Genomic DNA, 72089 nt, shown 5'->3' on the forward strand with positions numbered 1-72089 from the left:
TTTTTTTTTTTTTTTTTTTTTTTTTTTTTTTTTTTTTTTTTGAGGAGTCTTACTCTGTCGCCTAGGCTGGAGTGCAGTGGTGCAATCTCGGCTCACTGCAAGCTCCGCCTCCTGGGTTCACACCATTCTCCTGCCTCAGTCTCCTGAGTAGCTGGGTCTACAGGCCAGGCCCACCGTGCCTGGCTAATTTTTGTATTTTTGGTAGAGACCCGGTTTCACCGTGTTAGCCAGGATGGTCTCGATCTCCTGACCTCGTGATCAGCCTGCCTCGGCCTCCCAAAGTGCTAGGATTACAGGTGTGAGCCACCACGCCCGGCCTTTTGTAGTATATTTTACAGATAATTTATATAGCACTATCTTAAAATCATAAAATATCTATTCTTAAAAAAATGCATTCTTTTTAACAATTTTACTAATTGCCAAGCTATTTGGAAAATGTGCTAATTTATTATTTGATTGTTTGCCCTAAAATTACTAGCAATCACTATTGAATTAATTAAAGTGTTTTAAAACTTAATTTTGTATCTATAACTTGGTTTCTATGAATATTTAACATCTTAATTTGATTCAGCTATCAGAAACTGCTCTATGCAGCCAAAAAAGTTTTCATTTAATTTATAGTTATGTGTTTATATATATGTATATATATATGTATATATGTGTGTGTGTATATATGTGCGTGTATGTATACACACACACACACAAAACTATATAGTTATCTATATATTTGATGGCAAGAGGCAATAATGAATACTGGAAAGGGAGTTAAATTTGTAAATATATATAAATATCAACTACTTAAAACATTAGTGTTTTGTGGAGTTTTAAATGTATTGAGAGAGGAAATTATGCAGACAGCAGAAGCATCTGAAGGAGCAATGTGTTCTGAAGTTCCCATGTAGATTTACTATGGAAATATTTTTATTACACTGAAAGATGTAAGAATATGTAATGTAATCTGTAACATAATTAAATTTTTAAAAATGAAATAACATCACATTATTAAATGGAATTATGGAACAATTAAAAGTATTAATTTAAAAGAAGACAACATAGGAGGGAAGGTAGGATCTTAAAATAAGTGAGTCAAATAGAAAACACATAATAAAATTATAGGTAAAAACAATTTCAGTTATATGAAATATGTGGTAAATTCTCAAAATTAGGCACTAATATTGTAGAGCTGGATTTTATTCTCAACCTAAATCTATCAAAAGTTTTGTTGCAAAGACAAAAGATACAAAAGGGTTGAAAGAAAATCTTGGAAAATGATATGCCGTGGGAATCCTAAATAAATTGACTTAAAAGCAGTTTACTAGCTAAAAGATAAAAATTTTGTAATAATGAATTATAATTATTTTGTGATCTCAAACTTCTATGTACTTAGTAACATAGCTATTACATAGATATAGCAAAAATTAATCAAATTGATGAGAAAAAGTAACCTTCAATATTAAAAACTACTTTAACACCTCCTCCAGTAGCTGATAGAAGGAATGGAAAAGTGAGCAAGGAATCGCTTTCTTTTATTTTTCATTGATATATGAGAGTCATACATATTTTGAAGGTACGTGTGATATTTTGATACGTATATGCAATGTGAAATAATGAAGTCAGGGCAAATGAGTATTTACCACCTCAAACATTTATCTTTTCCTTCTGTTAGAAACATTACAAATATATTTTGAGAGCTATAATAAGTTATTGTTAACTCTAATTTGCCTGCTGTACTATTGAATACCAGAACTTATTCTTTTTTTATCTAACTGAATCTTTGACCCTCCTTCCCTTCTCTTCTCAGCCTCTGTAATTAAAATATAATTTAAAATATTTTTATTCCTATAGGAAGAACCTGGCATCAAAAAAACAACAAAAAATATGTTTTCTTCTCAGTTGCCATGAAACATTTGCCAAATTTTACAGCTGAGTCGAAGGAAATCCTCAAGATGTTTAAAATATTTAAATGTTTTTATTTCTCTAACAAATGATAACTGGAAAATTCCTAAGTGTGAAAACATCAAACCACATATCTCAGAAAATCCCAGAATTCAAAAGAGAAACAATGAAAATTAGAAAATATTTAGCTGAATACTAAACATATAAATTCTTGCAGGGTATAATTAAAGCATGGTTGGAATAAAATGTACCGGCTTAGATGAATAGATCAAAAGAATATGAGTAACAAAAGATTTGAAATGTTTTCTAATTCAAATTAGGGGAAAATGCAAATTAAACTTAGTATGTAAAAAGTTGTAATAAAGATATGGGTAGAAATCTAAAAAATAAAAAATATATAATAGAAAAGTTAGACAAAGCCAAAAGTTGATTTTTTGAAAAGATTGATAAACCTGATAAACACCTCATATCACTTATTGATTAAAAATAAGAAAACAAAAATAACTATATGGCAACATTTAAAAGGGGACATTACAACACCATTAATATTATCATAATAAAGTATGTCAATATATTTGAAAATTAGGATAAACATGCTAAAGCTGACAGAATAATAAAAGATTTGCATGTTCTTCCTGTTGAAGAAATTTGACTGCTTTTTTATTTTTATTTTTTTATTATACTTTAAGTTCTAGGGTACATGTGCATAACGTGCAGGTTTGTTACATATGTATACTTGTGCCATGTTGGTGTGCTGCACCCATCAACTCGTCAGCACCCATCAATTCATCATTTATATAAGGTATAACTCCCAATGCAATCCCTCCCCCTTCCCCCCTCCCCATGATAGGCCCCAGTGCGTGATGTTCCCCTTCCCGAGTCCAAGTGATGTCATTGTTCAGTTCCCACCTGTGAGTGAGAACATGCGGTGTTTGGTTTTCTCTTCTTGTGATAGTTTGCTAAGAATGATGGTTTCCAGCTGCATCCATGTCCCTACAAAGGATGCAAACTCATCCTTTTTTATGGCTGCATAGTATTCCATGGTGTATATGTGCCACATTTTCTTAATCCAGTCTGTCACAGATGGACATTTGGGTTGATTCCAAGTCTTTGCTATTGTGAATAGTGCTGCAATAAACATACGTGTGCATGTGTCTTTATAGCAGCATGATTTATAATCCTTTGGGTATATACCCAGTAGTGGGATGGCTGGGTCATATGGTACATCTAGTTCTAGATCCTTGAGGAATTGCCATACTGTTTTCCATAATGGTTGAACTAGTTTACAATGCCACCAACAGTGTAAAAGTGTTCCTATTTCTCCACATCCTCTCCAACACCTGTTGTTTCCTGACTTTTTTTTTTTTTTTTTTTTTTTTTTTTTTTGAGACTGAGTCTCACTCTGTCGCCCAGGCTGGAGTGCTGTGGCCAGATCTCAGCTCACTGCAAGCTCCGCCTCCCGGGTTCACGCCATTCTCCTGCCTCAGCCTCCCGAGTAGCTGGGACTACAGGCGCCTGCCACCTCGCCCGGTTAGTTTTTTGTGTTTTTTAGTAGAGACGGGGTTTCACAGTGTTAGCCAGGATGGTCTCGATCTCCTGACCTCGTGATCCGCCCATCTCGGCCTCCCAAAGCGCTGGGATTACAGGCTTGAGCCACCGCGCCCCGCCGTTTCCTGACTTTTTAATGATTGCCATTCTAACTGGTGTGAAATGGTATCTCATTGTGGTTTTGATTTGCATTTCTCTGATGGCGAGTGATTGACTGCCTTATTAAAAACCATCACAAAAGGAAAATCACTAGTTCATATGACTCCACCTACAAATTTCTCAAAACACTCAAGGAATAACATCAGTTGTATACAAAGTCTTGAAGACATGATAAAAAAAAAAAAAAAGAAAATATTTACCCAGTCTTTTAATAAAGCTAGCATAATCTTGGCATTAAATTTCAAGATAATGAAAAAAATGAAATTTCCAACATAATTTCTGGAAATAAATTTCCAGAACACTCTCTCTTGTAAAAATAGATGGAAAAAAAAGAACATAAATCAATCTGGGATTATGTACAAGATAATCTACCCCAGCCATTTGTAGGAAGACAAGGGTCATTTAACATATGATATATTAATGTATGAATGCTTTAATATGTTCTGCCACATAACAAAGCAGGAAAAATCAATGTGACTATCTCAAAAGATGGAGAAAAATACTTGTCTTCAATAGATACAGAAAAGACATCTGATAAAATTTGTCAGTCATTTAGATTTTAAAATTCATAGTATCTGTGTCTAATAAAAACATGCATAAAATCTCCACTAAATACCATACTCCATGGTGAATTTTTAAAGCCTTGCCTCTAAAATTTGGGAAAAGACAAAGGATATTTAAAATCATGCCTTTCTATTCAACATTGCACTTGTCATTCTAGCCAAAATGAAATGCAGAATAAATGTTTTAAACATGGATACAATTTGGAAAGGAAGGAAAAAAGGCACTATTTGACATAAACACAGAAAATATAAAAGAATCTAGACAGCATGACATAAAAAACTGCAATCATATACAAAATAAAGGGCAATGAACATATGAAAAGATTATTAAATGTATTTTTTATCTGGGTGATAAAAATTCATTCCATGAATTATTACAATTATTAAAATTGTAATAATTATATATAATTATTGTAAATAATCATAATAATTATATATATATATAGAGAGAGATGTCATGTTGAAATCAGCAAGCTAACTCAAATGCATATGGAAATACATATGACCAAAAACAAACAAGATTGTATTGTGGAAAAAGTACAACACTGGAAGACTTAGGATCTATTATAATGCTAGTTTAATTAAATTTATTGTCTGAAAATTATATTAAATGACCAGAAAAACAGTCTTGAAGTACTTCTACACAAATAGAGTCACCTGGTTTATGGCAACAGTGGCACTGCAGTTTAAAGGGGAAATATGAACTTTTAACTAAGGGTGCTAATTCAATGGAATGTCCTAAAGTAATGCCTACTTGATATTGTGCACAAAATTCTATTCTAAATGCATTAAAGTTTTTCTTGCCTTTTAAATTTGAAATCCAACAAATGGCAAAACTTAGAGGAGCATCTTTGTGATGTTAGTATAGGCAAAGGTGTCTTGAAGAGGATCCAAAGACATTAATCCTGCAACAATATATTGATGAATTACATTATATTAAAATTAAGAATTCCTATTTTTCAAAAGGCAGCTTTAAGAGAATGAAAAAGCAACCTGCAAATAGACAATCTGAATAGGTATGCCCACTTAAAAAAATTAAATCAATAATGAATAACCTTCCAAAACAGAAAGCCTTAGGCCCACATGTGTTCACTAGTGAATTCTACCATGCATTTAATAAAAAAATTATACAAATTCTCTGTAATCTCCTCTAGAAGACAAAATCAGAGTGCTTTCTAATTAATTCTATGAGACCAGAGTTAGCCTCATATAAAAATTAGACAAGGAGATTATAAGAAAAGAAAACTACAAAACAATATCTTTCATGAACATGGATGCAAAAATCCTCAGAAAAAAATAACAAATTGAAATGAATAATTTATGAAAAGAATTATACACCAGAACTAAGTGGACTTCATCCCATGTAGGTAAGATTGGTTCAAAGTTCAAAATTAATATAATCCATCACATCAATAAACATACAAAGAAAAATCACATGATTACATCAATAGACAGAAAAGTCATTTGACAAAACAATACTTACTCCTGATTTTTTAAAGAAACACAACTCTCAGCAAATTAGAGTACTGGGGAACCTCTTCAGTTTGATAAAGAGTATCTACGAAAAAACCTACAGCTAACATCAGACTTAGTTTTTTAAAAATAAGTTTTTCCACTTAGATCAGGTAAAAGACAAGAATGTCCCCTCACATCATTCCTTTCCAACATCATACTGAAAGTGCTATGCAGTAAGACATGAAAAGGAAATCAAATTATAGATATTGAGAAGGAAAAAATGAAACTGCTTTTGTTTGCGGATGATATGACTGTCTATGTAGAAGATCTAAATGAACTGCCAAAAAAACAAAACAAAACAAAACAAAAAAACTGGAGTCAGTAAGAATTTATAGCAAGGTTGCAAGATACAAAGTTATTATACAAAAGTCAATTGCTTTCTTGACTTACGATACCAGTAATGAACAACTGAAATTTAAAATTAAAAACACAGTGCCATTTACACTAACATCCCAAAAGATCTTTAATGTATAGTTTGCTAATATTTTCTCTCATTCTGTAGGTTGTCTGTTTACTCTGTTGATAGTTTATTTTGGTGTACAGAAGTTCTTTACTTTAATTCTCAGTTGTCAATTTTTATTTTTGTTGCAATTGCTTTTGGGGACTTAATCATAAATTCTTTCCCAAGGCCCATGTCAAGGTTTACTTCTGAGATTTTTGCACTTTGAGGTCTTACTTTTAAATCTTTAATCCATTGTGAGTCAATTGTTGTATATGGTAAAAGGTAGCGATCTTGTTTTTTATTTGTTTGTTTTTTGGAGATGAAGTCTCGCCCTGTCTCCCAGGCTGGAGTGCAATGGCATAATCTTGGCTCACTGCAGTTTTATTCTGGGTTCTGTCATCTGTTTCATTGGTCTAGGTGTCTGTTTTTATACGGGTACCATGCTGTTTTGCTTACAGTGTCCTTATAATATAATATGAAGTTGGATAGTATGATGTTTCCAGCTTTGCTCTTTTTGCTTAGGACTGCTTTGATATTCAGGCACTTTTCTGGCTCCAGATAAATTTTAGAGTAGTTGTTTTTTTTTTTTCTTTTTTCTTTTTTTTTTTTTAATTCTGTGAAGAATGACATCTGTAGTTTCATAGGAATAACGTTGAATATGTAAATTTCTATAGGCAGTATGGCCATTTTAATGACATTAGTTCTTTCAATACATGAGCATGGAATGTTTTTCCATTTATTTTCGTTGTCTCTGATTTCTTTCAGCAGTGTCTTGTAGTTCTTGCATATCATTTTCTTTGTGGCTATTGTAAATGGGATTGTATTCTTGAATTGATTCTCAGCCTGGAAGTTACTGGTGGAGACAAATGCTATTGATTTTTGTAATTTGCTTTTGTATCCTGAAATCTTATTAAAATCATTTATTGGTTCCAGTAGCCTATGGGCAGAGACTTTAAGGTTTTCAAAGTACAGAATTATAAGTTAAGAGAGATAGGTTGACTTATTTTCCCATTTGAATACCTTTTATTTCTTTTTCTTACCTGGTTGCTCTGGCTTAGACATGAAGTACTGTATTGAATAGGAAAAGTGAGAGTGGGCATCCTTGTCTTATTACAGCTCTTAGGGAGAATGTTTCCAGCTTTTGCCGGTTCAGTATGATATTGGCTGTGGGTTTGTCATCGGTGGCTCTTATTATTTTGAGGCATGCCCTTTTGATGCCTGCTCTATTGAGGGTTTTTATCAAGAAGGGATGTTTCATTTTATCAAAAGTTTTCCTGCATCCATTGAGATGATTATGCTTTTTTTTTTTTTTTTTTGAACTTTACCTCTGTTTATGTGGTGAATCACATTTGTTGACTGGTATATGTTGAACCAACCTTGTATTCCAGGAGTAAAACCTACTTGATCATGGGAAATGAACTTCTTGGTGTGGTACTGGATTCAATTTGCTGGTAATTTGCTAAGAATTTTTGCATCTGTGTTCATCAAGGATATTGGCCTGAAGTTTATGTTGTTGTTGTTGTGTCTCTGCCAGATTTTGGTATCAGGATGAGGCTGAATTTTAGAATGAGTTAGGGAGGAGCCCCTCCTTCTCGATTTTTATTGGAATAGTTTTAATAGTATTGTTTCCAGCTCTTCTTTGTATGACTCATAGATATTGGCTGCATCCATGTGGTCTAGGGTTTTTTTTTGGTTGGTAGTTTAATTACTGATTCAACTTCAGAGCTTGCTGTTTGTCTATACAGGATTTTGTTTTCTTCCTGGTCCAATTTTGGGAGATTGTATGTTTCCAGAAATTGATCCATTTCTTCTAGAGTTTCTAATTTGTATGTATAGAGTTGTTCTTAATAATCTCTGAGGATCTTTTTGTATTTCTGTGGAATCAGTTATAATGTCATCTTTGTTACCTCTGATTGCACTTAAGCTTATTTGGGTCTTCTCATTTTACTTTGTTAATCTAACTAGTGTTCTATCAACCTTGTTTATTCTTTGGAAGGAACAACTCTTGGTTTCACTGATCTCTTGTATGGACTTTTGCATCTCAAGTTCATTCGGTTCTTTTCTGGTTTTAGTTATTGCTTTTCTTCTGCTAGCTTAGGGGTTGGTTTTAGGTTGTTGTTGTTGTTGTTGTTGTTGTTCTAGTTCCTGTTGGTGTGTGATATGGTTTGGCTCTGTGTTCCCACCCAAATCTCATGTCAAATTGTGACCCTGAGTATTGGAGTTAGGTGGAAGGTGATTGGATCATAGGGTCAAATTTCTCCCTGCTCATGAGAGTGAGTGAGTGCTCATGAGATCTGGTTGTTTAAAAGTGTGTAGCACCTTCCCTTTTGTTTGCTCTCTCCTGCCACCATGCGAAGACTTGCTTGCTTCCCTTTGACCTTCCACCAGGATTGTTTCCTGAGGCCTCCTCCCAGCCTTGCTTCTTGTATAGCCTGCAGAACTGTAGGTCAACTAAACCTCTTTTCTTTAAAAAATGTTGAAAATAGTTTTTTATAGCAATGTGAGAGTAAACTAATACGGTGTGATGTTAGATCATTAATTGGAGATCTTTCTAACTTCTTGATAAATATGTTTAACACTATAATCTTTTCTCTTAACATTGCTTTAACTGCATCCCAAAGATGTTGGTAAATTGTGTCTCTATGTTCGTTAGTTTCAAATAATGTTTTTGATTTTTGCCTTAATTTCATTGTTTACCCATGAGTTATTCAGAAGCAAGTTGTTCAGTTTTCATTGGTTTTGATTTTATTTTTATTGCACTGTAGTCTGAACACACACTTGGTATGATTTTGAGTTTTTTGAACATATTGAAAGTTGCTTTATGGCCAAGCATGTAGTCAATCTTAGAATACGTTCTGGGTGTGGGTGAGAAGAATGTTTATTTCGTGGTTGTTAGGTGGAGTATCCTGTAGATGTCTATGAGGTCCAGATGGTCAAGTAGCTGCTTTGTTCATAATTGCCAAAACTTGAAAGCAACCAAGATGCCCTTTAGTAGGTGAATGGATAAAGAAACTAGATACAACAGCAGACAATGGAATATTATTCAGTACAAAAAAGAAATTTAAGCTGTCGATCCATGAACAGACATGAAGAAACCTTAAATGCATATTATAAAGTGAAAGAAACCAATGGGAAATTGTGGCATATTTTATGATTCTAACTAAATAATATTCTGAAAAAACAAAACTATGGAGACAGTAAATATCAGTGTTTTCCATATCTTTGGGGGAGGGAAGGATGAATGAAAGAACACAGAGGATTTTTAGTGCAGTGTCACTACTCTGGGATCTATAATCGTGTATGCATTTGTTAAAACTCGTAGCATATAGAACACCAGGAGTAAACTTGAATATAAGCTATGGACTTTGGATGATGACATGTCAATGTACATTTATCAATTACAACAAATGTAAAACTCTAGTGCAGGATGTCAGTGGTGGGGGTTTGTGTTTATGTATAAGGAATATATGGAAATTGTCTGTACTCTTCATTCAGTTTTGCAATGAATGCAAAACTACTCTAAAAAACAGATTATTTTTAAAAAATCAACCTACCACATGAAACCAGATAACCACAGTACAAATATCTAATAGGAGTTTATAAGAGAAAGATGTGATAGTAACTTCCTTAATGAATATATTCTAATGACTAACACATGAAATAGGCTACTCAACTATATCATCTTACACATTTTTTAAAACTCTAGAAACATAGGCTATTGGTTTTGAGTAAATGTTTCAAAGGAGCAGATCTTACTGGAGGCTTTGAAAATGTAAGATTCAGGGATAGGGTAAGAAGCAGAGATAAAGGGGGTTTTTACACAGTATTTTATAAGTTAAACAAAAGTGAAATCTTTCAAGTTGTAACATGAAAAACCTTCACTCAAATACAAAGTTCAAAATACATTGGTAGAGTGTAACACAACAACATGTTCAGCAGTCAAAGATGCATAAATCATTAAAAAATAGTCCCTAGATTTTTTTAAAAACACAGAAGAAATGAAACTAAATTTTAGTAATACACCGGAACAGTGCACAACAGTTAATTACAAACATTATATCAAAATATACTATTCTGTTGGAATTATTACTTATTGAAAATTCAAATTCATATTATAAGCCAGTACCGTTACACTATTTATTGGACAATGCAAATTCATATTATAAGCCAATACCATTATATCCCAACCAGAATGTCTAAAATAGAAAGATGTAAAAAATAATATTGGTGAGAAAGAGAAGCAATCCAGACTCTCATCTATTGATTAAAGGAATATAAATTGTTAAAATCACTGTGGTAACTGTGAGAGCACTTTATCAAGCTGAGAATATGAATATCCTCTAATCCAGCAATTCTACTCATTGGTGTATGTCAACAAGAGCATGTTTATATGAGAGCCAAAAGACATGTTCCAGAATTTTTATAGAAGCATCATTTGTAACACTTAAAACCTAGACACAATCCAAAGGTCCATTAGCACTATAATGGACATAAAATGTGTGGTATAATTGTGAATTTGATCACCATCTTGGAAGTGACTCATCTTTGTTAGAAATGAGATCAGTGATGACCAATAGTAGAAAAGGATGCTAATGACAAGTGTCCTGTTTCTGCTAGTATTTCCTGACCTGGCAGCTTATTGAGTGTGCAGAGTTGGTTAAAATGTACTGAACTGTGCACACACACACACACACACACATGATTTGTGCACAATTTTGTAGGTATTCTATACTTAAATAAAATTCCACTAAGGGAAACACTATCTTCTTAGTATTTTAAGTTTGGCGAGGCAAGGAATTGGCCAAAATTGATTATATAAGTTTTAAGAATCACATAGTATGGTCTATACTATTTTATTCAGGTGTAATAACTAATCAAAAATGAATTTAAATTATAGACTAGCTTATCCATTGGTAGAATGTAACACAACAACATGGTCAGCAGTCAAAGATGCATAAATCATTAAAAAATCGTCCTTAGATTTTTTTAAAAACACAGAAGAAATGAAACTAAATTTTAGTAATAAACCTGAGCAGTGCACAACAGTTAATTACAAATATTATGTCCAAGTATACTATTCTATTGGTAACTTTCTTGAAATGTAGCAAGCTTCCTCTTGATTTAAAAATAAACTAAATGTTGCAACACTGTAACTCATATTGTTATTTCCAGTGGGACATATTAAAGAATAGTCAATAGAATATGTTTCTCTTCAGATTTACACTTTTTAAAAAATAAACATTTATCTCTAACAAACTAGATATTTGCTTTTCTTACTTTAAATGAAATAATAAGTAGAAAGAGAAATATCTGAATTAACATTGTATAATAGTGTGTTTTTTAAATATGAGGATATTTTCTGGAACCTGTCTTTTAAAATGAATTTTGATACAATTTTTCTTGGGATGAAAAATGGGTAGGCTTCTCTTTTCGTTGAGATCTCATGGCTCTTTTAAAAAATTGATCCCTTAAATTATACATAGTGAATCATTTCTCCAGTTTTTATTTTGAAAAGTAATAGAGATGTGAAGTAAAATTATAGAATAATGAAAAACTCTAAACAACTCACGTGGATTCACAAGTGATTTAAAAATAATTTACACATTTGTTTATCTTTCTCTCCATACAATACTTTTTTTTTTCTTGTCTAAAAGAAACTGCAGATATCCTAATACTTCACACCTAAATTTTATTACACTTACGTCCCAATTACAAATACATTGCTCTCAGAACTACAGTAATAGTAAAAACCACATGCTTTGTTTCATTTAAAGTATCAACTAAACAGTCCATATCCAAATTTCCCATTGTTTCCAAAAATGTCCTCTGCAGGTTTTATTTCCCAATCTGGGTTCCAATGAAAGGTCATGCAGTTAATTACAATATCTCATAAATCTCTTTTAATCTCGAAATCTGAGGCTTTTTTTAAATGTCTATGATCTTGATGTGTTATTAATATTTTTTACAGTCCAAATCGGTTGTAAGGTTCACAGTTGTACTTTACCACACAATGTGTTTATTTCTGATTTTTTCTTCTCATAATTAGATTCAGGGTAAAGATTTTGGCAAGAATACTCCTTAGGTGTGTAGCGCTATTACTATCACATCACATCAAGTAATAAGCAGTGTCTGTTATTTATCATTATTGATGATACTAAATTAGTGAATGAACCTATTTTCTCTAAGCAATCTGTGGAAGATACTCTGAGATTGTGTGACTATCCTTTTCCTCAGTGTGTTTTCTCTCAGAGGATGCTGCCTGAATCGAATATTGCATTATTGATTTGTTAATTCTGTTTACCTCTCTACATTCCTTAGCTGGTACTTCCTTCAAGAGAACGTTCTTTTTCTCTTTCTATTTTTGTGAGTGCTATAATAGATTCATGAATTATTTTTCTAATTCAATGGGTAATAATTCAACACTGTTATGTTTTTTACCCTCCAAGTGTCCCATATGTGGCCAATGAGAATTCCTTCCAGCTGGTTGCTGTGCTTTACCATAACTTCTCTAATGTATTAGCACTCTTGCTAATTTCAGTCAGTTCAACTTGAAAATTGAAAGTTTCAACTTTCAATTGAAAGTTGAAATTGTCAGTTCAACTTACAATTTCCCTACACTAGTCCAGAGGCCCCTATTTCTCTTAGAAACAATGGTTAGATATAGTGGGGAATATTATTTATAAGACTAAACTTGAGTAATAGGTGTGCTCATTGCTACTGCAGAATTAGGTTCTGTTTTCTACTAAAAATATGAATCATACTTACATCTCTATTTCAAAACAAGGTCAAGGACGTATTCTTATTTTCTCTCATTCCACATGTTTTCTGGCTTTCTTTCAGAGTGAGAACTTTAGATATCAACAATGAGAACATATTTACTCATTTGTCTTATCTTGAATCCGTACAAAATAGTTTCAAAATTACAAGTATTTCTAAACTAAAGGAAACATTGCATCAAACACATATTTCCTTGGAGACTTTGCTCACTAAAGGTCTACATTCAGGTTACTGAATTCAAAGGTTTTATGAATTAATTATTCATGTATAATTATATAAAATATTAATTACCAGTTGAGTTAAATTGTTTCTGGTATTTAATTTTAAGGTTTTCTTTTTCCTTATTTGTGGTACAAGGTTTGTCTTGACTTACAAATATTTTCATGGTTCAAAAGTTCTGTTTCTCTCTGAAAATATTCCTTTATCTCAAGTTAGCTTTGTCTGATGGTGATAGGTACCTACCAGCTTTAGTGAAATTAATATTTCCATGATAAATATTTTTGGTGATTTCCATTTAACCTATTTATGCTTTATTTTTAAAGTGCTATGGGCTATATCAAAATAATGACAGTACACAGAAAACACAATTTTACTGTAACTTTATGTCAATCTAATAATGTACAAACATTCCAAAACATTTTATATGTGGACCAAAAATGCATCCATATGCAATTCACAAACTTTGTTTGTGAAGTGAAGACCTATCAGTGGGGCAATTGATTCTCTTTATTTTACCATAATTCTTTTTCACCCCTGTCCTTCATAATCTTGTGGAAAACTGTTTTCTTTTACCAGGGCTTTGCAAAAGGTGTTTTCTGCAGTAACCTATTTTTTGGTAATTTGTGAAGAAATATAAATTTTTACAAAACTGCACTGGGAGCTTTGAAATGTCATTATATTTCACTATTAGAATATTGCCTATCTCTACTAAATTACATTGAAATCTTTAATTACAATACAACTTCTCATTTTTATTTTCAAAATACCTTATTCTAATGCTTATGGAAGGAAAAGTATAGTGCTTGAAGTGATTTGAAAATGTGCTCATTTGAATTCAAACCCGAATGTTATTGAGAGTCTGCAAAGCCATTCAGCTTGTCACCAATTAATCAAAATCTAAATATAACATGCTACTTTTTCTACATTACGGACAATGAGCAGCATCTTAAGTCCTCCTAGGGAACAGGCGTATCTGATTACTTGCAATACAATTTGAGCACAGTAAAAAATACTAAGATATCAATGTTTCCTACCTTTTCATCATTCAGATTTAACCAACTATACTACTAATAATAAAACGACTGCTAAAGAAGGGGGAGAAGAAATAAAAGTAAATATTTACAATAAAGAGAAAAAGAATGAATTTCTAGAATGAGAAAGACAAGCCAAATAAGCCACATGAGAAACAATAATCTTAAAAGAAATAACACAATTTGTGCCTGTGGTAGGTCAGTGACTGTGGGTGGTTCATAGTGAGTGTCGCCTTGATTGGACTGAAGGACGCAAAGTATTAATCCTGAGTGTGTCTAAGGGGGTGTTGCCAAAGGAGATTAACATTCCAGTCAGTGGGCTGGGGAAGGCAGACCTACCCTTAACCTGGTGGGCACAATCTAATCAGCTGCCAGTGAATATAAAACAGACAGAAAAACGTGAAAAGGCAAGACTGACCTAGCCTCACAGACTTCATGTTTCTCCCGTGCTGGATGCTTCCTGCCTTCAAACATTGGACTCCAAGTTCTTCGGTTTTGAGACTCACACTGGCTCTCCTTGCTCCTCAAGCTTGCATCACAGTCTTGTGATCCCGTAAATTAATACTTAATAAACTCCCCTTTATATATATATAAATCCTATATATCATCTATCTATCTATCTGTACACACACACACACACACACACACACACACACACACACATCCTGTTAGATCTCTCTCTAGGGAACCCTGACTATGTGGCTTGTTTTTGTATTATACATGAGTACCTGCACACATGGGCAGTATGTCTAAACTTCTGTTTGGTTATTTGGTTCTGAATAGAAAGTAGATTAATCAACAGAAAAAGATCAATGGCCAACTCATTTCTATTGGTCTCCTAATTGCAATGCTGTGACTCTTTATCAAATTGTTTTTGTATCACCACTTTATTATAATTTGGTAAAAGGCCCCAAACTGAAAGCAAGGGATGATTACACTTTAGACATTAGAAAGAGATATGCACCCTACACCAGACAGATAAGTTGTTGCTAAACACTTCTTTCAAGGCTTCTTAAAGGGGAAAAGAAAAGAAAAAAAAAAAAAAAACATTTCTATGGTGGACACTCGCATTCTCCCAGTCTATATTTTAAAGACAAGAAATCTAGAGTTTGTGCAAGTTCTTGAATAAAATTGAAAAGCGTTGGACAGAGCAGTGAGGTTTTAGCCCAGTGCTCCTGGGGAGAATTTGGGATGAGGTGGCTTCTTCAGACAAAAGAAGGTGATATTCAAAGGAAATGCTCAGAGATCTCTACAAAAGGAAAAACTTGGCGCCCAGCTTTTTGGGTGGATGTGCGCCAAGTTGCATAAACTAGGTACAGCCTGGAACAGCAGTGGGAATGCCGTGAAAGGTGTTTTCAAAGAGTGGAGCATTTTATTTTCCCCCAGGACATTGAAACGGGCATGTATGGACATAGAAACTAGTGCTGATCCTTTCCTGTAGAAAGCTGAGGGCAGAACAGTAGCCAGAAGAGGCAGAGGGCAGCAGTCAGACAGACGGAATGCCCTTTGTGGACACATGAAGGATGTGTGGGTCAAATGGACACTATGGAAGACAGACAAGATTGAGCTGTCCTGAAAATAACCAGCCAAGGGGTCAATCTTTTCAAGCAAGAAAATCTTAGTAATTAGGTTCTCTATGTAGGATTTGCAGGAGAATCGCAAGAGTTCAAATTAAAGAGAAAGAAATGAATCCTATGGGAGACAGAGCATATGAATGTCTGCCTCGAAAAGGTTATTGAAAGCAGAGTAATAATAGCCCCAGTTAGAAAGCACTTTGTTTCTTTTCCTCCGTTCCAATTTACCTGACCTCCTTCCTGAAGATTCTACCAGCATGACATGGAAGACATAAGAGAAAGAGTGAAGAAAAGACCACAACCGTTGTCCGTACTGCAGGCGCCTGAACTGAGAGGAGAGGACAAATAATAATTTTATATGATACTTAAGTTTTAAATTCCATACTGAGATTTTTTGTTATTTAGCTTTGATACTTGCTTTAATTCTCAAAGTGAGACTTCTTTTGACTCAAAGTGGCTGGAAATCTGTGAGCTATACGTGAGATTCCAAAAAGAAGTTGAGACAAGAGATCCTGAACAGCATACTGGAAGACAATAGTTTAAACCATTTGTTCCAATTCCTCTTGGCATTCAGCACATTCAAAATTCATGATAAACTAGTTTTAATTCAAACAAAAATATACATGCTTGCCTTATTTCGTTTCATTGTAAAATATAAATGTGCATGTTTGCCAATACTTATAAATTCACGGTTTTCAATATAACTGGTATTTTCTACATAAAAATTTTAAGTAAACATTTTAATCAACAAATAAGAGAGACAGAAAGAGAGAGAGATAGGAAACATTGTTTTTTTGTAGATGTATACATTATGAAATGGCTAGTTAATATGAATTACCTTACATCATTTTTTTGTAGTGAGAATACTTAAAATCTACTCTCAACAATTTTCCAGGATACAATACATTGTTATTAACTATAGTCACTATGCGGTACAATAGATTTCTTGAACTTACTCATCTCATGTTCCTGAAATTTCATACCCTTAAACTAACATCTCCCCCAAATCCCCACCTGCCATCCCCTGGTGTTTCACCATTCTACCCTCTGCTTCTGTGCGTTTCATTGTTTTTGTTCCCACATATGAGTGAGAATGTGCTGTATTTGTCTTTCTGTGCCTAGATTATTTCACTTAATATAATGTCCTTCAAGTTCATTCATGTAGTCACAAGTGACAATTTAAGGCAGAATAGTATTCCATTGTGTATATATATCACATTTTTTTCTTTCTTTTCTTTTTCTTTCTTTCTTTTTTTTTTTTTTTTTTTAGGTGGGGGTGGGTCTTGCTCTGTCACCCAGGCTGGGGTGCAGTGGTACCATCATGGTTCACTGCAGCCTCAACCTCCTAGGCTCAAGGGATCCTCCTGAGTCATGTAACTGGTATTTTCTACATACAAATTTTAGAATTTGTATAGTAGTTATTGAAACTGTAGGTGCATACCACCATGCTCAGCTAATTTTTTTTAGCTGAAAAAAATTGAGTAGTATACATGTGTATACCACCATGCTCAGCTAATTTTTTACAAATTTTGTATAGATGGGTTCTCACTGTGTTGCCTAGGCTGGTCTCGGACTCCTGGCCTCAAGCAACCTTGCGCTTCACTCTCCCAAAGTGCTTGGATTACAGGCGTGAGTCACTGTACCCAGCCTGTATATCACATTTTCTTTATCCATTTATCCCTTGATGGATACTTAGGTTGACTCCATAACTTAACTATTGTGAATAATGCCGCAGTGAACACAGCAGTGCAGGTGTCTCTTGGATATACTGATTGCCTTTTCTTTTAGATATATATCAAACACTGGGATTGCTGGATCATATGCTGGTTTTGTTTTTAATTTTTTAGGAATTTCCATATTTTTCCCATAATGGCTGAGTTAATTTGCATTCTCACCAACAGTGCTTAAGGATTTCCTTTTCTCCACATCCTCACCAACACTTCTCTTTCATCTTTCAGAAAATAGCTATTCTAATAGATATGAGGTGATTCTCATTGTAGTTTCCATTTGCATTTCCCTCATGATTAGTGATAATGAGCATTTTTAATATATCTTTTGGCCACTGTATGTCTTCTTTTAAAAAATCTTTATTCAGGTCTTTTGCTCATTTTTTTAAATGGGTTATTTATTTTCTTGCTATCATGTTTTTGAGTTCCTGATATATTTTGGATATTAACTCCTTATCCAAATATACAATGTACACATATTTTATCCTGTTTTGTAGGTTGCCTCTTTTCTTTATTGATTGTTTCTTTTGTGGTGCAAAATCTTTTCAGTTTGATAAAATGTCATTTGTTAATTTTTGCTTTTGTTGCCTGGCTTTTGGGGGTCAAATAAAAAAATTACTGCTCAGATACATGATGTTTTGGTTTCCCCTGTGTTTTCTTCTAGTAATTTCAGTTTCAGGTCTTATATTTAAGTCTTTAATCCAATGATTTTCAACAAAAATGCCATGAACACACAATAGGGAAAAGAACATCTCTTCAATACATGGTATTGAGAAAACTGAATATCCCCATGCAGAAGAGTGACATTAGACCCTTAACTCCCTCCATAGCTTTTAAATCATCTCTTTATAAGAACATAAAATTTTACCTAAAAAATCGTGTGAATTTTATCTAAGCAAAGGGGGCTTTCTGCTTTAATTATCATTTATTTTGGTTTATTATAAATAAGACAGGATTGTATATGTAATTCAGAATAGACAATATAGGACTCCTAATATATTCTATATTATTATTATATATTTTCTATCATTTCATATCTATATATTATACATTAAATATATCCCACATTATATATGACTTGGCACATATTACCTATTATATAGAACATATTTTAAGACTTCAATATTGTAAATATATAAAGTATGTAAAACTATGTTTTTATGTTATGGTTACCAACAAAAAACTAGATGTTGGTGGTATACACATGTATACATATGCTTGCACATACACACGTATATAAATATATATGAATGTAGAGAACTCTATCACAACTAAACATTTACAGAAATAGAAAATCACAAGAAGGAGCCAATTTGAGATCTTAAAGAAATATCAGTACATGATTTCTAAAAACACATATCACACTATAAAAGAATGAGCAAAAATAAAATTGGTGGTATCATTTTTAAAATTTATCCAATCATCTTTTCTTTGTCTTCCTAAGAGATGTCATTGTTTCTTTGTATTTACTTGAATAAGCGTATGTTTTATTGTTGCTTAACAGTGCAGATTGTTATGTGTTTAGCCTAAATTCATAGACCTTATACATTCACAGACCACCTTAAATGCATTTAAGAATTTCTATTGTTTCACATACTTCAGTAACACCTATATCAAAGAGACAGCCACAGTAACAAAACATAGAAACTCTGTTTGGATATTTAATCACACTTTTTTTTACAGCTTTGAAGGATCAAGTTAGGCTTATAGTCTTTGGATTTTTGTTGTTGTGGTTGTTTTTTAATTAACCAGGATCACTTTGAAAACAGCAGAAATGTGGAATATACTATTTCCTCGGACACATTAAATAAATTGGTCTATACTTCCTCACTCGTTTATATTGATCCACTGTATCTTGCAAGGCATAGGAATTTGAAGTAGCTTTTCTTTTTCTAAAAAATAGCATGGTTTATTTCTTTAACACTGTTTAAAGAGTCAAAATTAGGATCATTCCAATTTTATACGATGAAAACTAACTCAGAAACAAAATGAACACAAATTATTGTATTTAACTTGGGGAATGAGTGAACAGAATACAGCTGGACCAGAAAAATAACATTTTCCTAAAAATCGTACATTTTTATTCCATAAACTCAAGTCCAGAACATACAGTATATGCTTTCAGGTCATCAAATGAGTATATTTACACATATTTATATATATAAACATATATATATTTATAACATATATATAACAAAACTCATTTGATGAGTTCTATATATAATATGTACATTATATATAATATATATAAAAAACTTTAAGTTTTTTAAAATGTTAAATATAAGATTGTGGACACCAAGGAAAATAAACAGGGTTAAAAATAATAATAATAAGGGCTAGTACAGCAGGACTAGATTAAGTCAAGGAACCACATAACACCTAGAGATTGTGTTTTCTACTTTACAAAATATTAGGCTTTACAACTATAACAATACAGTGACAGTGATGTCAGTTCACATGAAAAGAGAGTAAAGTGATTCTTTCCCCTTAGTTTAAATTTTTGTAGTCACTAACATAACTACACAATATAACCAGTTAACAAGAACACTGTTCCCACATTGCAATAACTCTTATGTAAATTATCTAAATTATTAAATAATCAATCCTTATTATATTTCTTAATATTAAGAACCATTCATTTCTAGCAATTTTTGCAGGTTGTCAAGATGTCACATTTGAACTAAATTATATGCCTTTAATCTTACTCTTACTATTTTAAATTCATATTACTATGCTTGCCTTGGTAATTATACAGTATAATTCACACAAATTCTAATTAACTTTTACCATACTGGAAAGTTTTCACCACCCAAGAAGTATTTTTTTCTATTTTCAAGACTTCTATGTTAATAGTATCAAATACTCCTTCATTCTGTGGAGAGACAATACACATTATTTTGTAAAGCACCAAGGATTCCATGTTTAATTTTACATTACGCTCATAAAATTTCTGTCAGATGGGTATCATTATCCTTATTTTAGAAAAAAAGGAGTAAAAAAGAAATATAAGCTGCTTACAGTTTTGAGCTGCAGAAAGTCAGAGATCTCTTTCCAAAGCCCAAGTCAGATCAAAACCTTTGTAATGCATTCAAGTTGTTTATATTACTAGGTTTCAAATGGAATAAGTGAGAATCCAGAGCTGGAGACAGTTTGTCTCAGTTCTAAGCTTTATTTTTCACTGTATCTCTTCCTAAACCGTATTCTTCAACCATCTCAGACTTACAAACATTGCCCCGGTGCAGTATGCATTTCCATAGCCCTGATATTTATCTCATGCTATTGTTTCCATTAAAAAGCCATAGAGCCTTCTTCACTCTCTGAAGTCCTACTCACCCATCCAATCTCAGTGCACATTTTCACCTTCCCTTCAACACTTACTTCTTCCCTCAGTTGTATTTAGACAGTTTTCTCTCATGCCTTTCCTGTCAGTATACCCACTGTAGCACACCATTCATTTAATCCTCCTTTGTTAAACAGCAAGTAAAACTTACTAGTACAGTATAGCATGCTATCAAGTGGGAACACATCATCACAGGATTTAGCAAAAAGTAGAAACTGAACAAACATTTATTCGAAACAAAGCTTTGTTATTTAGTATCCGCCATGCCAAAACTAGTATTGGTAGTGCACTGACCAGTAAAAATTAAAACATTACGTGGGTGATTATTTTTTGACAAGCATTATACATGCTGCTGGCAGGTTCTGCATCACTATTGCTTGTAAGTCCAGCGGAGCCATAGCAATCCCCACAAAGTCCCGAAGGTTGGGCTGGTGGTTACTCAAGTCAGTTTTGCTTTATAACTTCTTCTCTCAAAACTGCACCGTGCTTAATGCTGGAATCTAAAAGAAAATATGTACGTTATTAGGCTCTGCAAATTTCAACATAAGAAAAATTATTGAGTTGGTAATTAACTCAGGAATAGAGTCATATGGAACTCACAGGGTAAACAATGATGCATCATAATCTTTTGATTAACGTTACTCAGTATTTTAGAAAACAAGTTATTCAGCTTCAAAAATAGCATCCTAGTTACCTGAGTGACGTTTCTCTTCTACCTACTATTTACAAATACACTGGATTTTTTAGAAATTTTATGTTTACAGAAAAATGGAGAAGTAGTACAGAGGGTTCCCATTTGCCCTGTACCCAGTTTCTGGTAATAGTAACATTTTACATTAGTACGAGATATTTGTCACAATTAGTCAGCCAATATTGATGCATTATTATTAACTCTGGTCTAGACTTTATTCTCGTATCATTAGTTTTCCCTCTAATGTCCTTTTTTCTGTTAAGAGATCCCATCCAGGACACCACATTAAATTTAATTGCCATCTGTCCTTAGGCTTCTGTTAGCTATGACAGTTTTTCAGACTTTATTTTGATGACCTTGACAGCTTTGAGGAGTAGTGGTCAAGAATTTTGTAGGATGTTCCTCTATTGGAATTTGTTTTTCTCATGATTGGATTGGGGTTATGGGTGTGGGGGAAAAGGTCAGAGAAATAAAGTGCCATATTCATCGCATTATGTGAAGAGTGTAAACTAACAACGTGATTTATAACTGTTAATGTTGACCTCTATCACCTGGCTGAGAAGGTGTTTGTCATTTTTCTGCACTGTAAAATTACCCCTTTTCTATCCTGTTTCTGTGCTGAGCTCTGGAAGGAAGTTACTTTGTGCAGCACACATTTAACAAGTGGGGAGTTGTGCTTCCCCTCCGTGAGGATGGAGGACCTACATAAGTTATTTAGAAATATTATTCTGCATGGGAGATTTTGAATTCCCTCTGTTAATTTGCTCAATAATTTACTGCAAATATATAGACTCAGGAATATCCATTTTATATGTTGACTTATAACCTAATACTATTTTATTTATTTTGTTGCTCAAATTGTTCTAGCATTGTACTTTGGACATTAGGAGCTCTTTAGTTTCCTCTTGTGCTCCTTTGACATACTCCCAATCAAAGTTGTGTGTGTGTGTGTGTGTTTAGAATTTTTTAGAAGTACTAAATACTACAGACACATTTTGTATATTGACTATCACAGCTCTATAATCAGCCATTTCTCTTAGGTCCCATGGGTCATTTTATATTAAAGAATGTTAGGAGAAACTAAGATCTGAGCACTAGGCATGCTCATTGCTACATGTGTGTCATTTCTTACAGGTCCTCTCATTTAAATGGACAGAGAAATCCCTATGTGTATACTAACCTGTGTATGCACGATTATCTAAAGTATTTCTCTATGCAACCATCTGTATTAGGTTAAACACGTGTACTTATGGCTTCAAATTGATTTCATTACCACATGGATTATTTTAGCCTCCTTTCCTTGCTTATCTGTAAATTCACACTTCAGCAATGAGAATCCCACCTCCCACCATGTGTCATCCATTTACTTAATTGATCACTTCTATTATGCCCAAAAAGCAGTATCAGAATGAAGCTCTACTCCCATGAAAAGTAATTTTGTCAACGATGGTACAGATTTATGTGAATTTCCTTTTGCCTTTATGGATTTCATTCTTTTCAAAGTTATTTACATCAGTATCTCCCCAGCCTGACCCTCTTCAATGAGGCTGTTTCATACATTTGCAATACACTTAGATTCTCATGTCTCAAGCTGCATCTTTCCTGGGATTCCTTGACTTTCTAAATGGCTGTTTCCTTTATTAATGTTCACTCTTTGTACCATAAAGTTCTGAGGGTTTTGACACATGCAAAATGTCATGTATCTGCTATTAAAGCATCATTGAGCATAGATTTACTACCCTAAGGTCCCCCTATGCTCTACTTTTTACTTCCCCCATCTCCTCGGTCTCTTGGCAAGCAATTGGTCTTTTTATGGTTTCTATAGTTTGCCTTTTCCAGAATATCATGTAGTTGGATCATCCACTATGTGACATTTTCCAGACTGGCTTCTTTCACTTACCAATATGCATTTAAGATTTATTCTTATCCTTGGTGACCTGATTACTCATTTCTTTTTAACATGGAATATTTCATCACTCTGTAAATGCACAAAAGATATGCAGGCATGCAATTGCTAAATCATATGAAAATACTATTTCTGGTTTTGTAAGAAACTCAAACTGTTTCAAAGTGACTATACCATTTTACATTCCTACCAGTAATGAATGAGAGTTCTTGTTGCTCTGCACCATAGCCAGATTTTGGTATTCTCAGGGGATTTTTGTTCATTTGTTTTGCTTTGTTTTAGCCATTCTCATAGGTGTGTAGTGGCATCTTATTGTTGTTATAATTTGCAAATTCCTACGGATAAATGTTGTGCATCTTCTCATATGCTTATTTGACATTCAAATATCTTTCTTGGTAAAGCAGATGTTTTGACCATTTTAAATTAGTTTGTCTTCTTATTGTTGAATTTTAAGAGTTCTTTGTATATTTTGGATATACTCTTCTCCTTTTCAAATTGTAGGAGTAAAACCATCAAAGCCTTAAAATTACAGTTCAGGGAGATTGCATTACCAGATTAGAGTCTTGAAATAAGCTCATAATTCACCCTACTCACTACTTATAGTAGTAACTTTTCAAATGTTTCTGTAATATACGTGGGACTTTTTCACACATTATCTTTGATTCTTTCTTCTGACAGATTTATGCAGGAAAACAACTGACTAAGTGACTAGGCAGTATTTCTTCTGTACTTCTCTTTCCCAGGAATAAAATTGCTCTACTCTCTGCTGACTTTTCTTTAGTGTTGGTATTGCCTACTCCACCTTTATTCTTACTTCTTTGGGGAATAGAATGTATTATATATTATGTATCTTTGAGGCATCTTTAAGTTTTCTATTGTTCTTCAAAATATAAGAATGTGAACATAATGCTACATAAATATACACACATATATATAAAGTTTAAAAATAAAAACCAAGTAAAATAGATATTATAGCTTTAAAAAACAGCATAATAATAATAATGACATATACTATTGGAAAATTCCAGAAACTAAAATTGTGAACCCTGTTCTATTTTCTTCATAATTTAATATTTACTTAGTACTGCGTGCCAGGAATTTTTCTGAACATTTTAGATAAAGCACTGAACAGGGCAAAAAATGTCCATACCCTCATGGCACTTATATTCTAGAAGGATAGAGACAATAAGAAAAATAGTAAATAAGAAAATGTCAAGTAGTGGTAAGTAGTATGATAAAAATAAAATAAAAGATAAATGATAAATGCTTGAGGTCATGAATATCCCAATTACCCCGATTCGAGTGTGACACATTGCTTGTATCAAAATATCACATGTATCCCATAAATATGTACAACTACTAGGTATCCACAAAAGTACAGAAAAGAAAGAAAAAAGTGAAAAGAAAGTAAAAGAAGTGGTAGCTACTAGCCTCTATTTCCAAATAACAGTAAGTTGTAATTATCTTTATAACTAAAATTATTTATTAACTTAAAAAGTTATTTGTTTTAATACTACAGTCTTTGTCTTCTTTTAGCTTGTATGAGTAAGTTGTAATTATCTTTATAACTAAATTTTTATAACTAAAATTATTAACTTAAAAAGTTATTTGTTTTAATACTACAAATACAAAGACAAATACTACAGTGTTTGTCTTCTTTTAGCTTGTATGTGTTTATCTCAAACCGTAATATACAGAATGCATTGAGTACATATATGAATCTATTGCTTCTGTATATAAACATGAAATTCTCATGTAAGGCTATATTATATGTGAATATCAATGTTCTTGTTAGCAGTTACAATTTACATAGATTTTCAGAGAGAATAAGAGTATTAGAAAGTATCCTTAATGTGTAAATGTGTCACATTTTCTGATCTGAGAAATCTACTTTTTATAGCCTTTGAAACAGGATATAATATCACCCAATAATTATATGTATTCATACCTCTGAAAAATATTGATTTAGAGTTTCATCTATGAAGCAGTGCAGTACAGCTCTGTGGCTGGCATCAAGAACACTCAAGGATTCAGAAGTAAATGTGTGCCTGAATGCACTTATAACTGAATCATGTCTCTTGACATAGCCAAATGCATGCGTGAGGCCTGCAAATAGTGCTGGTTTATCACCAGCTGCATGAATCAAATGAATGCCTGCATGATTTTAACAAACGGGTGGTAAAAATACTTGTTAGGAAAAAGTAGCCTATATCAGGATGTTTATACAGAATAAATATATAAGTAAGCAAATTACGTGTATGTGTGAATGTGTGTGCGTGTGTGTGTGTGTGTGTTTGTGCAGCAAATTAGTATGTAAATTAATTACTACCTGGGAAATTACAGGCCAATCACAAAACAAATGCCATTAGGACAGGATAGAAAAATATGCTATATAAATTTAGAGGAATGGCACTGCAATATGAATAGGGGCAGATTTATTAAAAAGAAGAAATATTCCTCCAAATACACATTTCTTTCTAGACATAGTGATAAAGGTCTAATACTTTCAGTAGAATATATTAAAATGCATGAAGGTTTTATCTGTTCTAAGGAGATACTACTGGATTGAAATCAGTAAATGATAAAAATCACACCAGAGGTTTAAAAAACACACTTCTATGATGTGACATGTTGGAACTGAAAATGTTTAGGTAGAAGCTCAGGTTCCATGAGTTTTCTGTCACCATAACATAAAAAGTTGATTACAAAACAGAGGTAAATTTGTTTTTAGAGAGTCTATTAATGATTTAGTTAGTTGACTTTGGCTCAAAAATGCTTGCACAGTGCTATATCACTTACCTAAACCTGGATACGGAAAAAAAAAAAAAAAAAAAATGGCTCTCCTAAGGATTATATATCTGCTTGCTTTAGATATTTCAATCAGGGAACAGAAATCTAGGGTCTTATATATAGTACAAAGTGGGGTAACATGCAAGTGCCATATTTCTGCTGAGCAGATCATGCTGATAATTATCCTCAATAATTTGACATTACACAATTTTTAAATTTCAAAACCATACCTTTATACAATGTTTTATAAGTATTATCAAACTACCATTCTGTGAAGCAGGTAGATATTTCCTTCATTTTACATATGTAAGTAATCTGATCTCAAAGAGGTTAAGTGTTTGACTTCAGATCCAACAACCACTGTGTGGTTTACAGATAGACATTTCTTCTGTTCTCAGGCCCTGTCAGCATGACACTACAGAGCACCCTGTTCTAACAGGGAGTATGGAGTCCCAGGCATTCCCTGCTTCAGCTGCTGTCCATTGATCAGATAACAGCATGACTTTAATTGATCTATATAGGAATTAAGATTTGTGAAGAGAGTAACAAAGTCATGGTTTTCTTTATTATTAACGTTTTAGAGAATCTCCTAATATCCTTTGTATACCCAGTTTTGTTTGTAAAATGTACAACCTAGTACAGCAGAAAACAATGTTAGAATAGAACTGAAGACAACTCTAGCTGGACCAACAACATGCTAAATATTCTTGGGACATTCCTTAATTGGTTTAGCTTCAGCTAAATAGGTTTAGGAAAAGGCAAGTGCCAAGATACCATTTGACTATGAAGTAGTGTAATTAAAAACATATAGGAATTACTCCCCTGTCAAAATCTTCTAAAATAAGAAAACCCCAAAACATTAAGGTAAATGCCACAATTCATTAAAATTATTTTTAACTTTAGAAAGATTTCATGATACCAGTCTTCAGTCTTCTTGGGGGCACTGCAAAACTCAAACATTGTACTTTCCATTACTACACCCATGATTAGAATTAACATGATAAAAATGCTCTTGGGTGAAGGCGTGCAGAGTGACCAGAATCCCCTGGCCTGCTTTTACAGTAGCAGGCACACTTCTGTTCTAAACATCCTCAGCTTCTTCCTTGGTAGAATGATTCCACTGAAAAGGGAGCACTAAAACTGCTGAGGCTTAAGGCCACAGTCTCAAATACTGGTAACTTCTATAGCACAGGTAGAGAAAAGAAGGAAAACGACTAAATTATTTGCTTTCATATTGGTTTAAAATTATCTGGAGAATGGCCATCGTACTTAACCCTTTCAGGAAAAATGAAGTATATTTTGGGGGAGAAGGCAGTGGCAGTGTGCAGAGTGGGAGATGTTGGTATCACAGTGCTGCCTAAGAGGAATCTCATTCCATGCTTGGGGCCTTGAATTCCTGACCTTAAATGAAAACCACAAATACATGTGCAATCCAAGAAACAGCAATGCACATGCTGTTCAGTGAGGAAAGTGATAATTCATGCCACGTAAGGTAAAATATCCAATATAAAAACTATGCCATGTTCTCACATTTTTATAAGAAAAAAAAAACACGACCTGAAACGAATAAAAAGAATGTTGGCCAAAGACTGAATTTATAGCTGTAAAAAGAATGTCACTTTTCCTCATCACTTAAAGAATATCAATATCTTCTCTACTTGATAGACCTTTTCAATGGCACTTTACCGAACAACTATTATTTGAAAATCCCTTTAGAAAATTAGGTCATTTTTTTCTTTCACATCCTCATTCTGGATCCTATAAGACATGTTTTGTAGATAATAGGAAGAGTTCCAAAACTCACACTGACTTTTTATTTAATGAGAGATACATTTGATTTTCTCCTGCTACTTGAAGAGGAGATTTATTCCAACACTCTCTTTGATTCTGAACAAAAGTCAGCCCAGGCTCATTTTTAGAGATAAAAAATATCATTTATAAGAGAGCAAACCATCAAATCAGTGAACCACTCCAATACACATGAGTGTGGTTTGGGTCACCGTGCAGCTTGCTTCCCCAGGAAGTGTGAAGAGCTGCATTGTGCCTGGGAATTTGGAGATGGAAAAAAGGAACGACATTCCAGCAAATAGAAATCAGAGGGACTAGATCTTTTGCAAATAAAACAAATTTTTTAAGAAAAAAATATGTACTTCAGAAATGTCATTTTCCTTATCTATATATGAGACCTAAACTGACTTGAAATCTGAAGACAACATGGTTTTTGAAAATATCATCTGTTCCCTAAAAAATAAAACTATATGTTACTGGGATTTTGTTTGTTTGTTTTGTTTTAAGGGATGATTTAATGATTTCTCAAGGTCCATTTCTTAGTTTGTTTTGTGCTACTATAATACAATGCCACATATCAGGTAATATAAAGAAACTTATTTCTCATAGTTCTGGAAGTTCAGAAGTCTAAGATCAAGGTGCTGGCAGGTTGGGTGTCTGGTGAGAGTCCAGTCTCTGCTTTCCAGGTGCTGCCTTGAACATTGCATCCTCAGTACGGGAAGGATGCTGTGTTCTCACAGGGCAGAAGGTGCAAAAGGAAAAGGGATAAACTCTTTCCAGCATGCCCTTTTATAAAGGTATCTAGTTCCACTCAGGTAGGCTCTACCCTCATGACTTAATCACCTCCTGAGGACCTCACCTCCTAACGCCATCACTATGTCCACTAAGTTTCTTTCTTTTCTTTCTTTTTTGTGACACAAAATCTTACTGTTGCCCAGGTTGGAGTGCAGTGGCACCATCTCGGCTCACTGCAACCTCCACCTCCCGGGTTCAAGCAATTCTCACGCCTCAGCCTCCCTAGTAGCTGGGACTACAGACGCACACCACCAGACTTGGCTAATTTTTGTATTTTTAGTAGAGACAGGGTTTTGCCATGTTTGCGAGGCTGTTCTCAAACTCCTGACCTCAGGTGATACACCCTCGGCCTCCCAAAGTGCTGAGATGACAGGCATGAGCCACTGCACCCAGCTGTCCACTAAGTTTTAACATCTGAATTTAGGAAGGGACACATTTAAACCACAGCAGTCCATGTTTTAGTGACATCATTCTAATAATGTAACTATTAGTCACATATTTAGAAGCAGCTCATGTAGCCTTATATAAGATAATTTTTAAAAAGTATCTGGTGACATATAGGAAATACACGATAAAAAGCCTGCAATATTTATATATGATATATCCTATTTTAATTTTGTGTGCCTTTATCTTAATGGGACGAAGATAAATATTACATATTTGTGAAATAGAAGTCCAAAGTGTACTTGAAAAATATAATTTAGAACTCTAAATTTGTTATAATTAGAGAATACAAAAAATACTGGATCACATTTGTTTCAGTGAGATCGGGACGTGAGGAAGAAAAGTCCTCCATAAAAATTTACTTTTCGTAGATAACGTTTCAACAAACACTAATCAAATTTCATACAAAATCATATTTTCAGTTCACTTTTATAACCCGCCAGTGTTGTTCTGTCTTTCAATAAGAGGTAATTGGAAAAGGCACTATGCATTTTACAAATGTTTTCCCTTGGATTTCTGAAAAGGTGACTTTTTCAAAAAGTAAAAGCCAAAGCATTTCCAAGTCAGAAATCTCATATAATTAAAGCCTCCAGCTGCATGCATTTTTAATACCACAGACAACATAGTAATTGACATATGTGATTCTGGATCACACTTCAGATTTTAAATTATTTTAGTCTGCCGAAATGTGTTTAAGTGCACTAACCAGATATACTTTCAGTAATTCGGCTTTTAATGACTATCCTTCACTTCAGAGCTTTGATGTTAAAATAGTCCAAGAAATAATGTAATTTCCCCACATGCTGGTTGGGTTATAGTCAGAAGTTTCTTAAATATTTCATGTAAGAACTCTCCCTGACCCCTACCACTGTGAAAATGTGAGGAGATTTTACTTAAAATAATTTTATATCTTGTAGTTCACTAAATTAACTGGAGTGATCAGGACCTCAACCAAAATTTATTGCTGAACCTAAAATAAGATCAAAGCAATAAATCAAAAGGCTATAGCAGATGTAAAAATACAAATTATAAGGATAAGTTCAGAATAGTTAATTTTGGCAAAATTGCACTGCAAAAGACCTCAGAAGGTGTAAAGCTCATAGTACATTAAAATCTAAAATTTTAAATAGGCCTCTGAACCCAGAAAAGACTACTAATTCCTACTTATTTGCTGTGAAGTGCGAGGCATACCACAGAGCTTTATTAACAACTGCAGTGTCTAATTTCTCTGTGTATTTCCTCTAGTGTCTAAACCTTCTTGCAACTAGGCTGTTCAATGGGTAGCCACATATATGAACATTCAAAAGATTCCAATCACCTGTCATGTGTATCAGCAAACATCCTGGCTTCTATACTGTTCTTACATTGTTTACACAAAATATATTTTTAAAAAATTTTCAAATCTGCACATCCTGCCCATGTACCCAGGAACTTAAAAATAATTTTTGAAAATAATTTTTTAAAATAAAAAGTAGGCTGTATTATGTCTCCTATAGTATTTAGTGAGAAGTCATGATGATTTCCAGTGAACATATATAGAAAACGAGGCTAAGATACATTAAAGAATTGGTTCTGCAGGAACAGAAAACCAGATACCGCATTTCTCACTTATAAGTGGGAGCTAAACATTGAGTATACATGGGAACAATACAAAGAAGGGAACAACAGGCACTGGGGTCTATATGAGGGTGGAGGGTGGGAGGAGGGTGAGGACTGAAAAACTACCAATCAGGTATTATGCTGATTTCATGGGTGACAAAATGATCTGTACACCAAACCCCTGTGACTTGCAATTTACCCATGTAACAAACCGGCACATATACCCCTTGAACCTAAAATAATAGTTGGAAGGAAAAAGCTGATTCAAGTTTGCACAGTTAGTATTTCCGAACATGGTGGTTCAGACTTCAAGTTCAGTCTTTCCAACTGTACAACTGGAAGAGAGTGTGCTTCATACCTGGTCATGAAAAGCGGGAAATAAGTCAGATAAAAATAGCAGGCCTGGTTCCTGGGAATCTGTAACAGGAGCCAAGAAACAGATCAATGAGAGTGCAAAATAATTGTAACTGTAAATGAACGCAAGAATCAGAAAGTATTTTGAAAAATGAATTATAAGAGTGTTACTCACCAACAAAATAATGAAGAGACAGTAAAAGAAAGATGCAAAAGATTATTTGGCTTAAAATTATGAAACATCAAGTGAGCATCAATAGAAAATTTAAGAAAAAAACAGGAGGGAGATAATGAGATTCTTGGATGTTTGTTATGCTATGACCTCTTAACTAAACTGTGGGTTCTTCATAAAAATATATATTTTTGTATTCCCAGGTAAAATTTTTATTTTGAAATATATTTGATACAATAATTTGATTTTGATTTATTTCAGTTGATCATTAAATATTAAATATGAATATTAAGAGATGGAAATTGGCTTGGGGTTATATATATATAAAGACACCAAGTAAAATGGTGGTTTCCAGAGCTGAGGGTAGGGAGAATGGGTAGGTATTGTTTAAAGGTTACAGATTTCAATGTGGGATAACGAAAAAGACCTGGAGATGGATTGTGGTGATGGTTGAAAAGTAATAGTATAGGCCGGGCGCGGTGGCTCAAGCCTGTAATCCCAGCACTTTGGGAGGCCGAGACGGGCGGATCACGAGGTCAGGAGATCGAGACCATCCTGGCTAATACGGTGAAACCCCGTCTCTACTAAAAAATACAAAAAACTATCCGGGCGAGGTGGCGGGCGCCTGTAGTCCCAGCTACTCGGGAGGCTGAGCCAGGAGAAAGGCGTGAACCCGGGAGGCGGAGCTTGCAGTGAGCTGAGATCCGGCCACTGCACTCCAGCCTGGGCCACAGAGCGAGACTCCGTCACAACAACAACAACAACAACAACAACATAGTATAAGTGTACTTAATGCCACTGAACTGTACATGTAAAAATTGTTACAATGTAAACTTTATGTTATGTATACCTTACAAAAAGGAAAAAGAAAGTCTGCTAGGGAATACAATAAAGTAGAAATGGTAGAAGGCGTTGAACTGCGATGCGGTCACAACCAGGACCTCGGCAGACTCCACAGGGAGTGCCAGACGCCAGTGTCCATTCAGAACTCAGCCACCCTGAAGACGAGCCGAAATCTTTATATCATCCCCATCAAGCAGACATCGGGTAGAGGCTGCTTTCCACACACCTTGATGAGGCCCCTCTATTCTTCAGAGGATGATTTCAATTCCAAGGTGGCGGACCTCGCTTACATAATCAGTCAGCAACACTCCCAGCAGTTGGGGAACGAGTGCTTCAGTCTTAAGTGGGGTTTTGGCAACATATCATAGCATCCACTGTAGCCCACAGTCTAGATCCCTTATTCAACCCCCTGCCATACAATAACATTGCTCCCTCACTCGTAGTTGTCTCTCTCTCAGCTTTAAGAGCCATCCCAGATGCATGGTAGGATGGAACTCCTGTCCAACAGGTGGGTGCTTCCATACCAGTAACTTTCTTGACTTCTGACATAATCTCCACCCATCTTGACTAAGCATTCTCAGAATCCAGTTCTTTCCATATTCCCTCCTGTTGTTACATTTTGGCTAAGTTGTGCAGCTCCTTCAGTTCTAAAATGCATTATTAGTAGCATGAAGTAATAACATTTGTAATATTTCTGGTAACTTTTATAATGTTTACCTGTTTCTTAGTTGTCTTTCCAGACTCCTCTCCAACCTGGTTCTGCATAAAACACTACTAATTACTTGGTTAACCTTCAATAACTAAAGACTGCATCCTCTATGAGACAAAAAAATAAGAGTAACATTTTTTCATAGTTTTATTGTGCACTTTATGCTGTATTTATTAATTACTGAGAGGCAAGTTTTATCTCTATTTTATAGAAGAGGACCCTGCAGCTCTGAGAGGTTAATTGACTTGAAAAGGATAAATAACTAAGAAGTAATAGAGAAATAATTTGGCTATAAAATCTGTGTATTTAACCACTACTTTCTTTTTTATTATTATTATACTTTAAGTTCTAGGGTACATGTGCATAACGTGCAGGTTTGTTACATATGTATACTTGTGCCATGTTGGTGTGCTGCACCTATTAACTCGTCAGCACCCATCAACTCGTCATTTACATCAGGTATAACTCCCAATGCAATCCCTCCCCCCACCCCACTTGATAGGCCCCGGTGTGTGATGTTCCCCTTCCCAAGTCCAAGTGATCTCATTGTTCAGTTCCCACCTATGAGTGAGAACATGTGATGTTTGGTTTTCTGTTCTTGCGATAGTTTGCTGAGAATGATGGTTTCCAGCTGCATCCATGTCCCTACAAAGGACACAAACTCATCCTTTTTTATGGCTGCATAGTATTCCATGGTGTATATGTGCCACATTTTCTTAATCCAGTCTGTCACAGATGGACATTTGGGTTGATTCCAAGTCTTTGCTATTGTGAATAGTGCCAAAGGTAGAGGAAAAACTTACACTGGTCAGTAAGTTCTAGATTTAATAGTATAGGGGTAATGTGTGTGTGTTATCTGTATGTGTGTTTAAAATACATGCAGTCCCCAAGATGGTATTAATTTGCAAAACAGAAACTTAATCACTACAACTGAAATACAATCTGAAAAAATAATTTAAAGAATAATAGATAGGCTAGTACAGTATTTTAGATAATAACCATAAACTCTTTGAGAAATTCAGTTAAGTATGTGGTGCCAATGCACTTGATTTGAAAAGCTTTAAAGTAATGAGTTGGACCTGCATAAAGAGGAGCACATTCTAAAGTCACGCTTCATTTGGAAATATATGGGACAGGCATTCTATTTCCTACAACATAGGTTTGATGGTAAAAAATGGGTTAATTTTACAAAAGTCTTTGTAAAATAGGTTCAATAATGCTTACTCTTAGAATCATGCTTTGTTTAATCTGCAAATACTTATTTGAAGATAACAAGTAGTGACTGCCACAAATCAAATTTAATCTTTTTCAATCTTGTGCATAGGACAGAAATGTTAGAAGTAAAATGCAATGAAGCAGCACAATCACTGGGGTCATTCAATAAAAGTATACAACTGAGGCTGCAATCTTTTGAAAGGGATTTTAGAGTAACGCCCTTTTATCTAGAAATTTATACCTCAATTGTTTTAATATAACAGATAATAACAGTAAGTAAGAGTTCTAAATAGAATATGTGTTAATACCATTTTAGAGTATTTGGAAGAGAAATATTTTATTAAATGACCTATAAGTGTTTTGTTCCATTTTTTGGTTCTTAATAATATATCTACTGTATTGCAGAAATGAAATTAGTCAGAAAAGAAAGTAGTTAAATAGAATGGATTCAAACCTTCCCACTGATGAATACCAAGTTGAATATTACCATTGGTAAAAAGAAGTAATCTGTATTAAGATCCTTTATGTACATTTATTTCTGTTTTATACTACAAGCATGCTCCTTTTCCAAATCTTACTTCTGTCCTAAAAAAAGAAATCAGTCTCAATGTAACATTAAAAATCAGTCTAATGCTCACTTCACATTTCAAATATAGATGTACCTAGTTACAATTTTATCAATAATGGAAAAAGAAAGTGAATTGTACTACACTGGAAAATTTCCAAACTATGCAGTTGGCATTATAGCAAAAACTTATAAATGTGCCTTGTGTTCCTGACAGGAAAGGAAGGACATGTATAAAGAACCTTGAGCAAAAATAGGGCATGCAACACCTTGTTCATGCTGAATGTGCATATCTCCACCAAGCAACAGACAAGCTATTATAAGTTTATTGTTTCAGGATATAAGCCTATTATACCCTGCAAATGAAGATACTGACATGCTGCTGTATTGGTTGAAAAGATTAACATTCACAAAGAACAGCACCAAGTGTGCCAAATTAAATATACTGAAATAGTAAAGCTTACCATTCAATATGCCCTTTACTGTAAATGTGCATACAGTGTAGTTTCAATGGCCTCCGTGGCCCTGTTAATAATGTAGTGGCATGTCAGTGTTGGAGATGTAATTTATATCTTTGCTATTTGGCAATAAACCATAGCAGGGTGTATTTTTCTAAACCATTAATAAGTATGTATGGCATTGATGAAACAGTGAAGGAGAATATGTTTAGAAGCCTGTTTGTTTGTATTTTAGTCATTCATGCCCTGGAAAACCTTATTAGACTTAGGAAACTCTATTTAAAATACTTCATTAATATATTTTTTAATTGTAGATACATAGCAAATTTTTAAAAATGTATCTCCAATCCCGATAGCATTTTTGCACTCGTTTTCATTTAAAGTTTTATTTAGTCACACTTTCCCTTTGTTTAAAAGAACTAGTCTCCTTTTATATATCAATGGTTGATTGATTCCATGGAAACGAGTTATATCTCTTCCAGCTTTTTCAAATATGTTAACTATTGCCAGCAATACCAAACCCACAGGCTTGTTGTGAGAATCAAACCAATATTTTAAAGCATATATCATAATGTGTAACATATAAGAGGAAAAGCATGTTAAATAATAATGCTTATGACAATAATAATTATCTCTACCTCACATTAGCAATACATACTCACCTGGGATTTAGCAAAAATATACTTCAGAGTATCAGACACATTCTCTAGGCTCTAGAAGACATCCGTTGACTTGCTCAATCCCTCTCCCGTGCTCCCGTGATGACAATCTGTCATTCTAGATGACCACATTGTTTTCTCTCCTAAGAAAAGAAAATTCAACAGCTTGTTTCGCTTTCTCTGCCAGGAATGCACAATAGCCCAATAGGTCTGCCCTCACTACCTTGATGAATAACACAGAGCATAATAAAATCAGGTTTTCTGACTCACATGTAAAAGGAACATGCATGCTACCTGTAGCTACGGCCAGACTGTGTGTGTGTTTTTGCAGGTAGATTTCTACTTGTAGTACAGAATTCTTTACTTTTAAATACAAGGAGGCATTTACCCCACTGCTTACATGCACATCCATACCAAAGGTCATATTTGTATATTTATTCAACATGACGACTTATCTTAGTAAAACTTTATATTTAGTCTTTTTAGAGTCATAGTGTTAACGGACTTCAAATGGGCTATTCAAAAAGGTTAGGAAGTAAGTTAACTGACTTGGTAAAACATTTGGACCCAAAAGTTTTTGTAACTGCTCATTATAAGATGAAAAATATGAGAAAATAAAGTAGAAGGGAGAAAATAATGGTTATCATTTGGAAGGGACTGTGGTTTCAGCTTTCCAGGCTAGCAACAGAACCGAAAAGGATGAGACTCAACATTCCCACAAAAATACAAGCAAGGGATGACTCACGTCATGCTTTTGGGTTCTTATTCTTTCTATTCATAATTGTTAAACATTTCTCTGAGAAAATGCAACATAAAGACTGTATAGCCAACATACTGTTTTTTTTTCCCCTTCTATTTAGAAGAGCAGGGGAGAGAGACAACATAAAAATTTTAAAAGTAATATCCTGGAACTCAGCCTCTGTGATAAGACACACATAAGCGTTCTTTCATTTGGTGGCTTTAAAGTCTGACTCTGCTTGAAAATCTCAATATATGCAAGTATATATCTTAAAGGGATTAATTCTTTATTGGCTTTGAGTGGCATTTGTAAAGAATGGTTTGCATTTTTAAAATAAAATCATCTGTGTAAATGTAACTATAATGCTAGGAAAAGCATATTATAAAAGCTAGGTGTTAGAATAAGAGAAGTGATAAAATAACGTGACACAAAGAGTCACGGTTTTGAGCTGAATAAGTGAGCAGTGGCCACATGTGAGAGTCTTTATACATTTATTCATTCATGCATACAGTAAGCAGAAACGGAGTGTTCACTGTATGGGTCACTCTTGTAGGTGCTAGAGAGACAGCAGCCAACAACATAGAGAAAATCTATGACATCACAGATTTCACAGTCTGGTGGAATCTGTAAAAACTGAAGGCAAGTTTTTGTTTCCCATCTAATTCACAGAACTTTAAATTCCATTTTCAATAATCGCTGATTATTTTCATCTGAAAATAATACATGACAGTTGATGAATTTCAAAGGGCTAGAGTTAAAAATAAGAAAATTAATGTAAGAGGCCAGTTTATGCATTGTAAATAATTCTTTAAAACACTTTGCAACTTTTTTTTTTTTTTTTTTTTTTTTTTTTTTTTTTGAGACGGAGTCTCACTCTTTTGCCAAGGCTGGAGTGCAATGGTGCGATCTCGGTTCACTGCAACCTCCGCCACCTGAGTTCAAGCAATTCTCCTGCCTCAGCCTCCCAAGTACCTGGGAGTACAGGCACCCACCATCACGCCTGGGTAATTTTTGTATTTTTAGTAGAGACAGGGTTTCAACATGTTGGCCAGGCTGATCTTGAACTCCTTACCTCAGGTGATCCGCCCACCTCAGCCTCCAAAGTGCTGGGATTACAGGTGTGAGCCACCATGCCTGGCTGAAACATCTATTCTTTACTGTAGGCTATTATTATACAAGTGCTCTGATTTATGCCCATGTACTATTACAAAGCACTAAAATGATTGAAAACTGAAGAATTTCTCAGTTTGGTGAACTTGCACATCTCTCAAAGCAAAATAAAAAACTATTTTGGAAAGTTTCAAATAATTGGTTAAGTTGGAGACTCAATGCCTACCTACCTTACTATGTATCAATGAAGTTACCAATATTTTAAGAAAGAAATTTTGTTAGTTTACTTTTTTATGGGCCATATAGGTTAACATTGTTTTTGAAAAATACTGGCAAACTGAATCATTTCAGTGGGCTTCACTATAAAAGCTAAAAGTAATTTTTCTTTATAAGATATAAGATGGTACTAGGACTTTTATTACATTTATATTTTAACAATTCTGATCAACAGCCATAAAGAGTAGAATTAATTTTTTTAAAAAATGTTTAGGCTGGGCACAGTGGCTCACGACTGTAATCCCAGCACTTTGGGAGGCCAAGGCAGGTAGACCACTAGGTCAGGAGATCGAGACCATCCTGGCTAACACAGTGAAACCCCGTCTCTACTAAAAATACAAAAAATTAGCCGGGCGTGGTGGCGGGCGCCTGTGGTCCCAGCTACTTGGGAGGCTGAGGCAGGAGAATGGCGTGAACCCAGGAATCAGAACTTGCAGTGAACTAAGATCCGGCCACTGCACTCCAGCCTGGGCGACAGAGAGAGACTCTGTCTCAAAAATAAATAAATAAGTAAAAGTTTATATGACTATTGTTATGTATTATTTATAAGATTTACTTTCTGGAATTATATTTTTAAATCAAATGCCAGAACAAAAATATACTTACAAATATTAATATAAAATTAAATCTTAGTGTTTTATACATATTATAATAGCTTTGTAAACAAATATGAGTTTCTCTTCACAAAGATTCTGGGATCACTAGAAATCTTGCCAGAAGAGCCACTTCCTCTCAAGTTTGTCTTGATGAGTCTTAAGTATCATGTAATCTGAGCAAGAAGTGGTTACAGAATTTGCTACATCCACATGGCAGAGGGCTCTCTAGACCCTGCATCCTGACTGACAGACCCTGGAGCTCTGAACAACTACTGAGATCTGGCGGATCCATCTATAAGATCCAGTTTGGTAATTATGTCATTCTAGCTGTAAACTGATTCCATTTTAAAACAAACAATAATAATGAGAGGTACATTATCTAACCATCTAGAAGAATTTATTTACATAAGAAATCTGGAGGCAGTAATTAAACTTGGAACAAAATAGATATAAAATTTGTGATCTGAAAATTAATTTTTGAGTAGTAAAGTCATGTTAATTATTAAATCTGTAATTTCTGTGTTAAATCTCAATTTCACCCTTGCTTCCCCCACTGAAGACCATTGTGCATCATCATTATTATTATTATTATTATTATTATTATTTTGAGACGGAGTCTCGCTCTGTCGCCCAGGCTGGAGTGCAGTGGCCGGATCTCAGCTCACTGCAAGCTCCGCCTCCCGGGTCGACGCCATTCTCCTGCCTCAGCGGGACCCCTGCCTGGCGGGGACTACAGGCTTCCGCCACCTCGCCCGGCTAGTTTTTTGTATTTTTTAGTAGAGACGGGGTTTCACCGTGTTAGCCAGGATGGTCTCGATCTTCTGACCTCGTGATCCGCCCGTCTCGGCCTCCCAAAGTGCTGGGATTACAGGCTTGAGCCACCGCGCCCAGCCCATTGTGCATTATTAACATGAACCTAGTCATTCCGTGTATTATCAAACAACAATCTAAAGAGTATTATCTGTTATAATAGTCATTAACCCATTGTGCTTTAGGCATTACACTTGAATATCTCATTTCACTACTTAACAAGTCTACCACCTGAGCCTTGTATAAAGAAGGCAAGGGAAAAAGGTTTTGACAATCTTTAAAAGCTTTACTATAATTATTAGATTTATTTTTAGTATGTTAACATTATTATTTATAAATTACAATTTAGAAAATTTTTCACAATATACCATGAACACCTTTAGGTATACCCTTCTATCCCAGATCAAATAAAATTTAAATATACTCCTTTGTGAAATACTCCTTGTAAAAACGATTGTAATTATCTTCCTGAAATGGAAGAGGCCACTAATAACGTTGTTTATATCCTTGGTGGAGAGCCAACTCTGAGGTTCTCACACTAACCAGGCCTCTCAAAGGAAGACAAAGTGGTACCACGTGATTAAGAATTCATGGTCCTCGGGTGAAGCAGGAGACACATTTCCTCCACAAGAAAGTCTCTCCAAATTAAGCCTCTTATGCCTGCAAATTAGGATCAAGTAAGTTTTTTCATCCAGCAAAGCAAGTATTCAACACTAAAGGAGAAATAAATGCACTTTCAGAAAAATAAAAACTGATCCATCAACATGGCAAAACAATTTCAGTGAAGGAACCTACGAAGGCGTACTTCAGGAAAAAGGAAAATAATCTTATAAAGAAGCTGAGATGGAAGAAGAGTTAACAAAAATAAAATTGTTTAACATACAGGTAAATCTAAAACATTTTCTCATAATAATCATGTGTGCTACATGGAATTAAGAAAAAGAAAAAACTAAAATACAAGATCAAGATAGCATATTTGCATGCCTTGATCCAGAGCTGTAGAATTAAAATATATTTAAGTTATAAAAAGATATTAATAACACATAAATGCAGTGCAAAAAAAATTTAAGAACATGTCCCTTTGGAAAAAATACACCAATAACATTCTCCCTTAAGATACATTTTCTTAGGCATATATTTTCTATGTCATATTCTCAAGAATAAACTATGGAGAATAGGGGTTTTTTTCTTGTTGTTTTTGGTTTGGTTGTTGCTATTAGTCTTTCTCACCCCTCTCAGCAATCCTCACGCTATTTCTACAAAATGTGCGTTGGATTTTACATGGTGCCCTTTTCTAACTTTATGAATTGCTTTTCTCTGTAAAGAAGATCATAGGTCCAACAAACACAATGTCTCATTTCAGTTAGTGGGGCCCTTGCAGGGAGGGATCAGTTTTTTCTTCCAGATCAGCAGGACAAATAGGAATAGAACTAGCTTTGTATTGTCTGAGCAATATTACTAGATAGCTTTGCATTGCCAAAATATTACTGTTTAAAATAACTTTCTTAGATTTCTGTCTTAACATCAGTTACTTAAGACTTCACACCAAAATTGAAAATTGCACTATTGTAAACGATTTAACAAAGAAAAACACAATATATATATATGCACACACACACATGTATACACATATATACATGTATCTTTTATGCACATATATGTATATTTTGTGCACACATGCATATGTATATACATATACATATGTATATGTGTGATATACACATACATGTAATATGTGTACATATACATATACATGTAATATGTGTATAAACATATACATATATAGACATATACACATATATGTGCATTTGTAATTTCCAGAGTATTTTATGCACATATGTTGTTTACAGTTTTTAATCATTAGAATGAGGCATGAGAACAATGGTATCAATATGATTTCATTCTATCATCTTTCCAAATATTATGAAATTTTGATTTATGAGCAAATTGTGATGTGGATTCTTCTAGTAATCACAAATGGTATCTTAGATATTTAGACTCAGTCCCCAATTGACAATGAATGCCAGTTATCCAAGTAAATTCTGAGCCTACAAAGGTTCAGGTTTTGAACATAGCTGGGCATATCAGTTTGAGAGAATGGAGACTGAGAGATTACCTTGGAGAGTGTTGTTGCTGTGTGTGCTGAGTTCCAACATTCTCTCCAAATGTGGATGACCGGAAAGATGCTACCTGCTTAAGCCTAGAGAAAGGTGACTCACAAAGGTCACCTTGATCTGTGTTTCATGGAGTTTGAAGGTGAGCCATCAAGAAGAAAGAAATTCTGCCAAAATTCTTTGGTAGGAAATTCACTGTTAGACTCTGTCAAGATAAATGATAGGTAAATGTTTCTTATAGATCAGATAATTTGTCATGTAGGGAAGTGTCAGCCTGTAGTCAGTGTGAGTCCTGCTCAAGAGTATCATATGTGTATACAGTGAGACTCAAAGAGTTTTTCCATGAATGGGGCCCCTGAAAAATCAGACGCATACAGGGAGTAGTACTCAGGGGAAGGGTGATTGTAGCCCACGTCATAGCAGAGAGTCCAAGCAGAGGCGTCTCAGTGACCCCACGAAACCTTAAAATAAGCTAGTAACTAGCAAAAGCCCATGCTAAAAACCTGCCAGACATAGTGAACGCAGATTCATTCTAGAGCAGCACCTCTGTGTAAAAGTCTACCCTCTGACTATGCCCCTTTCTGTATTTCAATTTGAGAGGCTTTGCAAAAAGTCAAATGGAAAAGAGAGAACAAGCTGGTCATGCCTATTCACAGGCAACAGCCTGCCTGAAGCCAGTCTTACATATCACAGTGAAGATTTAAATCAAATGCATAGCTATACATATTGTAAAGTGAGGGCATTCTAATAGTATTTATGACACAGCACTCTCCAAGCAGTTATCACAGCACTCTCCAAGAGTGAACAGAAGAGTCATAGGCCTACCCAGATTTTCTTTTAGTGGCAAAAAAAAAAAAAAAAAAAAAAGAAAAGAAAAGAAAAGAAAAGAAAAATCTTTCCTCTTTGAATAATGTTAAATGGTCCATAGGGACAAATAATGAGCAGATATATTAAAAGAATTTCACATGACATGTCTGCTCACCATTTAGGTGCCATTTGCATGAAGGAATTATGTCTTCTGCTTAAAGTAAGGTAGAACAAACATTAGACCAACTTATTTAGCCTATGAAGATAGAATGAAACGAGAAAAGAAAAAAACATCGAATTTTTTTTCATGTTGTCCTTCTCAATATTACCATCTGGCAGCTATCCTGTGACAATTACTGTAGGAACAAGTGGCTCTTATCCCAGCAGTCATTGAAGCTCACAATGGGTATTTAGAAGAAAGAGAATCTCCAATCATATGTAACACAGATGTCAGAAATGTAGAATGGTTGGATGGAGCTTTGTTTTTTTTTTCTCCAAAATTCACAAGGCAAACAACACATTTTGCTCACTCTTCACTTTTGAGCACAATGATTAATCTAAATCAGTGTTTCTGTACCTCAGCACTGTTGACATTGTGAGCCAGATACTACAAGACTGCCCTGTGCCTTGTAGGGCATGTAGCAGCATCCCTGGCCTTTATATACTAGATTCTGGCACCAGCCTGCAATTGTGACAACTAAAATATTGCCAGACATTGCCAAGTGTCTCCCACACAGTACAACTGCCCCTCTCCCTCACCAACCTTAGAACCACTGGTCTAAAAATTCAGATCGCATATCAAAGTCTTGATTGGCAATCAAATTCTAACATACTTTACTTCATTTAGCATCTTTTAAAAACTCATGGTAATTCAACACAAAATGACATTGCTTGGTAAATCCCAGTTGGAAAGAACTGATACATTAGAGGAATGTTGAAAATCAAGAGATTTTGTTTCACTGAGACTACCAGGACTCTTAAAAGGCGGAGTAGTCTTTATCGTACTATTAAAATGTGCTGGATATGTTGATTACCTTGATTGTGGTGATGATATGATGGGTGTTTGTGTATGTTCAAACTCATCAAATTGTACACATTGAATATGTGCAGTTCTTTGTATATCAGTTATAACCCCATGAAGCTGTTAATTTAACAGTTTTATTAAAAGTGTCATGAAATTTGAAAAACACAGAATTACTTTCATAAACACATATTTCATTGAGTATTTAACACACTAAAAGCAGGTAAATGGTGCTAATCCTAGCATAAATTTAGCAGAGTCAAGCATCTATCACCCCCAGATTACTTGAATGTCACTATAAATGACACCAGTCCTTCCTGCCACAATGCATTTTAGTTTCTTTAGATGCAGCCATAACAAAATCAATCTCTTAGGACAGTCTGTTTTATTATCACTTTATAAAAATGATTTAGGTTACTAAATATTAATAATCCCAATAATTTTATGAAAAAATGACTTAAATATACCTTGATTCAAATTGAATAAGCATGGTTCTAATTTGCATGACCTTTTAACAATATTCAGATCATGTTTTATACTTTGTGATATTTTAAACAAAATTAAACTTTTTAACTATAAAAATAACTGAATGTGTAGATTTTTTTAACACCTAAAATGGAAATGGGAAGTGTCAAGTTTTCTCCCAATTAGGCACCTGTTCTTGAGGACGTTTTTGTTCCTGGTATCATAGTCATGATTATTCTATAAATTAGAAGAAAAAAAACAGAATAGAAAGGGTATAGATCTAATAGTATATCATGATACCAATCCATTTTTCATCAAGAGAGACGGCCACTATTTTTATAGGTAATTTCTAATAAAAGAAAAATAGCTCAATGTTTAATGAGGAATATTTTAAGGCATCCTGGTTTATTGAAAAATTATTTTAAACTAGGAAGAAACATTTAATATAATTTTGTTTACATTAAGTGCACATTTTCTTTTCCAAACTCGATTTCCTGAAGTGAGATCAAATATATTAAGATATTAAGTCATGTATCAGGTCAGCAAATGGTCAAGGCACAGTTAGTGCATGTACTGTACATTCCTGCATTCTTAATTGCTAACGTGAGTGTGACTAAGAGTTTAAAGTTGTGTGTAATGTGTATCTTTTTCTTTGAATAAGAACACAGTGATGCAAACAAAAGGCAGGACAGTGATGTCTCTCCATGATGGAGATATATTCTGAAAAATGCATTGTTAGGAGATTTTGTCAATGTGGAAACATCATAGAATGTACTTACACAAACCTAGATGGTATAGACTACTACACACCTAGGCTATATGGTATAGCTTATTGCTTCTAGTCTACAAGCCTATACAGCATGAACTCTACTGAATCCTGTAGGCAATTGTAACACAGTGGTAAATACTTATGTAACTAAACATAGAAAAGGTACAGAAAACATACAGTATTACAATCTTATGGGATCATTGTTGTACAGGTGGGCTGTCGTTGACCAAATCACCTAATAAGGCACATGGTGTATATAAAGTTGTATCTTGATGGTCTTTAAAATTCTAATCTACAACATCCAAGGAATAATTAAGTTACTAACAAAAAGTGATCTTATATAAAACTTTATTTTAAATGAAAAATGTTCAAACTCTCAATATCTGCTTTCATGGGTCAGAAAACTGACCCCTCACTCCCCCATAAAAAATGAATACTGGCCAGGGGTGGTGGCTCTCACCTGTAATCCCGGCACTTTGGGAAGCCAAGGTGGGTGGATTGCTTGAGCTCAGGAGTTGGAGAATGCTGTGGGCAATATGGAAAAACCCTTTTTCTACTAAAAAGACAAAAAATAGCCAGGCCTGGTGGCTTATACCTGTAGTCCCAATTACTTGGGAGGCTGAGGTGGAAGGGTGCCTTGAGCCCAGGAGGCAGAGGTTGCAGTGAGCCATGCACTCCAGCTTGACCCTGTATAAAAAAAAAAGAAAGAAAGAAAAAGAAAAGAATAATTTACTGAGACCCTTAGAGTTAAACTGACTTTAATAAGGTCTTATTAAAGTCCGTTTTAGCCAGGACTAGAAATAATTCAGAGTTATTTGCTTTCTTCAAATGATTTCCCTATAATCACTGTGCTGAATATGGTATTTTGAATGGACAGAAAAATGCTCAGTCACTTTAATAAAAAAGAAACTTGAAAAACGTGCATTATGATGTGTACTAAAGTACAGGAGTAAACTGGAGGGGACATCAAACATTCACAGTTTATTTCTATGAGGTAATGTCTCTTGGCACACTTACTATATACTTTTTTTGAAACAGCTGATAAGTCTTCCAGTTCTTATGAACCTCACCTAAATATTCTACATGGAAAGTAAATGAATGGCCAATGAATATGCAGTAATCATATTTTTAGATGCTTTTGTTATTTGGTGGCATACACCAACATACAATGGATTACTGTGTAAATTAATAGAGAAGTCATTTAAAGGTAGAACAGATAATAAAGTGGTAAAGGGTGAAGTAAAAGAGAATACAGTTCTGTATGAAACATTGTCATGGCAATGCAACAAAAGGACAATAGAGTAAGCTAAACTCACTTTCATTAAGCTCGTACAAAATTGTGTCACCAGACAAAGGCAGTGTTACAGACAAAAATTCAGGCTTAAATTAGACAATCACCATTCACCTCTGTGACAAGACTTAAAGCTTATTTAATAAATTTGCAATGAAGTATTTATGAACAGATACAATTCTAATTAACTGAGAGACATTTTACAAAGGAAAACTAATAACAGCTTCTAGACCACACTTTTTCTATTCAACACTAAAATAATACTAGAGAGAGTCCATTTTTATTTGGGAGAAAATATAATAGATGTTCAGCAATACCATAACTGACATAATCTAATGAGGAAAATGACCCATGGCCTTTTTCTTTAATCAAAATAATTGGTATGTTATTTTAGGCTTACTAGAACCAGACTCAAAAACACTTAACTTCTGTCTTGAAAACACACTGTGTGAGAAAGAAATGGTTTTAGAGACTAGAAATGGAATTGGAAAAATATGATACAGTTTTCACCATAATATCACCAGTTAACTATGGCCAGATCACACTAAAATTTTGCCCCATCTAATTACAGTGCTTGCTTATAATATAGAAACCAGACTATACAGAAAAAAAATTTAAATATAGAAAAAAGTGTTAAATTAGCCAGGCGTGATGGCAGGCACTTGTAATCCCAGCTATGCAGGAGGCTGAGGCACGAGAATTGCTTGAACCCTGGAGGTGGAGGTTGCAGTGAGCCAAGAGCCATGGGCGAAAGAGCGAGACTCCATCTAAAAAAAAAAAAAAGGAAATAAAGCACAAAAGAAAAAAGTTTTGTTTGTGTTAGTCCCAGTAAGAGTTGTTCTCACAGAAGGAAAACTGTGATTGAACATTTTGCAAATAAAATCAGGGAAGTACAAATACTGCAGTCTCCTTACTGAGAAGGTTGCGTCACTTTTCCTGGTTTGATGCCTTCCACAGGCACTAAGAAATCAGATCCTATTTCTGGGCTTTTGGCTGCTAAGGTCTCAGCACCACCAGAAGTGACCCTATTGGTCAGGCTGGAATATAATCACTTGCTATCTTTCCCCGGTGTTTCCTCATCCAGCAACAGGAACCATTCATGCACTCCTTGTCCAGAATTCCCTGGCCTCTTTAATTCACGTAATGTTTTCCTGTCTTGTCAGGGAAATTGACAAAAACAAATTTTTTAAAAAATTAGTAAGTGATTTGTGGTGATGAGTGAGTATAACACGTGCATACTCTTTTGCCAGGAAGACTTCTTAGGGGAGATGATTTTGATAAGAAATCTGAATAAAGGGAAGAAGAGAGTCATATGAATATCTGCAGGGAAACAGTCTACACAGAAACAGTATTAAATCCAAGGACTCTGAGGCCTGAGCTTGTCTAGTGTAGCAAGGAACATTAAGGAGTCCAGCATGGCTGCGTTGAAATAAACAATTGAAAAGGAAGTAGTAGAAATCAAAGGAATAACAGGAGTAGGATAAGGGAAATTTGTAACAGCAAGTTATACAGTCATATAGGCTATTGTGAATTTGGATTATATTCTGCATGTCAAAGGAAGTTCCTGGAAGATTTTTAAGGAGAGAAGTGGCATTATACAACTTTTCCATAAAGGAATCTCTCAGTTCTAGATGGAGAAAATATAATAGAGGAAGCAAGTGTGTATCAGATCAGTCAGGGGGTTGCAATAGGCCAGGTGAGAGAGATGATGATGACTGGGGCTACTGATAGAAATGGGAAGACAGACGTGGTAGAAATCCCAACATAGTTCGAAAACAGGACAAGATTTATTGCTGGGAGAAGTTTGTGGAAAACCATTCTTCTACTAAGTTTCAGAGCTGAAATTAAAGCTGTTTCCCTCAGACCTGAGACCTATGTTCCTTCCACAATTCAGTGGTTTCCAACCCAGGGTGATCATTATCATCACATAGCAATATTCATGAATCATCAATTTCTAACTCCTGTCTCAATCCTATGGAATCACAGTATGTGGCAAAAGGGGTTGGGAAACTTTTTTTTTCCTAATATGCACCCATGTTTGCCTCCCACCCCATAAACCATGCAGTGATAAGTACGATGAATGTGCGTATAGGTACAGCCTTAGCATTATAGAAAAATTACTGTGTTTGGGGAACGTGCCAAAAATTCCTGTGTCAGAGAATATTTCACAAAAGGAAAGAAAATGGAAGCAAGGCTTTGAAGCACAAATTGTAGTTTCTCAATGAAGAATGGATCTAAAGAAGTATATTTCAGATGGAAATCACAGAAAGAATAACCTTACACTCTGAATGGGGCAATTTTCTCTTTCAGCCTGGAACAAAGGAGAGAAAAATGAACGTGGGAAAATAATACATTTGTTTATAAAGATAAAGATAGATATTAAAGCAAGTTTAAATCTGCTGGTCTCAAATATCTCTGTAAAATAGGATATGAAGTTGTTGACAATGAAGATTATAATGGATATTGGGTAAGATGTTTGAACAGCGAAGTTTTTGAGTCATGGCAGAGCAGAAATGAGAAAGTGACCAAAAAAAAGGAAAGAACCCAGATGCAATTTCTGATAGTGCTTTGTAGTATAAATACATAGGGTAAATGAGATATTCATCTAGCCAGCTGTGTGATTTTCTCTGTTGTACTCAGCAGCCTGGCATATGAACAAGCAGTATTGAGAATTGATCCAAATTTAAGAATTTGTGGGTTTTAGAGGTGAAACATTCTAGGTAAAAACAATTAAATAATTTAATTCTATGTAAAAACAAATAAATTGCTGAAGCAATTTAATTAATTTTGTGAATGCCAACTTCCTTATCTGCACAAATGATCTAAACCTCAATTTATGCCATGAGGATTAAATTAATAAACTAATTGGATTATTGTTGGTAAATGGTAGAAATCTAGAACTGGCAACCATTATTACTATTGTTGATGCTATGAAAGTATGTTAACTGGAATAAAGATAAATTATCAGAGTTCAGAAGACCAAGAATTATGAAGATAGATTTTTGAATGTAGAATCCTTGAAATACCAAAAATAATAGCAGGGAGCATCATTGGTGAATTTGGAAAACTGACATGAACAAAAAAGCTAACCTATATTTGTGTCTTTCCAACCTGTTGGGATCATTTTACAACACGATCCTGCCACCTAAATAATGTTTGCTAGAACTTCTGGCTTTAAATCATTCATAATTTCCTTTGATTTACATTTTGTATGAGTGCAGTGATCTGATGTAAGATGTTCTCAAGGGTGAAGGATCAAACAAGGAGGGTTGTTGAAAACATTTTTGTTTGTTTTGTTTGTTCCCACACAGGCTATTTCCCTGCCCCTACCTCCTCTTCACTCTCTGGTGCATTTTCAGTAGGTCGCCTATCCCCACACTCCACTGAAACTGCTCTTTACAGAAGTCACTAGTGACTATGTAGCCAAATCCAAATGACCAATTGGAGTTCTCACTTTCTTGATCCTTCAGCATTGCCCAAGTCAACCACTACTTCTTGAGACCCTTCTTCTCATTCTCCAGGTTTTCCCCTACATCTCAGGCTTCTCTGTCAAATTCACACATTATAAATGCAGCAAACACTAAATGGTTACCTGGCAAATCATTTCCATCCTTGGACTCCTTAAGTAATTATAAGAAACATGATTTATTCCTATGTATATGGCTATTTCTATCCCTTTCAAGATAGAGAAAATGTGAGTCTTAGTCTTGCTCCTCTTATGTGACCATTTTTAAGTTTTTCAGAGTATATGTGGACCTTTCTTTCCATGCAGTTTCTCCTTGGAGAGAAAGTGATCATCACCCAGAGATCATTAAGCATCATTTGTGGACTGACCTTCTCTAAATGTCTGTGCCCAGACTGTCTGCATCAAACTCTAGAATCACCAATCCAAAGGTGAATCACATGTAGGTTAAACTTGTGTTAGAAACAAACAAGCAAACAAATGAAACACATTTAAGCTTTTATGTCAAACCCACCTTTTCTAACTTGAGTTTATGCTTCTAAGCTTGCTTTAAATCAGTTATATATGATAAATTTATAAATTATAAATTATGTAATTCCATGAAGCCTCCAGACTATAATACCTTTAAAACACAGACATAATCATTTGCTTAAAACCTGTAAATAGCTTCCCATTGGATGTAAGATAAAGTCTAAACTCCCCAGGGACCCAGGGATTTCTCCACTACTTCCTTGATTTCTGGTTTGAATAGTTTCCTGTTGTACTCTTTTGAAAGGAGTGATGCCAGGAGATCTTCTGTTTTACCATTTTGTGGACATCAGTCTTAAACTCTGTATAATATTTGATTACAATAATATTTATACTAAATTTTTATGGATAAAGTTTTACAGTGAAATCTCCAACTCAAAGGGGGAAATTATATCAAATATTATACATGTACAGTTGAAAATTGAACTCATTTTGGAATCTTCAAGCAAAATCACAATATAGTTTTTGATTTATAGAAACTGTAATTATAAAACATCCAGTGAACATAGCTTTTCTTTCAAAATGGCAGAAAAAGGATCCGTTTGATTATAATAATCTATTCTGCCATTGGAATTTATTTTTTAATATAATTATTTTTCCAATATTTAAAATTGGTTTTGTAATTAATGTAACACTTTTGAAATAGGCAACGATACTTCTCTGAAATGTTTGTGTATTATAAACAGCTACGAAATAGATCATTTTGTTTTTGCTGCAGATTTTTGTTTTTGTAACAGATAAGATCTTAATACATTTTTAAAAATTAGTTTATAAAACTGTAAAATAATATACTCAAAATATGTTTGTGACCTTCAAAACTATTTTCCAAGGAGACTTTTAAAATCAGCTTATTGTAAATTAACTTTTCTTAAGTAAAAATATTTTTCCAAAAATAACACATTATTCTTGCCACAGTGGGACATTGTTAAGCTGTCAGTCATTGCCCACTGTATAACTAAAATTACATGTGAAAAATATTCATATTGTAATTTCATGTTTTTTTCTTGAACAAAGAAAATCTGATTGATTGCAATCATTTACACAGCCAGACAAGAAGAATATTTTTAAAAATTCAAATATATCATTTCAGGCTTCTATCTACAAAGCTTTGAGAAGTGAACTAAAATGAGAAATCCCTTACTCTTTCTAGATTGCATAAAGCAGCTGTGAATTCAGATTCAACACTTCATCTTTCATTTTGATGCGGATTCTTTTGATCCCAGAAAGAAATATATTTATAATTTCCAAAAGAACTGTCTCCGAGGTAAGTGGTATCCAAATGTTGTTCTTCAGAGATAAAAAAAAAAAAAAAAAAAAAAAAAAAAAAAAAAAAAAAAAAAACAATGTCAGTGGTATTTGGCGGTAGATTGATGATGCATTGCACAAGAGTATAGAAACATCATTCCTATAACACTTGTAACATTATGGTTTAGGGACTATTTAACCTTTAACACAAATCATTTTTATTTTCTCGCTGGAATTTAAAGCACTTAATTTAGTTATATTGTATTTCTTTTGTTTCCCCTTTTCCCTATACTATGCCCCTTGATAATTTTGTCTTTGGCAAACTGTAAAAAGAAAAGAATAAGGAACATGATAGCAAGACAAAACAAACTAGCAAAAGATGAAGAACCAATTTCCTCAGAAGATACATTTTAATGTAAATGAACTTAAGTCCCTACCAAAAAATATTTTTTAAATTTAGAAATAAATTGACTTTGTTTTTTCTGATGAGTTATGCCAGATAAACCTAGAAGTAAATACTAACAAATAGTATGAAAAATAAACACGTTGGCAGCAGTAAGTTTTATTCTGGCATTTTCCCTATTCAATGTTGCAGAATTATTAGAATTATTTGAAAGCACATCACTGATAGCATGTAAAGAGAAAGCAGAAAACTACGTAATTCTGAAAATAAAGGAGAGTCTAGAAGATCATTTTATTTCATAAATATTCTGTCATCAGTGACAAATTTTGAGTCTTCATGTTCTCTATTTGATGGAGATGTGTACATTCCTACATAGCTCTTCAGATGTGTTTGCACATGGATTAAACTTAACATGACTTTTCTTTCCACCCTGACAAAATAATAATGTAGTTGGTACACAGTGCCAAAGAGAAATGTAAAGAATAAAGTGTTTCGAGTTCTATTGGGACAATAAAAATGATTTGTATTAAAGGTTAAATAGTCCCTGAACTATAATGTTCAAGTTTTATGGGAACGATGTCTCTATATGCTAGTGCAATGCATCATCAATTCACTTCCAAACACCATGACATTGTGTTTTTCTATTTCTGTAAAACAGGACTTGAATAGCATTTGCCTCTAAATAGATCCTTCTAGATATAGGAGCAATGGATATATTATCTAAGAATGAATAAAGGGATCATGACCCTAAATGGCACAATAGGTCATACACTATAAAGGTTAGTGATGCAGTGGTTATCAAGTGGCTGTATTTTCTGTTTCTCCAATTTTTAAAGCAAGGTAATTCTTTCGGCACATGATGGGAATAGTTTGATTTAATATAAATTAAGATTTGAAATCATTAACTTTGCCTTTTTATAAAACATCCTTGAGATGTGGGAGTTTTTCAAAACTTACTAATTAATTGTATTTAGGAGTCAGTTTTATAAAAGGATGCGCAGAACTGGCAATTATCTGTTGAAGTCAGGTTGTAGAGAAAGTCATTCAAGGAAACTCTAAATATATAGTTTAATTAAATGAATGTCATATTCAAATGTGTTCCATACATTGCGAAAGGTTTCAGTGAATATTAAATCATTTCTACATATAAGAAATATTACAATCTCAGACTCTTTAAAATAATTATAAGAAATAGAACTTCATAACCTTTCTATCCACATGGCTGTGTCTTCTTCCAAATAAGTATACATATCCTGACCTAGTAAATGGCAATATTAGTGGAAAGTTGATGTCTTATTTGACTAGGATATTTTCTTGGAAAGGCCCTTGTCTTTTATATACATTTCTCGTAGACTATGGTTTTAGCATAGCATACAGTATCATATCTATATCATTTCGATGGGGCATAAATTATTAAAGATATAGATGTTCAACAGGCTAAGATATATATGATATACCTATATATGTACATATTCAAAATGCACATATATAAACACATTTGAACATCATAATTAATAAGTTTCTGACAGCACCATAAAAGCCCATTTCTGGTGATTTCAAAATACAGGATAGACATCTTATGTTTAGGATGAGTTAGATTTTCTCCAAATTTTTCTCTTGTCATTAGCCTAAGCGATATTGACTCAGACATCTTTAGAGCTAAAGACAAATATTGGGTTAATGGATAAAGCATGTAACATAAGTGATTGAAATTGATTTGTTGTAAAAAATTGTCAACTATCAGAAAGATATATAAACTATTAGTACTGAAATATAAATATATTACAACAAGAATAAGTGTGTTATTGAAGCTATTTAAAAGTTGAAATTGAAAACTCAAAATATGAAAATAGAAATATCTTCCAACATTGTTAATATCTTTGATTTGGAAAAATAAACCTGACATGTTCTACACCAAGATGCCAGGTCTTATACATTGCATTATGGTGTGCTTTCACAGGATGCAGAATTCTATTTTCAATCTCTTAACTAGCAGCATTGCTTACTTTTATTCAGTTTATAACTGGAAAAAATAGTCACAAAGCTACATTTACATTTAAGTTAATTAAAAGTTACATTTAAGTTTTGGAATTGGACTGTGCCAGCGTAAAGTATCTTCTGATTCTGGCTCTTGACTTACCTAGTCATATTATGTGATTTAACAGTGTGAGGTCATTGCCAGAAAGTTTTAATCCTGAGACTTTTCTTAACATTTTATTTCTTAACTCCACAATATTAGACATGTCATTCATGCAATCCTGTTAAGTTCCACAGGATGATTTCTGCCAAGAAGTATTTGCCAGGTAAATCCCTGACAAAGGAGCTTCCCAAAGGCATAATTTCACAAGAAATCAGGTAAGCAAGTCATACTTTCCAGTTACTACTTTTATTCTACATAGCATTCTATAAGGCATTTAGATGATGAAAAGACTATCATTGATTCCATCTTTGCTTGTGAGCTAAGATTAATTTTTTATCTTAGATGAAATAAACTTATTGCATTTTACATTTCAAAGAATCTGTTCAATATCAAGTGACACATCATCCTTCTTCCAGAGAGTTCAGAAGATGATCGTTGATGCTGGTGCACAAATGGCTGACTTAATCATTGACACCAGCATGGTTTCCAACTTAACTTCTTAAGTAAAGTAATTCATGGCAAATGATGAGCTGAATGATAGTAGCTATTCTGTCATTGCTAAACATTTCCAAATAGGATTTAAGAATCGTATTAAGTCCAAAATTAACTGAACATCTTCAAAACATTGCCTTTAGTCATTAATCTTGAAAATTTTATGTCAAACATTCTGGCAATTATACAACATAAGCATGCACACAAATCATTTTATGAATTTGTCTTAGTCATACACCTCATGTTCACAATTATCTTGAGACACCATAATTCCATTGATGATGTATCGTAAATATGTAAGATATCAGCAGAGGAAAAAAACATTAAAATCAGTTACTTTTTTTTTTTTCACTTAATATGAACTTGGTATATTCATCTATGTTTCCAAATTTCTGGGCAACAGTTATTTCAGTTACCCTGGTATTTACCATGTGTTACTTTTCTATATGCGATTTTTCTTCATTTAATAAGAACAGCTCTAAAAATTACCATTTAAAAAAGTATTGATGTATGACAATTCATTATTCATTTGTGATATAATTGCTTTTCAGAGCAGCCGTGCTTGTGCTTATTTGCATTTAAAAATAAACCCTCCTGAAATGTTAGTCTTTTCCTTTGAGTTCATTAAGTTTTTCATGATAGATCCTTTTTCGATTTAGTTCATCTTCATTACTATGGTTCGTTTTGAATTGGTGCTTTAAATTGCAGCCTTTTTACATAGATACACCACGTTTGCATATTAAACAGATAAGAATATTATTAAGTTCTACTAAATAATATGGTCTTTTAATTTTCCATGAACACTTATCCTTCTTGGTTTAACTTTTATAAGCTTGCTGTTATTAGACACACACAGAAAAATATTATCTACTTGAAAAAAATTTCAAGCACAATGACAAAAGAAATTTTTAGTTTCAGAATCAGAGAGGAGGCAAGAGGAAGTCATAGAAACTGACCAACTAGGAAGCAGCCAATGATTGGCTCTAGATGATTCTTACTGTGTGAGAATGTTGCCATCTAATCGTAGCTTTTCCAATTTTCCACATGAACGTGGAAATTCAGTTTTTTGTCCTAAAATCTCATGATTTTGGAGTGTTGGTCCAAAATTGTTTCAATTTTCATAAATAAAAATAATCATGATTATACCTATAGCTGGTTTATTATTATATCCACAACTTTGACCCTTAAGCTTCCCCAACAAATCTCCATCTTTTTATAAAAGATGAAACCAAGATTCAGAAAATTGAGATTTGCCCAAATGTATAAACCATGATAATGAATATAAAACATAAATTATGCTAGGAGATAATAGTGGTATTCATTCTATTTAAAATACATCTAACATTAATAAACTACTTGTGATTGAATTTTGAATCCACCTGCCAGTGAAAATTAAAGCCAAAGAAGTAAACTCTAACGAAATAACACAGATCACCATCTGTCTTAGATTATTTCACATTCAGCCTAAATGTAGGTTTAGGCCAGATGATATCTCGATTTTTGTTATTTCATTGTTAGACATATGAAGACAGACTCCCAATAACATTGTAAACCAAGTGCCTCATAGCAAAGTAAATTTTAAAATGCGCAATTACTCTATGATTTTAGATGGACATTCACACCTAATCTAGGACAAAAATTTTCCCAGACTAAACTCTCCTAACTGGCTCTTTGGACAGAATCAGACACTATTCAACCTACTGCATAGCTTTACCCTCTGGCACTTAAACAGCAAGGCCAAAAGAATCTCATTAAAAATGAAATGAATTTGGTAAACATTCAGTATAGCCGGTGCCAGTGGGAAATAAAGGTCTGTTGATTTTGCCAAACTATTAGAATGATTTGGTGAGCATATGAAAATATTATAAAAGGGCATTTCTTATCTTTCAGAATATTTTCCCCTAGTGGTGTGACTTTTCTAGGCAAAAGTAAATATAATTATGTTTTAACATCGATATATGTTAAACTACACATTCAAAGACAGAAATAAAACCCATTGGACACCTTAAGGTTAATTAGTTTAAAATTTTTATGCTAAATACAAATGAAGCTTATAGTACTTCGTATCATTTGTCCTCAGCATATAATATTAAAACATTCTAGCTAAATAAGATCTTACATTAAGATAATGCTCTTAAATTGCCTTATATCGTTGATATTCAATAAATTCATGCTACTCTATCCTGAAATTGTACATCTTAGAAATACAACAGCAAATTTCAGCATTATTCTTTCTTCCTAAATATACTAAGTTAACATTACCTTATAACTTGTTTGGTGTAAAAGGAGAGCCTGCAGCATAAAGAGCTTGATTTCTTGCAGTGTCTCCAAAATTCATGGAAATGTTTCCAAGCATGAAATTCTCCATAAAACAATATGCACAATGAACATACATGCGTACACTATGAGAAGCGAAGATGAGCAGAGTTAAAGAGTTGATGACAAACTACACAACATGTGGGCCCCAGGCATGAAATTTCTAATAATATTAGATTTTTGTCTTTGAAAAATATCTATCTTACTGTAAACATCTTTCATTACAGATAACTTATAAAGATCTGGGCACTTAGAATATTTATGACAGATGATGACGCTCTGTGAGGAGGAGAATGGCGATCTTTGTAAAGCGTCCGCCCGAGCTCCCATACTCAAACTCCTCTTGTTCCAATGACCATTCTGAGGCTGGCTGACTCCCTGGCTGAATTCAGCAAATGTTTATTGAGTTCCCGTAAGGTACAGGTGCTCTTTTAGTTACTGTGCATAGAGCAATGAACAAAACAGACCAGCTTCCTGTGCATGAGGGCCAACATTCCAGTGGGGAAAGGCAGACAATAAACAGGAGAATGGGTAAATATATTAAAATTGCATAGCAGTAAGTGCTACATCAAAAAGTTAAACTCAGTAGAAGCATTGAGTGGGCTGGCATTGATCTTTGAAAACATACGCTAAAATTTTATTTATATCATGAATCTAATTAAAGTATAAATATTTGCATTTGTGTACTATCTCCACTCTCACTCTTTTAATCTCTATAATTGGCCTTAATTTTACGTAATGATAATGTAGATGAGGGAAAAATACTTTGAAGAAAGCAAGTCTAGAGTATCTCATTTTAGACTCCACGCTTAAGCATGTTCCAGTTTACTTTGTGTGCACAACAGAAAGGGAAAACTGCTGCCCTCGTATAATCTTTCTCTGTGGATTTTCATTCGAATAAAACATGTATTTTCATTTAGTAGACACATTATGGTTGGGGGATGTGCGTCCTCTTATTCTCCTCCAACAAAATAGTGAAGTATCCCATCAGCCGTCCAGTTGGCGTGGGTTCCTAAAAATGCTTTTTCAAAGCGCGGGTTGAGATCTAAGGCTCCGTCTATTAGTCAAGTGGAAAGAATCCTCTAGAGTGAAATTATTCTCGTTCTCACTACGAAACAGACAGAAGAAAGTGATTTTTCAGTTGGATAGTGCAATTGGGCACTTTAGAGAATATTAACACACAAAGTGAGTGCAGGTGCTGAACAATATTTCTTGTGAAAAATATAGCATGTGAAATGGTACACGTGCAATGCTGGTAAACACAATTTCCTTAATAATATATAATACCTTAAATACAAATATCTAGAATGCCTTAAAATCTATAGAATAGATTTACTAGATTTATATTATAACTAATTGAATTCTGAATTTTGTAGGACTATGAGCTAATTCTTTCACTTTTACTTCATGGTTTGGTCCTCAGCTAGGCCCATGTTAATTATTTTATAGCGTTTATTTTTAAATTTTGTATGCCATATTTCAAGGAAGAAGGTACAAATTTATTTTTCATTGGAAAAATTACTAGTTTTTTTTTTTTTAATTAAGGGCACTTAGAATTTTTAACCAATATATTTCTAACAATGTATGCAAAAGTGAAAAAGAAAAATGATATGAGCAAAAAACATGTGAATTCCTATGTTGAGACAATCTCTAGCCAGAATTTATAAAGATTTAGAAGATCCAAGGATAGCAGAATGCAGTCCATAGATCTAGAGAGTAAATCCGTGTGTGTGAGTGGCGGGTGGTGGTGTGGTGGGGGGTGTGCACGTAAGCCAGGGCAATTGGTGAATAACTCCTCATGAAGGCAAATATATATATATATAATAATATATATATATATATATCAAGGTTGTTTTTATTATTATGAAATTACATAACTGTAATAAGCAGGGATATAAAAGATTAATCAGCCAAACCAATTCATGCTCATTGTTTTCGATAAATTCTCAGGTAAGAACAGAAGGAACATGTGTATAACACTTTTATCTTGAAGATTTACAGCACTTCTAATTGAAAAACAATACGTATTTACCAGAAAATTATCAGGTGGAAAAGAAGACAAGAGAAATAGGTAAGGAAGACTGAATATATTTATAACACTTGAAAACAAACATATACATTTTTGTGAATTAATTTTAATACATCGCAATTCTCACATTAGTGACTCATCACCATTTTATCTTTGCTCCCCCATCAATGTAAACTGGAAGAAAATTGATAATATTTTTATTCAGTATTCATTGATGCTACATACAGTTTCATTACTAGTCGTTGAGAAGACTACGGCATCAAAGTTGCAACTGAATATGACCTGACAGTAGAGCTAAAATTCAATTGCTTAAAAACCAGTTAGATAAAAGTTGTGTTAGGGAAAGGCTGTATTTAGGGAAAAGATATTAGGAAAGGCAAGACAGATGATGGGAGCAGAAATAATCACCTGAACATTGCTCAAGATTTGTTTGAGGATCATTGATTTTTGTTTGTTTGTTTGTTTAAGGAACTGAAGACTCTAGTAATTACATCAGAAGACAGACCTACAAAGAGTGAACATTTCTGGTCATCACAGTCTATAACAAATTAAAGGACTAATTTTATGCTGACCCTAAGGAAACCAATATATCAATTAGATAAAGTGGTTTCCTGGAGCAAATCTTCTCAATATACTTTTTTATTTCATCAAGCTTGCAGGGCCCTATGTTTACATCTAGCTAACCATGAGTCCTAGAAAGAGCAATTACAAATTCTATGGCGGGCTCTTTCTGAATGTACTCATTGACTCCTTCTCTGTCTGAAGGCAAAATGATTATTGATTGATTGATTATTTTATTCATCCATATTGCTAATAAAATTAAGCAGTGATTAATCTGCTTAGTCAAGTAGTTATCGTGCTAAGTAATAAAAATACCAATGTGAATGAAAAAACTCCAGATATTACCTCCTAATAGGAAAGATAGGCAAATATTGATAGCATATTATTAGAATGAAAAGGGTTAGACTTGTAATATAAATATACAAAGCGTGATGGGAACACCAGTTTGAATGCCTGATCCTATTATTTTTTTATTTTTGATAGCGTGTAATGCCTCAGGAACATGGATTCAGATCTATTTGTTTCTTCAAATCCATTTGATTTTCTACCTATAAGGCCCAGACTTTAAGGGGAGTATTAGTACAACCATCTGAAAAGGGGGGAAAGGAATGCAATGTTAAAAAGTAAAGGAAGATAAAAGAAGGGAAGGGAAAGAAAGGCAAGTAGTAGTGAAGGGAAGGGAGAGGGAAGGAAAGGAGGAGGGATGAAGAGAGAAAGGGAGAGAGAAAAGAAGGAAATAAATATAGACACAACAGGTCATTTAGGCAAAGGATTATCAATGCTCTTCTTAAAATAATGATTACATGCTTGATGTCTACCAGGAATAAACATCATCTTATTACCAAAGCCCTTTTGGTAGACTTTTGGAAAAGGTAAACCCTTATAATTTGCTTTCTTCTAGAAATTATGAGAGCAAGTAAAACAAAAAGAAATTTTCGAAAGTAAAAATAATCTTATAAATTGATTAATCATGTGGAAGGCAAAATAGAACCATTGTTTACTTGATTCATTTACTCATTTATATTGCTAATAAAAATCAAGCAATCATTAATCTCCTTGGTCAACAATCTGGAAAGGTGAGGGCATTCAATGTGCAAATGTTTATTAATGTGTCAGGGAAAAACAAGGTGACCCAGGTATAACTATCAGATATTATATGTAGACAAGTACCCAATTTCAGTTTTGGAGTATCCATAAAGCTGTACCTCTCTATCCAGACAGGCATAATGAAGTGCAGAGTTAAACAGTTATCCAGTAAATTTGATGGACTAAAAAAAGCAATAGAAAAAAATTCTACACTTTTCTAGAGTTTTGGAGTATCGATAAAGATGTACTTCTTTGTACCCAGATAGGCATAATGAAGTACAGAGTTAAACAGTTATTCAGTAAATTTGGTGAATTAAAAAAAGAGCAATCTGCAAAATTCTACATTTCATTTTTAATGAATTTTATTCGTAAATGTCCAACAGTCTTTGTCGGAGAGACTCAATAGTATCTCTACGTCTGTATCTTAGATTATACTAAGGTGGTCTTTAGAAGTTACCACCTTGTAGACAGGGAGAAAAGTAGTACTTAGAATGCGTTCAGATCTCAAACTCTGATTATTTTCACTTTGCCCTCCATGTAGAAATGCTTTGAGTAAACATTTGCCCTTCTGAGTTACCAAGTTAATTATCATTTTAATATCAAAGGTTTCTAAGCATCACATATTATAAAGTGGAGTACATCAGGTAGCTATTCAACTTTATAGCCTCTAATCCAACTGCAACTTTTAGCTATACATTTCCACTATCTTTATAGCCTCCCTAAACTTAATTTATAGTCTTTTCAAGGTTTCTTCAGCAGCTTCAGAGAGTTTTGACATCTAATCTGTTTTCCTTTTGAGAACATGACTCTGCAGTCTGGGGGGATGGACATATTAGAGGTATTCAGGTCAACTGGTAGTTACCCTTGCCTTAATAATATTGTATACCCAGAGAACTCCCATAAAACTTTTAGATTCTTGGTTTTATTTCTCCTTCAGTGTTTTCTGACCCCTCTTCCAAGCCTATAATTTTATATTAGGAAAAAAGAATAAGAGCTAGACAACCTGTACCAGAAATTTTTTAAAGTTAGCTTTCTTTTTAGAAAACCAGAATTTGTCACATAGTAACAATTGTACTAAATGCCATAATGGACAGAATTAACATGTCTATCATTCCCTGTCATAAATGTTAATACTTGAAACTTAATTGTCAACTGCAAGATTCTATTAAAATAGTATAAATGGAGTATTAAAAAACATCTCTAAAGTATGTTATTAAATTGTTTGTATCATTTTCAATTCCTACAAACTTTACAATGGAAAAGATCTTTCGGCTGTATTAGTAGACTTTTATTATCCAAAAGCCATAGAATTTTAAAGCATATAGAAGGATTGGTTTGGATTTTAGCTTTTGCTTCCATCCTACTCATGTCATCAAGAAAATTAATCTGGTGGCCTCTGACTAAATACATCACAGAATGAAGTGATTGGTAACTTCTCACAAAAGTAGCTGAAAACTAAATAATAAATGTCTTAATGTCAAAACAGAAATGCTTTCCAGATCATTCACATATTGTGCTTTCATACAGGCTGGATTCATACTGAGTTTTGAATATCCCATTGTCAAAATCAACTGACCAAGTCTTTTTCTAAACATGCATGTGTCTTTATTGTACTTAGTCTATAATCTTACCATAATCCAATAGGAAATTTAGTAAGACAAGAACAGAATCCTGGAATGTTGTTTGGGCTTTTGATTTTTTTTTTTTTTTTTTCCTATTTGCAGGGTAAAAGGATACTGCAGCTAATCCAAGGAGAAAAATAAGTGTGATCCCAAGGGAATGCATTTTATTGATTATAGCAAAGAAGGGGGAGTAAGTTCAATTGGCTCTCACTACTTAGTCTTGACATAAATGCAACTTTGCTGAGAAGAAAATGAGTATGAGGTAATGCCATCATAAATAATTGCTTAAATCATCCCGGCACTATGGAAGCAGAAATTTTGTAAAGGGAGAAGGGGAAAGCACTGTAAATGTAAAAGCATGGTAAAGACAAGCTCTTAAGATAATTGAGGATTTTTCATTGAGTAGTAGCTTTATACAATATATGGCTTTAAATCCAAATTTGGAGTATCCTCTAGTTAATAACTGCAGATCAAAGCAGATTTTACATTTATTTTTTACTACTAGCTTTAGTTACTACAAAAAGAATCAAAGGGCTAATGGATTATATACAATTAAATAGCCTCCCATCCAATATTGTACAGTGACACAAGCAGGAGGACATGTTTGTTACAAATAGCTGAAAAGCTTCTAAATGTATTTCTCGTATAAATATTGAAATCAATATCGATCTCTCGATTTAGAAAAGAAAAATCCAACAATGGATTTCATGAAGAACATTAAGATGTACAGTGGTCTAGTATAATTTCCGGGACTTATTCTTGCCTTTTGGGGGAAAGCTAATATTAAAGATTGAGTGGAAAATGAAATGTCATAGGATGTACTCTGTGTCTATTTTTCCAAAACACTTCCTCACATCAGTAAAACATCTACTGTGATTAAACCTAACTCAACGTTTTCAAAGATTTTACTTCTTTTTAACTTGTAATGTAACAAAATAAACTATTAGATAATAATAGAAGTCAGGTACCCTACTAAATGATTTACATCTATCATTTCCTTTAATCGTACAAAAAAACACAAAAAAACACACACAAAAAAACAGAGTAAGTATTATCATCTCTACACTCTGGGGAGAGTAACTGTAGCATGGAAAGGTTAAGCAGTTTGCATTAGCTCCCACAACCAGTAAATTGGGGGCAGCCATCACAAGGAAGTCAGCCTTGCGGAAGCTCAAAGTAGGGCCTTAGAGGAAGCAGCTCAGGATGGGATCTTTTGTGCCATCTGCCACCTGTATGACTTTTCTGATAAATGTGTTAACCTACATGTGTCTCAATTTCCTCTTCAGTAAATTGGGGTAATAACGCTCAAAGTATGGTTATGGGTATTAAATATTGATTAAATTAAAAAATGTTAATATTGCTAAGCCACTACAATACAGAGTGTTTGGGATCTAACAACACTATCCTTTTACTAGCTTCCTAGAGTGGTTTGTTTCTGTTAGATGTGTCATCCATTAAATATGTATAGGAAGCAATTTGGAAAATTATGCAATGTACAAAATTGGTAAATCTTTGGTAAAATGGAGCTCAGTTGAGAAACAGTCAACATAATTCATGAAAATAATTTTTTTTAAAATGATTTTAATGCTTGAACCTGACAGGCCATCAACTATAAAGATACCTAACAAAGAAAGCCTATTTGTTGTTGTTTTTAAACCAAGAGATAGTACTTTGGAATTTACTTAAGAAACTGCAAAAGTACTTATAAAATCCCTCATGAGAATGATTCTATTTAATAGATTGTTATTTCAAGTAATTCTTATTCAAAATATGATTTTCCATCAAAGATTACCAACAGTAGCTTCCATAGCTCCACTAACAATGTTTTTCAAAATGTTATATTTTGAATGAATGTTAATCTGACATTTATATAATGTCTTTTATTTGCAAATAGGACCTTATGCCTAAAAAAACTCAGAAAGGGAACCTAAGAATTATTCCAATCAAAACACAGACATAAAATAATATCATTAAATGCAATCTACAAAAAATATTGTCAATAAATTAGATCTTTTCAACTGTTTGTCCAGCCGTGTATTGGGTGGCATTACGTAGTAAATACATTTTTCACTGTATAGTAAAAAGCAAGAATACTTTACATAATACAAGTCTTTACAACATCGACTGCAGCTTAGGTCTTATTTTAATTCTCCAATTCTAGCCTAAGAAATGAGACTTTTAGTAATCTGATTTGATATTTTTCAACTTCCTTTGTCCATAGGTCTAAATTTTATTAAATTACTTGTGCTAGGAACTCCCTTTTACATTTAATCATAGATTGGCATAGGAAGCAGTGCATCTTGTAAATATTTAAGAACATGAAATGAGAATGAACTTCTTACTTAATAGTGTTTCCACCAAGTAATAGAAGTATGATATATTGATAAATATAATGTACTAAGAAGATTACAGATATATTTCATTTTACTCAATAGATGCCTACAAAGTTGTATATAAATCACATCTTTTTCAAATTGAACCATAATATAAATAAAATGGAAGAATGTGCAGAGAACTCTGCGGTGCCTCTAACCTCCCTTTTTCTTTCTTAAAGAAAGACAACATCTGATCAAGCAGGTGTTCCCCGGAGGACTCCCTGGCTCCTCTAGGTGAGAGAAGCGCCAAAGAATGCAGATAAAGAGCCGGGAACTTCAACCCAGTGCCTAAATGGAGAATGGTAACCTGATGGCTAGAGGATCGCTGATCAAAAAGAACAGAAAGTACTGTGCCCTCTGCCTCTCACAGGATTTCAGCCACTCAATAAATCCCAGTAGCAGAACTAGAGAAAAGTGAGGAGTTCAAGAAGACTGACAGACCTAAATGGACATAACCTGGACAGGAGAAGCAAGTGAAACACACGGAGCAGACAGAATCTAATGAAAAATAATTAGAATAGACAGGCATTATCTTAGCACCACTGCAATAACAACACAAAGAGGCCTCAGAAGGAATTTCAAGCTCAATACACACAGGCACACACACACACACGCACACATTTTCTCTATCCCTCTCTTTTATTTCTAATTCTTAATAGTATTTATGAACTTAATTTTACAAAGTATCAGAAAGTTTTTTTAAAAAAAGAAAAAAAAAACCCTAAGCTACAAAAAGGCCTACAAATCAAAATAACCATGGCCTATTCACACCGAGTAAAACGAAAATGTTAGAACAATATAATGTCTACACACTAAGAAGAGGTAAGGACTCTAGGTTACAAGTAGAGCTTCAAGTCAAATATCATTGTTATCAGGGTGAAAAAAAAGATGCTTTTGGAAATACAAGGATTTCAAATATATCACTCATATGCCAAATGTAAGGAAAATATTCCAGGAATAATTATAAACAAACCAGTAAATCCCAATCTATACAGGAGAATGAGAAGATAGTGAAGAGTGGTAAATTATTAAACCTTGAGTTGTTTATGGATATATAGAATAAATTACAATTTATAGCTTCAACATTACATAGAGATTTATGAAGAAATATACTCTGTTAAAAATGTAATAATTGCATAGAAGTAAAAGTAAAACCATCTGAGATGTAGAATCTTAAGTGGCTTTCAGATTATAGAAGTCATAGCAAAGGTGTCTTAAAAGTCTCACTGGAGAAAACAGAAAGCAGGGGAATAGAAGCATCTGGCATGTCCTATCTTATTAAGAGGGTTAGAAAGAAAAAGTGGGGGTTAGGGAATTTTATATGATAATAGAGAAATATATGTTCATTTATAAGTACTATGAAACAGAAGTTACCTCTAGTATAATGAAAGAATTCTTGAGAAATTTCAAATTAAAAAAGGACAACTCTATACCTGAAAAACAAGGAAATCATGGAAAATTGAAAGAAAAAACTACAATAAACAATACATAGTAAACAAAAATATGACGAAAATATCTAATATTGTTACGCTACATGAAAACAGTTATTCTGTTACCAGAATGAAACCCTATTACAAGAAAGAAAGAACACTAAATAAAGCATGAAAATTCTAAGTTATGTTCCGCAGTTCAATTCAATAAGAAAACAAATCAAGATTGGAAGTATCAGTCACAGTGGGATTTAATATTAAAACCATTCAGCGAAAGAACACTCTAAAACTAACCTCTGGATCAACGCAAATGGGTCACTATGAAAGTTATAGCCAAGGGAAATTTTTTAACCTTAAATGTTTTCATTATTTAGAGTGCTAAGAAGGGTATTATATAGTGTTAAAATTCACAATTTAGGAAAGAGATTGAGTCAAAACCCTTTATTGTGTTTAGTTGTGTCAAATAACAACTATAAAAAAAACTATTCAAAGTGTAAATCTACATTGACAAAATTATACTGGGAAATCTCAATAGATTTTTTTTTGAATTATATGATCAAGAATTAAATAAGTAAGATAATGAAGAATTTAAGGACTATAACCAGCGAATTCTTTTAATAGATTAATTCTTCAAATTTAGAATATATTTACATGTCCATGAAACAAAAGCTAATTATGTATCTATATACAATCTCTGATATTATAATTTAAATACATATGAATAAATGATGTCCTACATATTTAATCTAATGAGACTTAAATTTTCACATCTAAAGTAGCCTTTAGATAAAAACCAATGCATCAGTGAAATCTTTACCTTAAAAGAAGCATTTACCTTTGAATATTTTTATTATAGAAGTAAAAATTACAAAGAAGAATTTATGAATCACATTAAGAATGGGAAAATGCATACTAAAATAAAAAAGAAGAGGTAAATACTAATAAAACTCTCAATAGACAACAAAATAGAAGACAGGAAAAGGATTATATACATTAATTCAGAAAACATTGAAAATAAAAACAAAAACATCAAATGCATGTGTATGGGAGAGAGAAACTTTTGGGAATGTAAAGAAAAAGAAAGAGGACCAGAAATGTTATTTAACTTGATTTATCCATTCCACAATGTATACATATATCAAAACGTGTACATCATATTTTTTTCAATAAAAAATAAGGTGGCTCACGCCTATAATACTAACACTCTGGGAGGCCGAGGTGGGAGAATTTCTTGAAGGCAGGAGTTTGAGACCAGCCAGGGCTATAAAGCAAGACCCTGGCTCTCAAAAAAAAGGCAGAACATGGAACATGGGTGTGCATACCTTTAGTTCCAGCTACTCAGGAAGCTGATGTGGGAAGATCCCTTGAGACCAGGAGTTAAAGGCTGCAGTGAACTATGATTACACCATCATGCTCCAGCCTGAGTGACAGATGGAGATCCCATCTCTAAAAATAAAAGAAAAAAAAATAGAAAAGAAAAAGTAGACATGAGTTTAGGAAAGAGTATCTCCAAAGAAAGCCAGGAGATATTATTGGTTCAACTGTGGTAGAGCTTGGGAGGAAACCACAGCTGTCTGGTAAACAGGTAAAAATCGTTAAATTTTTGATTACGTTGTTAAAGGCCAGGAACACCTGAGACTGTAAACCCATGGGAAGTTTACATCCACAGACATGTTCTTCTTCAGAGATCTTCAATCAGAACTCATAAGAAAAATTAGAAGCAGGGCAAGAGATCGGAACAGCCAGAAATTGGGAAAAATTAAATGAGAAATAGATCTGAAGTCATGGTGGGAGAATTTTCTCATTTCTCTCAGTAACAAAAAGAAAAAAATCATAAGAATACAGACCTGTAAATAACATGATTTAAAAATTTGACTTAAGTCGACCTAATAGTCATTGCCTCTTAAACATGTATCTGTATATCTAATGACCCTATAATTTGTCTCTGTCGACATGAGAAATGGATGCATATGTGTGTAACAGGGTATACCCAAGAATTTGATACAGCATTATCTATAATATTGCAAAGAGAGAACTCATTCCAAATGTTGATCATCAGTTAAATAAAATGTGGTACATCCATACTATATGACCCTGAAAGTTAATGAAAAAGTGTTACACACAATAATATGTATGAATATTTGAAACGAATATTCAAAATTTGAAATATGCCAGGTACAAACGAATACCTAGTTTATGATTCCACTAAAATTTATGAAATAAACTGTTGTATTTAAAAATGCATGTTCTCCTAAGTAAAAGTGCAAGCCAAACCAAAGTAATTCCCGTGGAACTCAGGACACTGTTTAAGTTTGGGAGGTAGGATGTAGTGATGAGGAAGCAGCATGAGATCTTTGAGTTTTGAGAATGTTCTAGATCCCAACCTCGGAAGACATTACACAGGGCTTTGTATGCGCTAACCCACTGAACAATATGTTTTTTTTTTTATTATTCAATCATCTGTATGTGTTCAAGCAATTAAGAATGATGTAACACTCAAAAACATTAAAAATGTTTCAACAATAAATATGCTAAATATGGCAAAGTATTAAAAATTGTTAAAGCTCTGTGATATATATGGGGATTTGTTATATTATTCTTACCACACTTTTGTTTGAAAATGTCAGCTAAAAAGTTTAAAATGCATTTAGAGTATAAAACAGGTAAAAATGTATTATTTTCTCTCTGCCTATTTTTATAGATTTTAATAATATTTATTAGACTTAAGGGCTGTCTTCTGTCTCTCCTAGTAGTGGATCTAAGCAGCTAAATTGGTAAAGGAGTTTTAACGGGAGATAATGATATCTAACCATAGATTTGCCAAATGAAAAAGTCCAAAAGCACATGGAATAACTAAATGAGTCCCCACTGAGTTGCACAGTTTTCTAGAATCTAGAAATAGAGATTACAATTAGTTTTCAAATCTTGAAGGACTTTTTCTAGTAACGGAACCAGTAAACATTTAAATAATACTTATCTTCCCAGTTTGGGGATTTAATATTAACACCTGGTTTATATTAGCGCAGAGACTGCCATTTCATAAACTGCTCTGCGTTCTAAGACATGTGCCTTGGAAATGACAAAAGTACAATCCCCAATTCCCACTGCCAATGGGTAAGGAAACCCAGATAAGTATTTAGGAAATGGCTTTTATGTAAACTCATAAATTCTTTCATTGTTTTCATTTTTAACAAACATACTTTCAATATAAAATTCAAATATTTATAAAAACAAGTATGGTATTTCAGCTATTAAATCTTAGAACTTTTGAACTTCATCCTAAATGGAATCCAGAAATCTGCCTTCTGGTAACTCAAAAATGAATAGTGTTAGTCTTGCCATAGTAGATACTTCTCTGTAAAACATAAACTTGGTGTAAAAGGAAATACTGTTTTGTGTGTTCTTTAGGTCTCTTAACCACCTATAATCTTCTTCCTAAACTCTTCAATAACCTATCCCCAAACTACCATCCTCCATGCCATCCTCTCTAAAACACCCTATTTTTCCTTGGAAAACATTTTTCTTTGGAAAAAAATATTCCTGCTAGATAGCCTCTTTTGTTTTTTCTAATGTAGTTGTATATCTTGAATATATTCTTAAATGGCCCAGCAGTCTCTACATGTGTGGGTGTGCATATCCACAAGTCTTCAGAATGTCTTAAGGATGTCAATGATCCCTCTAATAGTAAATGCAAAATTGTATGTGCATTTGATAGTTTCATTACTTTTCAAAACATGTCTGTGGCCCCAGGAAGTTTAAAATATGTACATAAAAGGAGCATAGCTAAGTTGTCTGAATTAATGTGCAATGACTTTTACACATATCATTTAAAGATTCAAGACATTCTTCCCATGACCTACAATGCAAAATATAAAAATAAAATAGAAAAAAATAATATTTCAATTTCTTCTCATATAATACAGAAGAGAAGAGGAAACATTACAATAGAAAAGCAAGATAAATTACTTTTAAGTACAATTGGATAACCCATCACCAGATAATAGTCATAGCAAAAAGGTAGAAAATTTCAAAGGTTCTGTGAACTCAAAATGACTAAAAACTATTCCTATAAATGCAGAACTAAATTGCATGGATTAATCTGAAATAACTTTTCCACCAAATATGTCACATGGAAGTTGATGACATTCTCTGTGCAACTTGCAATGAGTATGACTAAAATATAAAAATATCTGAAAATATTTATTCTCTTCTTACACACAGACAAGAGAATATTAAAATAAGTTGAAAAGCAAAATTTTTAAATAAAATTTTATAAAGCACCACCAAATAACAATCCCACCAAAAGATTCGAAAATTTTCTTTGAGATGATATGTTTTGTTTTAACCACATAAACAGTTTAATCACATAAATGTACTGTCTTTAGGTGTCATATATGGTTCTCAATATCAAGAAAGTTTCTTGAAATATATGCTTTTTATATGACAGCCTTTAATAAAACAAGTTGCGGGCCAGGGGCGGTGGCTCACGCCTGTAATCCCAACACTTTGGGAGGCCGAGGCAGGTGGATCATGAGGTCAGGAGTTCAAGACCAGCCTGGCCAACATGGTGAATCCCCTGTCTCTACTAAAAATACAAAAATTAGCTGGGTGTGGTGGCACGTGCCTGTAATCCCAGCTACTCAGGAGGCTGAGGCAGGAGAACTGCTTGAACCAGAGGAAGCAGTGAGCGAGATCACGCCACTGCAATCCAGCCTGGGCTACAGAGAGAGACCCTCTCTCAAAAAAAAAAAAGTTGCTTTTCAAGGTTGAATACTCACCTTGTACTACTGCACTGTTGCTAACTATATCACACAAAGAAAATTGAACACTGTGCCCTGTTATGAAGATGCATTATGAGTAAGATGGCAGGAATTTTTTAAAAGGTACTTCAATAATCAATGAGAGAACAGACAGAATCCGCAGAAGTTGAACATCAATTATATAGTTGTGAATATAGAGAAAAATTTTATTTTTCATGCTGCCAACTTTCATCAGTCTTCCAGGCAAAGAGAATATATGTTTGTTTTGATTCATGGCTTAAATAAAGCGTGCTATCATCTCCTACTGCAGCCCATTTCCCAATATGAGCATTTTTACATTGATTTTTTCATCTCTGCTTCTTTAGTGAACACCCTTATCAATGGCCACATTAGCTAAGTAGATCTGTATTATAAAAAAGTTTACCAAACTTACAGCATGGAATTCAGGTATCATGAAAGAAAAAAATCTAACATTTGATTCTCTTGTATTCTTGGAACGGGAAATGGATCACCATATTCCAGTGACTTCCAATAGCTGTTTATAAAAAATCATTTATTGAAGACTTTTATATAAATTATGTACAGTCACCTACCTGAGGAATTGGTGTTGAAAAGTAAAAACGATGGCTGTCTTCTAACAATGAGAAAAGTTGGTACTTCCATTATTATTCCCATAATATAAACTTTAAGAAAATTGTACAATTCTTCTACCAGTACTTCAAAATATACAAACCCAAATAAAATAAAGGGGAAATGACATTAGGGACAGTTTTACACCATAACAGTGAATACATTTTCATAAGCTATCATTTTGCTGACATGAAAGGGACCTGTTGATTTAAGCACATATATATATATGTGCATATATATTTAAGCATATATATATGCTTCAATCAACATATATGGTGATGATATATATCCATATATACTGACCATTGCTACCAAAGATAGCTACAGCTTCCTCAACACGCTGTTGACATAAAGCGAGTGGCACGATCTGCTGACTGTTCTGACTCAACCCCATCAATTAATAATAAAACTAGGATCATAGCTAGAACTTTGTATCCAACAATGGGGCTCTCAGTCATAGGTCACAAGCCGTGAGATGACAAAAGATGCATCACTGGATGCTTTCTGTAACACACTATCCATACCACACTACATATATATAGATATATATATCACTATCTGTACCACACTATCTATACCATACTGTATATGTATCTATATATAACTATATATATATCATTCTCTGTATCACACTATATATATACACACACATATACATACATATATACATACACACACACACACACACATATATATAAAATATCACCATCAGGAGAAAATTTTACTTCATGTTTTTATCCATGGCTCCAAGGATAGCCCATGTTCCAGTTTTGCATTTTTCTCTTACAATTGATTCATGCTTGTGTCCTCTACTATAGAATAATATATAATATATAGCTATAGAATAAGCTCCGTGAGAGCAGGAAGGAGGGTCCACATTTTGTTGTTCACTATCACATCTCCAGGGACCAGCATGAGAGGGAGGAATGGCAGCAGACAGACAAGAGAGATGAAGAAATCAGAAAAGCCTGATAAAGAGGGGAAAAAATCAATTTTAATGGTAATAGTTTATACATTTTAACAGTGAAAATTTTTACAAGCAAAGATTTATATGAGTTTTATGAGACGTTCACTAAAGAGAAACAGCAAGCTTAATGCCTTGTATTTCTTAGTTCTCTAGTACAATTTTAAATAAATTTAAATCTTATAATAATTTTAACTTAAAACTTAATTTTCTTCCTCAGAAAATGCTTTAAATGAAATAAATGCATTTTTATCAAATACCCTGCCTT

At 33.7% G+C, this 72089-nt stretch overlaps 1 long non-coding RNA gene across 1 annotated transcript; it reads right to left on the reverse strand.

Moving 5' to 3' along the window:
* Positions 1-21207: 21207 nt before the first annotated feature.
* LOC104678728 lies at positions 21208-50989 on the reverse strand. Its single transcript, XR_750231.1, has 4 exons — positions 50910-50989; positions 45082-45173; positions 35783-35922; positions 21208-21291 (listed from the first exon to the last, which is right to left on the reverse strand). It is a non-coding gene; the product is annotated as an uncharacterized LOC104678728 (long non-coding RNA).
* Between the last annotated feature and the right edge of the window lie 21100 nt (positions 50990-72089).

Source organism: Rhinopithecus roxellana, chromosome 2 (assembly GCF_007565055.1).
Source record: "Rhinopithecus roxellana isolate Shanxi Qingling chromosome 2, ASM756505v1, whole genome shotgun sequence".
Lineage (NCBI taxonomy): Eukaryota > Metazoa > Chordata > Mammalia > Primates > Cercopithecidae > Rhinopithecus > Rhinopithecus roxellana.